Source organism: Nicotiana sylvestris, chromosome 1, assembly GCF_000393655.2.
Source record: "Nicotiana sylvestris chromosome 1, ASM39365v2, whole genome shotgun sequence".
NCBI classification, from domain to species: Eukaryota; Viridiplantae; Streptophyta; class Magnoliopsida; order Solanales; family Solanaceae; genus Nicotiana; species Nicotiana sylvestris.
In genome coordinates, this window is record NC_091057.1 from 93,106,255 (window position 1) to 93,178,343 (window position 72,089).

Consider the following 72,089-nt stretch of genomic DNA (forward strand, 5'->3'; position numbering starts at 1 on the left):
TTATGAACGACATACGCTCTGACTTATTAATACAATATATGAGGCGAGATTATAGGAAAGTGATGAATCTCATAATGTGTTACATGCAAATCAAAGGAGTTCAAATCCATCTGTGATTTCGATTAATCTATAGGATCATCACTATAGTCATATGAATTTGATTCATCGATTATCGGAGCCTGATCAATGCCAATTGGATATTGATTCGATTGATCAATTTGAATAGGATCTTGATCACCGTTTAAAAGTGGCTCACCCTGGCATAATATTTCCGGTGAAGGCGGCGGCGGAGGAATTTGAATGGTATCTGTTTCAGGGAAACCAAAAATGCCTCCGGGGAATCCGAATAAACCCCCAAATAATTTTCTACTATAATAACTCCCTTCGCCTTTGATTCCGCTAACGAGAGCTACCACAAGAGCAACAACCATAATTAATCTTGCACTCATATTTTCACTGCAAATGTTTTAAAAAGAAAAAAAAATAACGTTAATGGTTTAATAAAGTATGAATTTTAAAAAAAAAATAGTACAGCGAAAAGGGCTAAACAATTCTAAAATTTCAACACGCACGCATATAATATATTCATCTATCAAGTACATCAACCAAAAAAATCGTGATACAATACAAATTAATTCCAGAATATAGAAAAAACAAAGTACTGAAATAATTAATGGAAAGAAATTACATACATATTTAGCAGCTCCGATCAGTGAATCAACCTTGATGTCCATCGGAGGGCTTTATAATTTGTTCTGAAATAAAGAAGGAGAGTCAAAATTTAATAGCATTAACATTTATATTAGCTAAATTAATTAGCATTTAGTGGTTAAATTTATAATGAAAAACTGATGTCAGGCAAGGAAATCCACATTTAGACATGAAACGTAATGCATTTGATCAAATCCGGACCTGCAGGTCGCAACCATAGTTTGCTAAATTTAAAATCTTTTAATATTCAGGATCGTGACACTGACTTCTATATGAGATTTTAGAGTTTTATTTATAATTGTTATAAAACAATAAAAGAAGAAGAAGAGTATTGCAGAGAAAAGTAGGGAGAAGAGAATTTTTATTGATATGGGATGAATTACAATGGAATAGAACCCTCTATTTATAAGGAGAGATTGACTTAGCCACCAAGCAATAAACCCTAAAATCTCTCTAAATATAGATATTCATCTTAAATAGAATTCTATTTATAACACTCCCCCTTGAATGTCTATTCAATAAATAATGTGCCTCGTTAAAACCTTAACTAAATAAAACCCAATGGGAAAAAAAATTCTCGAGAAGAAAAAAGAGGACACATATCTAACAATACGCCTTTTTGGTTGCCTCGTTAGAAACCTTGCAAGGAAAACCCAGTGAGACAAAACTTTGTAAGGAAAAAAGAGTACAACGCGTATTAACTCCCCCTGGCGAGAGCATTAATTCATATCTTTAAGCATTTGCATTCCAATCTTGTGCACCATCTTCAAACGATCTTTGGTAGAGACTTGATAAATAAATTAGCCATATTAACTTGAATGAATATTTTGCACCTTGAAAACATCATTCTTGATAGAGATGTAATGTCTTCATAAACTGTCGTAGAATGACCTTTTCAATATCTCCATAGAGGTATTCTCGCTATCACATTATCATGCTTATAATTATAGTAAAATACATGTGTGCACAAATTACACTTATCATACGGTACTTCGGGACCAAGAATTGTATATGCTTCAAGCGATTTAAATCCTTCAAGCGATTGTCATATAAGTTAAGTCATATACGCCATATAATAGACTTTAGATGCATATCAAGTTTTTATGTCATGCTAGACATATAAGATATCGGAAATTGATTGCACATACCATTGAATTTATACTTTCAAGTATTTGAACTACATGTCCAAAACTACATGTCTTTCATATTAAACCAATTTTATTTGAACCGTGCATCGTTTATTTGGCTAATATTTTTGTATCTGTCTCGACAGCCTTAAGTTCCCCATCTATACTTAGCGCTATGATAGATGTCGTCGACGAATATTTTATATCGGTTCCAATATTTTTTCATAAAGACATAACATAGAGATCTCTTCATTTATATATTCAGGTACCTGAATCTCTCATGAGACTTTATGAAGTGTTATGTCATGTGATCTTCTAGATCACTTGCCTCCTTTATTATGATCATTTTGATCATTTGCTCATCTTCTTTATCAAGAAGTTCTATTTGAAACCAATTTGTCTATACACTTTAAGCGTACCATAGACTTTGTCCTTCTAGGACTTAATATGAGCATTTGCAATGAGAATATAATTACTTTCTTTGGGTCAGCAAATGCGTCTGGCATGCTTTGCAATATTATTGCAGATGAATTATCTATTTATGAACTTCAAGTTCATATTATCTTATTCGAGGATCGAGATGTATAAATAATAATTCATTCCACGTAACTTTTTCTCAGTTGTTTATCTTGTCTCTCCCTCATGTTAGAAAAACTAACTTTTTTCCTCAATTTTGGGAACTCATCTTTATGCGTTATGGTGTTAATCAATATATACAACGCACATCAATAATAACAAGATGAAATTATTTGGTTCCTGACCCCGAACCACTTGTGAGGAGAGAATATAATATATTTTCGTATATAACGTATATCAAACTGATATAGATAACTTCGTTCTCATAAGCAATATTTTAGCTATTAAGTGGAGGCACTCAATAAATCATTTTGCTAACCAACTGTGATGTAACCCATCTTATCAAGATAAACTATCTTGGATAGAAAATTTGGAAATTATGCTCTAAATTAAATTATTGAGCAAATTACCTCGTGTGAGCACGTGATTTTTGCCTTAACGAAAACTACTCCAAAAATAAATCAAAAATAAAATAAATTTCTTTTACTGTGTAATTTTTGAATTTGCGTGGTGTTAAATATTTGTGTTATGTCCGTAAAAGTTTATTTTGTCATAATAAAATGAAAAAATAAAATAAAATACATATTGCATGCATATAGGATTTAATTATGCATTTAAGAGATAATTTAAATAAAATCACAAAAATATGCATTCGTTCTATTTTTTACTGTGTAATTAATGTTTTGACTATGTGTTAAATAGTTGTTATGAAGTAATTAATATCTTGTGTAAGGTTAAAAATTGTTTTGTAATTTTATTAGGATTTTTTTATTAATAATAAAATTAGAAAATAAAATAAAATAGAATGGGAAAATCGGACCTGGATTTAAAATCCAGGCCCAAATCAAATTACACTTCCTCAGCCCAATCCAAACAGCCTGTCCGGTCCAGTCCCAAGCTAAGACCAAACGACGTCGTTTGGTCACCTCTCATCAAGGGCCGTTGGATTAAGTCCATCCAACGGCCAAGATTTCATCACCCTAACCCAAGACCCTTACCCGATCCAATACCCGGTTCAACCCGTCCCCCTAACTTAAACCAAACGACACCGTTTGGTTAAGTGAATAGATCTCAGCCATCCATCCAGCCTAATCCAACGGTCAATATCCACCCACCATTCCCCTATATAAACCCATAATCCTTTACCCGGCCCCCTAACTAAACACCCCCCCTCTCCGCTCCTGTTCATCATCGTTCCAAACAGACCCCTAACCCTAGCCGCCCCTATTCCCCTTCGCCTGAAACCCGGCGGCATCAACGCCGCCGGTCACCACCTTGACACCCCAAAACCCTCTGAACGTCCTCTACACAAATATGACCTTAAATTCCTTCGAATCAGGCCCCAACCCTTCGAATCTTAAATCGAAGGTTGGCCTGAAAACCTGATCTCAACCAATCAGCCCCAAATTAATACCATGGCTTCCCCTAACAACCCTTGTTATGGATCTGAAGTTAGTTTGGCTCGAATCACTTCAGAGCTTCTCGAATCTTCTTTTGAAGATTCGAGCCAAACAAAAATTACCCAGATCTGTTCCAAAGTGACACCAAATAACCCCTAGGCTTCCCTCACCCTTATATCATGTTTGGTTCCTTTCGAATCTAACCAGAAATGATTAGGTCCCAAATCGAACCTTCAGGAAACCTAGAAATACCAAACTTCTGGATTTTTGTCCAAATTGATTAAAGGATTGAGGTTTAATCGACCTTAGTCGAAGTATTTTCAGTGGAAAATACTTCGACTAAGGTCTGTTTGATTTCAAACAAAAAATCCGAAAGCCGAGTTGAGTTCGAGTCTAATTGAAGATTCAGAGGTATTTTCTATTTCTTTGTGTATTCTACGTGTATTGTTGTCTATCTTAATAGCTTGTTAATTTTTCATGATTTTATTTGATTAATTCTGTCATCTTTGTCTCATGCCCGTATATATGGTCAAATATGAAATTAATTCTGTTGGTTGTGAATATTTATAATGTAAGAAATCAACTCGATTAAGTTCGTCGATTAGTTATATTATGAATTCTCATTCATAATAATACTAATTGAAACAATCTGTTTTCTGTTATTAGGTACTGTTTGTTGACAGATATTGTAGATAATCATTTTTAACTAATACTCGTCAGTTAAATCATCCTGGTTTATATGAATCTGTCATAATGAGTGTTGTATATATGATATTGTTTGAACATTAAAGTTTCAGGGCATTGTCAGGATTGACAATGATCCTGTGTGTGTTGGATTTTGGTTCAATGTTAAATCCAGTCTGAATTGTTATGATAATTTCAGTAATATGTTGTTATGATGTTAGTTCTGAATTCAGTGTAATATTGCTGTAATGTCCAATTTGAATTCAAGTTTACAAAAGTTGGTCAAATACAATTGTGTTAGGAGGTTAATAGGATTGGTTATAGCTGTAAATCAGAAAGGTAGTTAAGTTTATACAGATTTTAGAATCTGTTTTGCAGTAGGTTCTGATTTTTCAGTAATTACAGTAGGTCAGGGGCATTTCTGGGAATGAAACATGTAAAAACAGGGTGTTAGTGCTAGTGTATTATAATGTAATGTTAATGGCTATATTTAAGTAATAAAGGGGGAACAAGGGATAATGGGGCTGCTGAAAATCATGTTAGGATCACATAAAGTATTAAAAAGTAGTTTTTAATGAAAACTTTTTAATTTTTAAAGGGAAAAAGGGTCCAACCACCATGAAAAAGGTGCAACCAGCCCTGTATAAATACAGGGACTGGACAGACCTTAAGGGAGTCTTGAAGAGACCTTAGAGAAAAAAAAAAGAGAGTTCTAAGAGGGAAAAGAGAGAGTTTTTTTTCAGAGAATAGGGGCAGTTTTCAGAAGAAGAGAGTTTGAGAGATTTTAGGAGAGGAAAAAGAAACAGAAAGGGAACAAAAGGGCAGTCACACACACACACAGATATACAGCAATAGAAACAGAAAAAAAAAAATCAGAAAAATGGGAATTTGAAACTGAAAAGAAATTGAAATTTGAAATATTGTTCTTTTGTTGAATCTGTTCAACCTTACTTGGTTTCACTGATTCAGTTAACATCTGAAGTGTCCAGTTAAAAAATAACTGTACTGTGTATCTGTTTTCTTTGGATCTTATTATTGCTCAAATCTGTGGGAATACTGGTATTTCGCTGTTTTTGTTACTGCTGCAACTGCTGAAACTTACTTCTTCTACCTCCATTTCCAGGTACATATCTTTTTAAATTCTATATTGGAAAGAGATTCAACATGACTCATCAATGAAGCTAGAATTGAAATGCTATTTTCCAATTGTCCAAGTTCATTAGTTTTAATTTCATTTTTTATGTTAGTTAACTAGTAGTGAATTCAATTTGATAGCTATGAGTTAAATTGTCTTATTTTGAAATTCATATAAAGTTTTTTGTAATAATGTTAGCCATTCCGAAATCTCATTGGTATAGATATATGTGAATTGTCAAAACAGGGAGTAAGACATAAAAATGGGCCATTGATTACATCCCATAATACCATTAGCTAAATGTAAAGATTAAGAAGTTACATTAGTAGAATATCTTGTAACAAATATGATTTTGTTTAAGATTGGTATAAGTTATTATATGGTATGATGACAGGTATAATCATATGAGTAAAGTAAGTTGGTATAGCTCATCATGATGTTAAAACGTTATGAATGTTTACGCCAAACAGTTAGGTTGCATGTAAGGTAACTTTGTTGAATTAACTTGTATAATAATTCCCTTTCTATAAATTCGATGCTTATCTATCTTCATAAAACAAAGTGACCAAATAATTAGGCCTATTAGATTAAAAGCGAGTATATGAGAATGAAAAGAGATGTACAAACATAAATTGCCACACTTTACATCAATGATAATTAAAAATAGAATTTGCATTAAGTAAATAATGAAAATTCTCGGAAAATATTTCCTTCCTTTATGAATAATTTATTTTCAGTTTCATATGCAATTTATTCTTTGGCATATATATATATGTCATATTTGTTTTAAAAATAGTATTAATCATATTTTTATTCTGTTCTTTGAATTTGAATAGTTGGAATGAATATAACTTATATTCGGAAATCATAATCGACGAACAATCTTTAATAGATTGCGAATTCTTTTCAAAGAATTTATAGGCCTCTAAATAGGAGTTTCTCATGATTTTCAAATAAAAGAAATACATAATTATAATAAACAATTTGTGGAAAATCCCTAAACCATTACAAATATTTTGCGCAATTAGGGATACGTTCGCGTACCCTGATTATATTTTTTAAAAGTAAAAATTCGGATTATGCGTACGCGCAATTTCGAACGAATATTTAATAAAAGGATTTTTCCAAAGGCGTCAAATCAATTTCATAAAAACCCGAGATGTACGGTTCACTATTCAAGAAAAACAAATATTCTTGATTCGACACAATTTTGAAAAATGATTGCTTAATAAATATATTATCAAAAGTTATTGTGTACACGTACGCGTGACACAAGTCCGCAATTTTTTTTAAAACACGAATATACGTACGCGTAATTCGATTCAAAGAAGGGCCCTCAAACACAGTAAGTATAAGCGGTAGCAAAAATCATGCAACATCAATATATTTAATAAAAATCAAGATAATTAAGCCAATAATAAAAACAGTTAAGCGACCGTGCTAGAACCACGGAATTCGGAAATGCCTAACACCTTCTTCCGGATTAACAGAATTCCTTACTCAGGATTTCTGGTTCGCAGAATAATAAACAGAGTCATATTCTCCTCGATTCAGGGATTGAAATTGGTGACTTGGGACGCCTTAAAATTCCCAGGTGGCGACTCTGAAATAACTAAATAAATCCCGTTTCGACTGTCCTTTAATTGGAGAAAACTCCCCACGCGCCCCGCGGGCGCGGCAAAAAGGAGGTGCGACAGCTCTGGCGACTCTGCTGGGGACTGAAGTCAAACTGTAACCCAGAACCAGTGGTTCAGGGTTTAAAGAATTCGAGCTTAAAATATCTGTGTTAATTGGTTTTATTTACTATGAGATTTTCAACTGTTTATATGCTAATATGCTAAATGTTGCTGTTTACCGCTTTAATATTATTTGAATTGTGAATATATACAACTGCTACGAAACCCCCTTCTTTCTGAGTCTTCTGAATTTATGGTGTACACGTGCGCGTGACCCACCTTTCTGTTAGAGTCGTACCAAATAAGACGGAGTTGGGACAAGTAACTAGGCCGGGCAGACTTTCGTGCTCCCGGTACGTTGCCCCCGCTTTGGCTCAAACTGTCCGTTTGGGTAAGCCAGGTTTAGAACAATCAACCTAAGGTTTTACACTTAGAATAACTCAGCCATGTACCAGATCCCTAGTAGGAACGAATATTTGCATCATATGCATTTGGCCTTGGAGACTCAACACAGGGGTTGGGTCTGTCTAGGACAGGTGAACCCAAAATAAAAAGACCATCATGATGCATCCTACTTGTTACTTGTGCATTCATTTGCCTCGAACATGCTTGTTGACCAGCTTAAATAAAATCATGGTAAGAAGAAAGGAATAAAATGGGTTGTTTTAAAAATTTCGAAAAAAAAATATAGAAAAGGTTTTAAATCTTGAAAAAAGGTATTTAATAAATAATAATAAAAAAAAAAATTTCGAAAATTACTTTTTTAGTATAAATTTTCAAAAAATGAATTTTGACTTTATCAAAATTAAATTTCAGATACAAAATGAGCATCACACAAAGCCCCTCATCCACAAGTACGGAAGAATTTCTATGTCAGCTTCAAATGTGGTGGTATGATTTAGGCGAAGACGGTCAAAAATGGGTCGTCAAGTATTTGGGAAATCTCACGGACATTATGAAAGTTAAACCCCGTGATGATCTGATTGCAGCGTTAGTAACTTTCTGGGATCCTGTTCACAATGTTTTTCGTTTCTCTGACTTCGAGCTTACTCCTACATTAGAGGAGATAGCTGGATATACTGGTTTTGACGGAAGTTTAAGAAATCAAAGCTTGATATTCACAAAGGCTCCTTCAGTACATCGATTCTTCGGTCTTTTGAACATCAGCAGTCAAATCAGGAAAAGCAATGTCATCAATGGATGTTGTTCCTTCAACTTTTTGTATTCAAGGTTCGGAAAGTCAGATGGGTTTGAAATTCATGAAAAAGGCCTTACTAATAAGCAAAACAAAGACACTTGGCAGATTCACCGTCGATTTGCTTTCATGGTGGCTTTTCTAGGAGTCATGGTCTTCCCAAATAAAGAGCGAACAATTGATATTCGCACCGCAAAAGTTGTGCAAATCCTTACCACCAAAGAAAATCACACCCTTGTCCCCATCATTCTATCAGATATTTATCGGGCTCTGACTTTATGTAAATCAGGAGCAACGGTCTTCGAAGGATGCAAAATTTTGTTGCAAATGTGGGTGATGGAGCATCTCCAACAACAGCCCAAGATCATACAATATGGGTCAAAAAATGATAATTGCATCGAGAGCTATGAGGAAAGAACAAAAAATTATCAAGCTCCAGAAGGGATAGAAGCATGGGTATCTCATCTAAAGGCTTTAACGGCAAATCAAATTGAATGGACTCTGGGATGGCTCCCGATGAGGGAAGTAATACATATGTCAACCTCAAATAGTTATCTACTACTATTGGGATTAAGAAGCATTCAGCCGTATGCACCACTAAGAGTCTTAAGGCAACTAGGGAGATATCAAATAGTTCCTGATGATGAAGATTTGAGTATGCAAGTAATCGAATTACACCCAGAAGCCACTATTCCCGAAGCTCTACTTCAGCAGATGTGGAATGGATGTCGATACTTGAAAAGTGATACTCAAGTCCCAGACACTACAAAGGGTGAGATGAATCCTGGATATGCAAGGTGGTTCGAAAAACGGTCTCGCGTGGATGATGTACCAGAACCTGAGCTGAAAAGGCCAACAAAAAGACCCCATGTTCAAAACTTCAATGATAAAATCCAAGAGCGGTTGATCTGGGGAGAAAAAGAAAAAGGGTACAAAGCAACTATCCATGCCCTAAAAGAAAATCTAAGAAGCCTCAGTTTGGAGAAAGATTTGCAAGAACAAGAAGCCGAAGGCGAGAAAAAGAGTCTAGCTTGTGAGAATGAAAATCTTCATGCTCGATTCCAAAAAATGAAAAGAGTTTCTGAAACGCCAAAGAGGAGCTGGAAGGATCAAAAAACCATCGCCAATCTCTTTGAAAGAATGCAAGATTATGATTTCATTCTTGCGGAAAATGAAAGGGCATTGAGCAAAGCAAAAGAAAAGATCCAACAATTAAACGAAGAAGCCAGATCTAACAAGGAACGCCAAGATAGGCAATCCGAAAAAGACAAGGCACAATTCAAGAAGGAAAAAGACTATTGGATGCGATCAGAAGACCAGCTTCGTGCACAACTAGAAGAGGCAAGAAGATGCAACAGAGAACACCAACAAGCAGACCTCGACAGGGAAAGAGCGCAAGCAAGATTAGAGCAGGCCAGACTCCGAGCTTTGTTAGAATCAGCTCTAGATCGTGAGAACCGTGTCAGAGATATAGCCACCACTCGTCAGCAGCAATTGCAAGACCAAGACCAACGTCTCCAAGGTTTCAGGGCACAAATCCACGACCTGGCAGTCTTCACATCTCAAAGTTATGTAAACTGCCAAGGAATGGATTATGAAAGATTTACTGAGCATGCGCCCACTTTTGCTCGTCATCTAGCAATGGAGTTGGAAAGGATGTATCGTACGCTTGGAGGCCATCCGGGTCAAGCACCACATTGAGCAGATAATCCAATATTTGACAACAAAAACGGAAAGTGGGGCATGTTGTGAGATGTTATGAATTGTATCTTTTATTTAAGTGTGTGTGTTTTCAATCCATTTTCTTAAAGTTTTCAAATGTAATTCCATCTTTGTGTAATGAATAAAAATGATTGCCTTTGGTCCGAACTACGCAAGGTCTGATTCATGTAAGAACATGATACGTAGGCAATCTCTCAGATTCGACCACCACGATAAAAGATATATATATAATAATGAATAACAATAAAAATTTCAAGAAGACTGGGACGACACAAGCAGCCGAGCAAATGCATAATAGAAAGGGATTATTTGTCTAGGAGCATTGCATCTCAACGTGTGATTATATATGTGTTAAACTCTCAAAACTAACAAGTTTGTTCATTTTCAGAATTCAAGCAGTTAGTTTCTCTAAAGAGTATACTGGCATATTATCACTATCACACAAGATCAAAAGGACCAATACCCGAAAGTATGTCTATCCCAGATGTTGACACAGGTATGGAGCTAGAGGAGATGGATGTCGGGAAAATGAAAGAAGAGATGTTTAAGCTCAAGCAGCAAATGGCTGAGATGTACCAAGCTTGGTCTACAGGACAGTTACCCCCATCTTACCCAAATAACCCTGCTCCATCAAAGACCCAAACTCAGGATAATATCACCACTGAATTATCCCCAAGTTTTCCCATTTATCAGCACTACCGAGGCACTACCTCTCAGACACCACAGTCTCCACCTCCAAAGCCAGTTCCGTACCTTCCTCCACCTATGACTCCTGTTTTCGTAGCACCTCCCCCTGCTACATTTCACAAATCTCCTAGTGAGCCTACATTCCAGGCCCAGGACAACCAATATTACCCTCCGGAGCCCACCCTCAAAGCCTCCGAAATTCATTCAACCACTCCTCATTTTGATCTCCCAACCGAAATTGACAAGCCAGCCAAAAATGCTGAGCAAGAAGAGATGTTCCGGAAGGTCAAGAGTCTAGAACAATCGTTCAGAGACATGCGAGGATTAGGTGGGCAAGTCAGTGTAGCCTACAAAGATTTATGCTTATTCCCCAATGTACAATTGCCAGTTGGCTTCAAGATGCCCAAATTTGACCTATACAGCGGGCACGGCGACCCAGTAGCCCACTTAAGGGGTTTCTGTAGCAAGATGCGAGGAGCTGGGGGAAAGGATGAATTATTAATGGCATACTTCAGTCAAAGTCTAAGCGGATCAGCTTTGGAGTGGTATACACGCCAGGACCATGGAAGATGGTACACCTGGGATGACCTGGCACAGGCATTCGCATACCATTTCCAATACAATCTGGAAATCATCCCAGATCGGTTATCTTTGACCAAATTTGAGAAGAAACACAATGAGAGTTTCAGAGAGTATGGTTTTCGGTGGAGAGAACAGGCAGCAAGAGTAGATCCTCCTATGAAGGAGAGCGAAATGGTAGACTACTTCCTCCAAGCCTTGGAACCAACTTACTATGCCCACTTGGTTTCAGCGGTTGGAAAATCATTCAACGAAGTAGTGAAGATGGGAGGTATGGTGGAAGACGGCCTCAAGACAAATAAAATCATGAGCTATTCAGCAATTAAGGCAACTACTCAAGCTATTCAAGGCGGGGTAGGAGGAATCGGAAGAAAGAAGAGGGAGGAAGCAGCCGTAGTTGATTCAGGAATTTGGCCGGGACCCAGAGGTTCACCGCTTTACTATAATCAACAACGACCTCGCCCATCAGCTTACCACCATGATTCATCCCAAAACTACTATCACCCTTCAGAGCCTCATTTTTCCGTTAACCATGCTCAAGCATACAATCAGCCGCCTGTTCACACCAATTGGCGTGCTCCTGTCACATCAAATACTTACCCACGAGCCTATCCCGGACCAAGTTTCAGGCCTAGGCCAGCATTCAGGGGAGAAAGGGAACAGAAAAAGAAAACTTACACTCCATTGGGAGAGTCTTACACTAGTCTGTTCCACAGGCTGAGACAGTTAGACATGCTGAGACCAATACAATCCAAATTACCCAATCCTCCACCAAAGAATCTGGATTACACCATTAGCTGTGAATATTGCTCCGGTGCACCAGGCCATGATACGGAGAAATGTTGGCATTTGAAAAATGCAATACAAGAGCTGATTGATACTAATAAAATCGAGGTTCAAACCCCCGAAGCTCCAAATATCAATAGAAATCCAATGCCAGCCCATCAAGAGGCTAATATGATAGAAATCATACAAGCTGATGGGAAGACAAAGAAGCCGTCACAAACTGTCATGATGATCAAGTCTCATGAAACCAAGCCAGATAAGCAGTTAATGGAGGAGAAGCCGGTGTCTAAGCAGAACAAAAATGGTGATGAACCGTCTATGATAGTCGATGAGGGATCATCGAGCAAAGTTGCCGCAAAACAAGAAAGGCCGAAAGTGATAGTACCAGGGGTTGCTAACAAACCCATTGTATTCGTGGAAGGAGCCCGTACAGATCGGGTTATTATTGCACCTGTAATCCAGCTGCCGGTCATCAACAACAAAGCCATCCCATGGAACTATGAACGGATGACCGTAATGTACAAGGGCAAAGAAATCAAGGAAGAAGTGTGTGAGGTGCAAGGCTTGACTCGTTCGGGAAGATGTTTTACTCCCGAAGAGCTGAGAAAAACTAAAAACAATCCAATGCCAACAAAGAGAGCTGTGACGGAAGAAGAGGCGGAGGAGTTTTTAAGAAAAATGAAACTCCATGATTATTCTGTTGTGGATCAATTAAAGAAGACCCCCGCTCAAATTTCATTGTTGTCATTACTGATCCATTCAGAGGAACACCGTCTGGCGTTGATGAAAATCCTGAATGAAGCTCATGTTCCTGAAAAGATCTCTGTAAATCATTTGGGCAAAATAGCCAACAGAATCTTTGAGACAAACAGAATTACATTTGCTGATGATGAATTACCTGTGGAAGGTACCGAGCACAACAGAGCTCTTTACCTCACCGTGAAATGTGAAAACTCCATAGTAACCCGGGTATTGGTTGACAATGGGTCCAGTGCAAACATATGCCCTCTCTCCACTTTAAACAAATTAAAAATTAAAGAGGAGAGGATCCAGAAGAATAGTATCTGCGTACGAGGATTTGACGGTGGAAGCAGAGATTCATTTGGCGACATAGTGTTGGAACTAACTATAGGGCCAGTTGAATTCACAATGGAATTCCAAGTGTTGGACATATCTGTTTCTTACAACTTGTTATTGGGTCGACCATGGATCCATGCTGCTAAAGCAGTCCCGTCAACACTACATCAGGCTGTCAAGTTTGAATGGGATCATCAAGAAGTAGTCGTGTATGGAGAAGAAAGTTTAAATGATCACAGCAGTACCATTGTACCGGTCGAGGGAACAGAAAATGACCAGGGACCATGGATATACCAAGTGACAAACACAGTGTCGATAGAGAAAATTCCAGAAGGGAAATACCTTCCGAATCCAAGGATATCCTCTGCATCAGTCATGATAGCTTATGAAATGTTAAAGAATGTCTTTATACCTGGCAAAGGTCTGGGCTTATCTCTGCAAGGAATTGTACAACTAGTATCTCTCCCCGAGAACTGGGGAACATTCGGTTTAGGGTTCATACCCACCGCCAACGACGTAATAAGGGCCAGGAAGTTGAAACACCAAGCATGGGTTCTTCCAAAACCAGTACCACATCTGTCAAAGTCTTTTGTCAAGACCGGCACTAAAAATCACCCGATAACAACAATTCCTAAATCCCGGGTCAATCCTGAGAAGGAATTAATTGAAAGGTTCGAGAAATTGTTTAGTGATGTGAATATGTTGGAAAGCGGAGAAGGGTGTAGCAACGCAGAAGTTCAATTCGTTGGGCCAGAAACAAAGCTCAATAATTGGAAAGCCACTCCTCTCCCAATTCGAAAGGAGTCTTGGTAGTTTATTTTGATTTTCTTTCAGTTTGTTTGGGTTATTTCAAGGTTGTAATCCCAAAGTTTATTTTACAGTCGGTTTGAAGTGTGCAAAACCTTGTTATCTTTCGTCATCCAATAAAAAGCAGTTTCCTTTTTATTATCATTCCTAATAGCTTTCTTTTCTTTTTTCTTCTTTCTTGTACAGTTCCTTTTACGCTGGCTCTAGTGATATGGCATGCATGAGGAATCCTCAGCCCAGTCTTAAAAATCAATCTGGTTCCGAAATATTAATTCAAGAAATATATTGTGATTATGAATCAGAATATGATGAAGATGAGGTTTTTGAAGAGATTAGTAAAGAGTTAATTCACTTTGAGGAAAAAATCAAACCTAACTTGAGTGATACCGAGGACGTCAATATAGGGGACACGAGTAATGTCCGGGAAACTAAAATAAGTGTCCATCTCGAACCAAAGATCCGAGAAGAGTTAATTAAAGCACTCATAGAATTCAAAGATGTTTTTGCATGGTCGTATGACGACATGCCGGGCTTGAGCACTGATTTAGTGGTCCACAAATTGCCCACCGATCCAACGGTGCCTCCTGTCAAGCAGAGGCTGAGAAAATTCAAGCCTGATATGAGTATGAGAATTAAGGAAGAAATCACCAAACAATTGGAAGCAAAGGTCATTCGAGTCACTCGATATCCTGTTTGGTTGGCTAATGTCGTTCCTGTGCCAAAGAAAGACGGCAAAATTAGAGTATGCGTCGACTATCGCAATCTCAACAAAGCAAGTCCAAAGGATAATTTCCCATTACCCAATATCCATATTTTGATCGACAATTGCGCCAAGCATGATATAGGGTCTTTCGTGGATTGTTATGCCGGGTATCATCAAATTCTAATGGATGAAGAAGATGCAGAAAAGACGGCATTCATCACACCATGGGGAACTTATTGCTATCGGGTAATGCCATTCGGTTTAAAGAACGCCGGGGCAACCTATATGAGAGCAATGACCACAGTGTTTCATGATATGATACACAAGGAAATTGAGGTGTACGTGGATGATGTGATCATAAAATCAAAGCATCAGGCCGACCACGTTGGGGATTTGAGGAAGTTTTTCTTGAGACTTCGCAGATACAACCTCAAGCTTAACCCTGCCAAATGCGCATTTGGAGTTCCATCCGGAAAGTTGCTGGGATTCATAGTCAGTCGACGAGGCATCGAGCTAGATCCGTCAAAGATTAAAGCCATCCAAGAACTGCCACCTCCAAAAAACAAAACCTGAAGTAATGAGTTTGTTGGGGAGGTTAAATTATATCAGCAGGTTTATTGCTCAGCTCACAACAACCTGTGAGCCAATTTTCAAATTGTTAAAAAAGGATGCTGCAGTCAAATGGACCGATGAGTGTCAAGAAGCGTTCGATGAAATAAAAAGGTACTTGTCAAACCCACCCGTGTTGGTCCCGCCAGAGCCAGGAAGACCTTTGATTCTTTACTTAACGGTTTTGGAAAATTCATTTGGTTGTGTATTGGGGCAACATGACCTCACTGGCAGAAAAGAACAAGCCATCTACTACCTTAGCAAGAAGTTCACAGCTTATGAGGTTAAGTATACTCATCTGGAAAAGACATGTTGCGCCCTAACATGGGTAGCTCAAAAATTGAAACACTATTTGTCATCCTATACTACTTACCTCATTTCTCGGTTGGATCCATTGAAATACATTTTTCAAAAGCCTATGCCAACGGGAAGACTTGCAAAGTGGCAGATATTGCTCACAGAATTCGACATCATCTATGTGACTCGAACTGCAATGAAGGCTCAAGCACTGGCCGATCATTTAGCCGAAAACCCGGTCGATGAGGAATATGAGCCGTTGAAGACTTATTTTCCTGATGAAGAAACAATGCATATCGACGAGGTGGAGCAAATTGAAAAGTATGGCTGGAAACTTTTCTTTGATGGAGCCGCTAACATGAAAGGAGTTGGGATAGGAGCTGTAATCATTTCTGAAACAGGGCATCACTATCCTGTTACGGCTCAATTACGATTTTATTGCACCAATAATATGGCTGAATATGAAGCTTGCATTTTGGGGTTAAGGCTAGCTGCAGACATGGGTATCCGAGAAATCTTAGTCATGGGAGATTCGGATCTTTTGGTACATCAAATTCAAGGAGAATGGGAGACCCGAGACTTAAAGCTCATCCCATACCGGCAATGTCTACATGATCTTTGTCAGCGGTTTCAATCAGTGGAATTCCAACATATTCCAAGAATCCATAATGAGGTTGCCGATGCATTAGCTACCCTAGCATCAATGTTGCACCATCCGGACAAAGCTTATGTAGATCCAATACATATTCAAGTCCACGATCAGCACGCTTATTGCAATATGGTTGAAGAAGAATTTGATGGTGAACCATGGTTCCACGACATTAAGGAGTATATCAGAATGGGAATATATCCCGCACAAGCCACAGGAGATCAAAAGAGGACCATTAGGCGATTAGCAAATGGATTCTTCTTGAGCGGAGGAGTTTTGTATAAAAGAACACCAGATCTTGGATTATTAAGATGCATAGATGCCAGACAAGCTACAACTGTCATGTCTGAAGTACATTCAGGAGTTTGCGGACCCCACATGAGTGGATATGTGTTGGCAAAGAAAATCCTCCGAGCTGGTTACTATTGGCTTACCATGGAGCGAGATTGTATCAGTTTTGTACGCAAGTGTCATCAATGCCAAATACACGGAGATTTGATTCATTCTCCACCATCCGAGTTGCACACAATGTCGGCACCATGGCCATTCGTTGCCTGGGGCATGGATGTGATTGGACCAATTGAGCCGGCAGCATCCAATGGGCACAGGTTCATTCTGGTAGCTATTGATTATTTTACCAAATGGGTTGAGGCCAAGACATTCAAATCAGTGACCAAGAAAGCTGTGGTCGATTTTGTCCACTCAAATATCATATGTCGATTCGGAATCCCGAAGGTGATCATCACGGATAACGGTGCTAATCTTAACAGCAACTTAATGAAAGAAGTATGTCAACAGTTTAAGATTACACATCGTAACTCTACCCCATATCGGCCCAAGGCGAATGGAGCAGTAGAAGCAGCCAACAAAAACATAAAGAAGATACTTCGGAAAATGGTAGAAGGTTCAAAACAATGGCATGAAAAATTACCATTTGCATTATTGGGATACCGCACTACTGTTCGCACTTCAGTAGGAGCCACTCCTTATTTGTTGGTATATGGCACCGAAGCAGTAATTCCTGCAGAAATTGAGATTCCTTCCCTTCGGATCATCGCCGAAGCAAAGATTGATGATGATGAATGGGTCAAAACCCGTCTAGAACAGTTAAACTTGATTGATGAAAAACGATTGACCGTAGTATGCCATGGTCAATTATATCAAAGAAGAATAGAAAGAGCATACAACAAAAAGGTACGTCCCCGGAAATTTGAAGTAGGTCAGCATGTGCTGAAACGTATTCTTCCGCATCAGGTCGAGGCAAAGGGAAAATTTGCCCCGAATTGGCAAGGACCATTCATTGTGACCAGAGTATTATCGAATGGTGCACTATGCTTAACAGACATTGAAGGCAAATGCATAGATATGACGATCAATTCTGACGCGGTAAAGAGATATTATGCATAACTTTTTGGGTGTTTGTATTTAGCATTATTTCGAAGATTGGAATGACAAAGGCAATTTATTCTGCTATCCAAACACTATACCATTTGCTTCCCCTTTGAGCCATACTTGTTTCTTTCCTACCCTCTCTTGGAATCAACGAAAATCAAGTAATCTAAAAAAAAAAAATCACTATTATTGGGTGAACTACGTTTGACCTGATTCCTCAAAGAAGGATACGTAGGCGCTTTACGGCTCGGTCATAGGGTGCACAATATACATAAAATGTGCACAAAAAGAAACATCAAGCGACCCCAATCAAGGAACTGGGGCAATAATTGTATTGGGAATAAGAAAAGATTCCAAGAGTTGTAATTTTAAACACATACCAAAATTGTTTAAAGCTTTTCCATTTCTAACCCCATACCAAAAAGACCTTTCGACCAATCTTAGAAAAATGCTAAGTCAAGCAAATGAAGATGGTTCATAACATTCTGGTACAAACAAGAAAAGAAAGTAAAAACGAGAGAGTCTTATAGGTGAAAACCCAAACGGGCACCATAAGGCGACGAAAGTTGAGAGAAAAGTAAAAATGAGAGAGTCTTATTGGTGAAAACCTTTGTAGGCACCATAAGGCGAAAAGGAAGTGAGAAATGAACAAATGAGGAAGGTTTATCGGTGAAAACTCTTTGAGACGTTACAAGCCCAACAGGCCTGTGTAATGAAAAATGAAGTTGGATTATGGAAATTTTGGGGGAAAACGAAAATAAGACAATTGAGAGGAGATTGATTAAAAGACTGGGTTAATTAATCCGAAATGCATACCCTGATCATTGGTGCCAGTAACTCCAATCAGATAAGTTTTCATTCTTGCTCCAACAGTCATCCAAAATTGGATTTTTCCTTTTATTCTATAATTGTCGAAATCAACGTGTTTCGTCACTAATAATCTTACTTTTCTAAAAGCTTTGAAATAAGTTTTATTCCAAACAAATAAGAAGGAATGTCAAGGTATACTACCAAGATTCAAGGTTACATGATGCAAAATACGGCCACAAAAAGTGGAAGATAAAGGATATGGGTGTAAGAAAGGTGAAATCAAAAGTGGATCAGCAAAGTCAGAAGGGACATATGATTACAGTTAAAAGGGTTCGAAGGAAAACATACAGAGGGGAATCCTATAGTCAAGGATCAATGACAAAGACAAAACAGTCTTTTCAACCATTCTAAGGCAATAAAGAGAAACGAAGAGAAACATCACCATCGGCAAGAATACCCCAGTCAACCACCCTGCTTTAAACTAACGAAGTTTTCTTTAATTTAAAACAGGGGCAAATACAATATTTGTGTCAGGAAATACCTGGTAAAGAAATTAAAGAAGTCAGGCGTCCACCTGGAGAATGAGGATAAAGAAATTAAAGAAGTCAGGCGTCCACCTGGAGAATGAGGATGAGAATTAAAGAAGTCAGGCGTCCACCTGGAGAATGAGGATGAGAAAAAGAAGAAGTCAGGCATCCACCTGAAGAATGATGATGAAAATTAAAGAAGTCAGGCGTCCACCTGGAGAATGAGGACAAAGAGAAGAAGAAGTCAGGCGTCCACCTGGAGAATGAGGACAAAGAAAAGAAGAAGTCAGGCGTCCACCTGGAGAATGAGGATGAAGAATTAAAGAAGTCAGGCGTCCACCTGGAGAATGAGGATGAAGAATTAAAGAAGTCAGGCGTCCACCTGGAGAATGAGGATAAAGAAATTAAAGAAGTCAGGCGTCCACCTGGAGAATGAGGATGAAGAATTGAAGAAGTCAGGCGTCCACCTGGAGAATGAGGACAAAGAAAAGAAGAAGTCAGGCGTCCACCTGGAGAATGAGGATGAAGAATTAAAAAAGAAGTCAGGCGTCCACCTGGAGAATGAGGATGAAGAATTAAAGAAGTCAGGCGTCCACCTGGAGAATGAGGATAAAGAAATTGAAGAAATCAGGCGTCCACCTGGAGAATGAGGATGAAGAATTGAAGAAGTCAGGCGTCCACCTGGAGAATGAGGATGAAGAATTGAAGAAGTCAGGCGTCCACCTGGAGAATGAGGATGAAGAAAGAAAAGAAACAGTCAAGGCACCCACCTGAAGAACGAGGGAATTGAAATGTTGAAATCAAAAGCCCGCTCACATGAAAAAGAAGCACACTTAGAATCAATAAAGCAGAGGAGTCCAACAGAATCCCCAGCAAGAAACAACAAGAGTTCCAAAGGGAATACAGAATAAGCCAAATGCCAAAGATTCACCAAGATATCAAGACAACAAGAAACGCAAGGGCATGATCTAGATAAGATTTTTAATTCCTGTACCATAATCTAGTTTAATTTTTGTATTACCTTGGAAGTAAGGTGTAATAAGGAGGTCAGCAAGCAGTAAAAAACGGCACGAAGCAGCAGTAACATCACAGTCCCACGGTAGTCCCAGCTACCCAAAAATTCCCGAACTACACTGACCTGATTCCTTTATAGCCAAGGATATGTAGGAAACCTTTGAAGCAGAGGTTCGGTCAAATCTTTCAAAAATGCTTCCCACGGAGTATTCGAACGGGCAAAAATCGCTCGTATCCGCTCACTTTATCTTTGCACGAAAACTCTTCGAATTTCCGCACAAAGAGGGGCAGCTGTGAGCACGTGATTTTTGCCTTAACGAAAACTACTCCAAAAATAAATCAAAAATAAAATAAATTTCTTTTACTGTGTAATTTTTGAATTTGCGTGGTGTTAAATATTTGTGTTATGTCCGTAAAAGTTTATTTTGTCATAATAAAATGAAAAAATAAAATAAAATACATATTGCATGCATATAGGATTTAATTATGCGTTTAAGAGATAATTTAAATAAAATCACAAAAAATATGCATTCGTTCTATTTTTTACTGTGTAATTAATTTTTTGACTATGTGTTAAATAGTTGTTATGAAGTAATTAATATCTTGTGTAAGGTTAAAAATTGTTTTGTAATTTTATTAGGATTTTTTTATTAATAATAAAATTAGAAAATAAAATAAAATAGAATGGGAAAATCGGACCTGGATTTAAAATCCAGGCCCAAATCAAATTACACTTCCTCAGCCCAATCCAAACAGCCTGTCCGGTCCAGTCCCAAGCTAAGACCAAACGACGTCGTTTGGTCACCTCTCATCAAGGGCCGTTGGATTAAGTCCATCCAACGGCCAAGATTTCATCACCCTAACCCAAGACCCTTACCCGATCCAATACCCGGTTCAACCCGTCCCCCTAACTTAAACCAAACGACACCGTTTGGTTAAGTGAATAGATCTCAGCCATCCATCCAGCCTAATCCAACGGTCAATATCCACCCATCATTCCCCTATATAAACTCATAATCCTTTACCCGGCCCCCTAACTAAACACCCCCCTCTCCGCTCCTGTTCATCATCGTTCCAAACAGACCCCTAACCCTAGCCGCCCCTATTCCCCTTCGCCTGAAACCCGGCGGCATCAACGCCGCCGGTCACCACCTTGACACCCCAGAACCCTCTGAACGTCCTCTACACAAATATGACCTTAAATTCCTTCGAATCAGGCCCCAACCCTTCGAATCTTAAATCGAAGGTTGGCCTGAAAACCTGATCTCAACCAATCAGCCCCAAATTAACACCATGGCTTCCCCTAACAACCCTTGTTATGGATCTGAAGTTAGTTTGGCTCGAATCACTTCAGAGCTTCTCGAATCTTCTTTTGAAGATTCGAGCCAAACAAAAATTACCCAGATCTGTTCCAAAGTGACACCAAATAACCCCTAGGCTTCCCTCACCCTTATATCATGTTTGGTTCCTTTCGAATCTAACCAGAAATGATTAGGTCCCAAATCGAACCTTCAGGAAACCTAGAAATACCAAACTTCTGGATTTTTGTCCAAATTGATTAAAGGATTGAGGTTTAATCGACCTTAGTCGAAGTATTTTCAGTGGAAAATACTTCGACTAAGGTCTGTTTGATTTCAAACAAAAAATCCGAAAGCCGAGTTGAGTTCGAGTCTAATTGAAGATTCAGAGGTATTTTCTATTTCTTTGTGTATTCTACGTGTATTGTTGTCTGTCTTAATAGCTTGTTAATTTTTCATGATTTTATTTGATTAATTCTGTCATCTTTGTCTCATGCCCGTATATATGGTCAAATATGAAATTAATTCTGTTGGTTGTGAATATTTATAATGTAAGCAATCGACTCGATTAAGTTCGTCGATTAGTTATATTATGAATTCTCATTCATAATAATACTAATTGAAACAATCTGTTTTCTGTTATTATGTACTGTTTGTTGACAGATATTGTAGATAATCATTTTTAACTAATACTCGTCAGTTAAATCATCCTGGTTTATATGAATCTGTCATAATGAGTGTTGTATTTATGATATTGTTTGAACATTAAAGTTTCAGGGCATTGTCAGGATTGACAATGATCCTGTGTGTGTTGGATTTTGGTTCAATGTTAAATCCAGTCTGAATTGTTATGATAATTTCAGTAATATGTTGTTATGATGTTAGTTCTGAATTCAGTGTAATATTGCTGTAATGTCCAATTTGAATTCAAGTTTACAAAAGTTGGTCAAATACAATTGTGTTAGGAGGTTAATAGGATTGGTTATAGCTGTAAATCAGAAAGGTAGTTAAGTTTATACAGATTTTAGAATCTGTTTTGCAGTAGGTTCTGATTTTTCAGTAATTACAGTAAGTCAGGGACATTTCTGGGAATGAAACAGTAAAGAACAGGGTGTTAGTGCTAGTGTATTATAATGTAATGTTAATGGCTATATTTAAGTAATAAAGGAGGAACAAGGGATAATGGGGCTGCTGAAAATCATGTTAGGATCACATAAAGTATTAAAAAGTAGTTTTTAATGGAAACTTTTTAATTTTTAAAGGGAAAAAGGGTCCAGCCACCATGAAAAAGGTGCAACCAGCCCTGTATAAATACAGGGGCTGGACAGACCTTAAGGGAGTCTTGAAGAGACCTTAGAGAAAAAAAAAAGAGAGTTCTAAGAGGGAAAAGAGAGAGTTTTTTTTCCAGAGAATAGGGGCAGTTTTCAGAAGAAGAGAGTTTGAGAGATTTTAGGAGAGGAAAAAGAAACAGAAAGGGAACAAAAGGGCAGTCACACACACACACACAGATATACAGCAATAGAAACAGAAAAAAAAATCAGAAAAATGGGAATTTGAAACTGAAAAGAAATTGAAATTTGAAATATTGTTCTTTTGTTGAATCTGTTCAACCTTACTTGGTTTCACTGATTCAGTTAACATCTGAAGTGTCCAGTTAAAAAATAACTGTACTGTGTATCTGTTTTCTTTGGATCTTATTATTGCTCAAATCTGTGGGAATACTGGTATTTCGCTGTTTTTGTTACTGCTGCAACTGCTGAAACTTACTTCTTCTACCTCCATTTCCAGGTACATATCTTTTTAAATTCTATATTGGAAAGAGATTCAACATGACTCATCAATGAAGCTAGAATTGAAATGCTATTTTCCAATTGTCCAAGTTCATTAGTTTTAATTTCATTTTTTATGTTAGTTAACTAGTAGTGAATTCAATTTGATAGCTATGAGTTAAATTGTCTTATTTTGAAATTCATATAAAGTTTTTTGTAATAATGTTAGCCATTCCGAAATCTCATTGGTATAGATATATGTGAATTGTCAAAACAGGGAGTAAGGCATAAAAATGGGCCATTGATTACATCCCATAATACCATTAGCTAAATGTAAAGATTAAGAAGTTACATTAGTAGAATATCTTGTAACAAATATGATTTTGTTTAAGATTGGTATAAGTTATTATATGGTATGATGACAGGTATAATCATATGAGTAAAGTAAGTTGGTATAGCTCATCATGATGTTAAAACGTTATGAATGTTTACGCCAAACAGTTAGGTTGCATGTAAGGTAACTTTGTTGAATTAACTTGTATAATAATTCCCTTTCTATAAATTCGATGCTTATCTATCTTCATAAAACAAAGTGACCAAATAATTAGGCCTATTAGATTAAAAGCGAGTATATGAGAATGAAAAGAGATGTACAAACATAAATTGCCACACTTTACATCAATGATAATTAAAAATAGAATTTGCATTAAGTAAATAATGAAAATTCTCGGAAAATATTTCCTTCCTTTATGAATCATTTATTTTCAGTTTCATATGCAATTTATTCTTTGGCATATATATATATGTCATATTTGTTTAAAAATAGTATTAATCATATTTTTATTCTGTTCTTTGAATTTGAATAGTTGGAATGAATATAACTTATATTCGGAAATCATAATCGACGAACAACCTTTAATAGATTGCGAATTCTTTTCAAAGAATTTATAGGCCTCTAAATAGGAGTTTCTCATGATTTTCACATAAAAGAAATACATAAATATAATAAACAATTTGTGGAAAATCCCTAAACCATTACAAATATTTTGCGCAATCAGGGATACGTTCGCGTACCCTGATTATATTTTTTAAAAGCAAAAATTCGGATTATGCGTACGCGCAATTTCGAACGAATATTTAATAAAAGGATTTTTCCAAAGGCGTCAAATCAATTTCATAAAAACCCGAGATGTACGGTTCACTATTCAAGAAAAACAAATATTCTTGATTCGACACAATTTTGAAAAATGATTGCTTAATAAATATATTATCAAAAGTTATTGTGTACACGTACGCGTGACACAAGTCCGCAATTTATTTTAAAACACGAATATACGTACGCGTAATTCGATTCAAAGAAGGGCCCTCAAACACAGTAAGTATAAGCGGTAGCAAAAATCATGCAACATCAATATATTTAATAAAAATCAAGATAATTAAGCCAATAATAAAAACAGTTAAGCGACCGTGCTAGAACCACGGAATTCGAAAATGCCTAACACCTTCTTCCGGATTAACAGAATTCCTTACTCAGGATTTCTGGTTCGCAGAATAATAAACAGAGTCATATTCTCCTCGATTCAGGGATTGAAATTGGTGACTTGGGACGCCTTAAAATTCCCAGGTGGCGACTCTGAAATAACTAAATAAATCCCGTTTCGACTGTCCTTTAATTGGAGAAAACTCCCCACGCGCCCCGCGGGCGCGGCAAAAAGGAGGTGCGACACCTCGTAAACACCAAGTTGCAGGTTAATAATAATCACACATGTAACCATCTCATAGATGCATCTTATGTGGTATACATGGCAGGTGAATGAGCCCATATTCACATTTGATATTTCCAGCATCCATGAGATTCAATCCCAATTTTAGTTGGTCAATTAATTAACGAGAACAAGCAATATAAGAGAATTCATAAAGAACTTTCTAGTTCTTTAATATTTACCCATGTGAATGCTCTATTACTTTTGCACATCATACTTAAATTGATATGACCAAACCAATTATGCCAACTGAATAAATTATCAATATTGATAAAGTTTAGGTTTACAGCATGACGTGTGCAATTATCGATAAACACCAAGTTTATTATGATATGAGTTTTTATATCAATAAACATCCACTTTAGTGTGGTGTTCTTTTATTTGTGTAGTACAAACTGGAGAATAAAGCGGGTAGCTTTTCACATACATATTATCCCGCTACAAGTTGTAGTAATAAAAGATATTAAATCTTTCCTTTATTTATAGTCTCAATATAATCAACCGCTTTCGCGTGTACTTTGGAAACTGAATAAGTTCTTTGAGATTTACTACAATACAATACCTTATTGGTAATCAATTGTGTTTCTCCAAAATAGTAATAATTGGCTCTTCCAGAGCTCTCAATTAATTTGGTACTACCACATATTCATCAACATCCATATGGTGAATATCTCTTTTAAAGAGAAAGTTATACCATTATGGTTATGGTCAAAATTATATGCAAGATCTGTTTCTTGCATTATCGTTGTCTTTTAATAATTACATTGCCAAAATATTTTGGCGTACAATAAGTACGTGATTAACGACCATTTATGCCATAATAATGATATTATTTTCTTATTCCCTCTCAAATCTCCCTCTAGAGGTGAGTGTGGTATATTCACTACCACTAACACGTTCATATTCTTCCAAGAATGAATATGTATTCATAAATTAGATGTTGTCACATTCACATCATGAATAGACAATAATCATCTATATGTGCTTTATAAAATCTCATGTCAAATCGATGACAAATATTACTTTCACAGAGTGAAGGATTATTTTGAGAATCCTTATTGTTCTCATTACCATAATAATGACAATTATAATTTCGTCTATTGCCACGTCCACATCCATTGACACATTCATAGTAATAATTTTGTCTTCTTTCAGACTTATCACATATTGCTATCACATTCTCTTAAGGGAATGAGAATAAAGCATATTCAATGGGACGGATTTTCAATTCTTTGCCCACAATCATACATGAATTTGATCATGGTAAGACATAGAAATTTACCACTTTGGGTGGTTATAATATCTTTCAAACTCCATTAGAGCTGCAATCAAAATTTATCGTCTTTGCTTGTATTTAAAATCAAATTATAGAATGTCAAGAATTTGAAAGAGAAAAGTAAAATACTTACCTTAAATCCAGAATTTAATCATGAAGGAAGTTCATAGAATAATTGACAATCATTATGCTCAATCCCAAATCTTCTACTCATTGGTTAGAGTCTCGTGCTGATAACGTGTTATAAAACAATAAAAGAAGAAGAAGATTATTGCAGAGAAAAGTAGGGAGAAGATAATTCTTATTGATATGTGATGAATTACAATGGAATAGAACCCTCTATTTATAGAGAGAGATTGGCTTAGCCACCAAGCAATAAACCCTAAAATTTCTCTAAATATAGACATTCACCTTAAATAGAATTCTATTTATAACAATAATGTATTTTTATCATTTTGTTCATGCATTACGCTAGGATTAGTAATGCATGAATTATTTCTATTGGATATTTAATCTAAAATGTTGAAAATTTGTATACAATGTATCCATGTTTTGTCAAAAAGAAATATGTGTGCAAAATGAGAATTTGTTTACAATAATGAGGTTAGTTTTGTCGTAGTATTTTTAATCCACGTATTACTAATACGGGCATTCTTAGTTACTAGTGTTAGAACTTGCACGATGTGCGAATAATTTGACGGAATATTAAACATATAAAATTATGATCTAATAAATCATATTGTTTTAATAATTTGAGTTATTATTTTATTATTTAATATATTGTGCATAAATATAACAAAATCTATACAAAATCAAAGGAAATCAAATAAATTATTTGTTCCTTATTTATTCTTTATTAAATTAGCAAGCACTTAGTACTATATATTTACTAATGTGAGTTTTTATTAACTTGTCAATTGGCTTAATATTTTGATACTACTTCTCTTTTAATATAACATAGATAGATATATATTTTCTTACTCCGGAAATAATTTTTTTCTCTTAAAACTTATATTATACTGTTCAAAATTCTTCAACAATCTAAATTTATCAATAATTTTTTTGAGTGTTATTTATTTATCTATTAGTTTTTAATTATATCATACAATTATCTTTATCCCCCTGTTTTCGTACATTCTTTTCTATTGCAATATTTGATTAATTTTCTCATTTATAGTTTACTAAAAATTTAAATAATATAATTTTTTTACTAATGTTTTTAATAATTATTAATTTTTAAAACTTACCAACATATATATATATATATATATATTAAACTATATAAGTCTATAGAGTTGGCTAAGATCCTCCAGAAGAGGAAGATTAATATAGCGTGTGTTCAGGAGACTAGGTGGGTCAGATCCAGGGCAAATGATGCGGATGGGTATAAGTTGTGGTACTCTGGAGTCCAAAGGGGTAAGAATGGAGTGGGTATCTTGGTAGATAGGCATCTTAGAGAGTCCGTGGAAGAGGTTAGGCGGGTGAATGATAGATTAATGACTATTAAGTTGGTGGTTGGTGAGTGTACTTTAAATGTCGTTAGCGCGTACGCGCCGCAAGCAGGGTTGGATGAGGAGATTAAACGGTATTTTTGGGAAGGGTTGGATGAGATTGTGCATAATATTCCGCCCGCCGAGAGGTTATTCATAGGCGGAGATTTCAATGGTCATATTGGGTCGGCTGCATGTGGATATACTGAGGTACATGGCGGCTTCGGTTTTGGGAAAAGGAACGGAGGGGGCACTTCACTGTTGGAATTCGCCAAGGCATTTGAGCTGGTGATTGCGAACTCAAGTTTTCTGAAGCGGGAGGAGCACTTAGTTACTTTCCAAAGTTTGGCGGCGAAGACCCAGATTGACTATTTCCTCCTTAGGAGAGGGGATAGAAGGTTGTGCGAGAATTGCAAGGTTATCCCAGGTGAGACCCTCGCACAAAACATAGGCTTTTGGTGATGGACGTTGGTATTATAATAAGGAGGAAGAAGAGGTTAGTACGAGGTCGCCCGAGGATCAGGTGGGGCGCCTTGACAAAGTATAAAGCCCAGGAGTTGTAAGGAAGTTATTGGCTATGGGAGCTTGGAGGAGTTATGGGGACACAAAAACTATGTGGTCGACGACGGCGGACTGTATAAGGATGGCGGCGAGAGAGGTGTTAGGGGTATGTTCGGGTTGCTCCGGTGGCCACAAAAGAGACTGGTGGTGGAATGAAGTTGTCTAAGGTAAAGTGGAAGCAAAAAAGGCAGCGTACATGCAGTTAGTAGGGAGCACTAGCAGGGAGGAAAGGAGGATGAATAAAGAGAGGTATAAGGTAGCTAGGAAGGAGGCGAAGCTGGCAATCACGGAGGCAAAGACAATGACTTTTGCTCACATGTATGAGGAACTGGGGGACAAAGGCGGGGAGAAGAAGTTATTCCGACTAGCTAAGGCAAGATAGATGAGGGCTAGGGATCTGGACCAAGTAAGGTGCATCAAAGACGAGGACGACAGAGTTTTGATGGGGGATGACCAAATTAAGAGGAGGTGGCAGACCTACTTTCATAAATTTCTAAATGAAGAAGGGGATCAGGATATTGTGCTAGGTGAATTGGGAAATGCCGACAATTTCCATGACTTTAGTTATAGGCACATTGAGGTCAAGGAAGTAATGGAGGCAATGCGTAAGATGAGTAGGGGCAGAGCAACCGGACCAGACGAAATTCCGGTTGAACTTTGGATGTGTGTGGGTAGAGCAGGCTTGGAATGATTAACTGGGTTATTTAATATTATATTCAAGACAAATAGGATGCCATATGAGTGGAGGTGGAGTACAATGGTCCCGTTGTACTAGAACAAAGGTGATATCCAGAGTTGTAATAATTATAGGGGTATCAAATTACTGAGTCATACCATGAAAGTTTGGGAAAAAGTGATAGAAATGAGGGTGCGAAGGACGATGTCTATTCCAGACAACCAGTTCGGGTTCATGCCGAGGCGTTCTAGCACAGAAGCTATCCACCTTATTAGGAGGATGGTGGAACAGGACATGGATAGGAAGAAAGATCTCCACAAGATATTTATTGATCTGGAGAAAGCATACAGCAAGGTTCCTAGGGAGGTTCTATGGAGCTGCTTGGAGGCGAAATGGGTGCCGATTCCCTACATTAAGGTGATCAAAGACATGTATGATGGAGCTAAGACTAGGATTAGGATAGTAGGAGGCAATTTCGAGAATTTTCCGGTTGTTATGGGGTTGCACCAAGGGTCTGCGCTCAGCCCGTTCCTATTTGCCCTGTGATGGATGCACTGACTTATCATATTCAAGGGGAGGTGCCATGGTGTATGCTATTTGCTGATGACATAGTTCTGATTTATGATATGCGAGGCAGCGTCAACGAGAGGCTAGAGGTTTGGAGATATGCCCTTGAGTCTAAGAGTTTCAAGTTGAGTAGGACTAAGACTGAATACCTAGAGTGCAAGTTCAGCGTCGAGCATACGGAAGCGGGGGTGGACGTGAGGCTCGACTCCCAAGTCATTCCCAAGAGGAGTAGTTTCAAGTAACTTGGGTCGGTTATTCAGGGGATTGGGGAGATCGAGGATGTCATACACCATATAGGGGTGGGGTGAATGAAGTGGAGGTTAGCGTCGGGAGTCCTGTGTGACAAAAAAATACCACCAATACTAAAAGGTAAGTTTTATAAAGCAGTGGTTAGGCCTGCCATGTTGTACGGGATCGAGTGTTGGCCGGTTAAGAACTCACATATCCAATAGATGAAAGTAATAGAGATGAGGATGTTTAGGTGGATGTGCGGGCATACTAAGATGGATAAGATTAGGAATGAAGCTATTCGGGAGAAGGTGGGCGTAGCCCCCGTGGAGGACAAGATGAGGGAAGCAAGACTCAGATGGTTCGGGCACATTCAAAGGAGGAGCACTGATGCTCCGGTAAGGAGATGTGAGCGACTAGCTATGGTGGGCACGAGGAGAGGTATAGGACGGCCCAAAAAGTATTGGGGAGAGGTGATCAGGTAGGACATGACACAACTTAGGATTGCTGAGGACATGACCCTTGACAGGGAATTATGGAGGTCGAGTATTAAAGTTGTAGGTTAGGAGGTAGTTGTGAATATTTCTTCGAAGCATCAGAGTTAGACTTGCTAGTTAGGTTTTAGTTTTAGAATGTTAGTGGTTTCTACTGATGCCGGTCTTTACCTACTGGTTATTGTGTACTTTCCATCTATTTCGTTTTTTTATATTGCTGTTATTCTATTATGATTCTATTGATAATACTAATGTATCGTCTCTTGTCGTCTTCTTGAGCTGAGGGTCTCCTGAAAACAACCTCTCTACCCCTCAGCGTAGAGGTAAGGTCTGCGTACATACTACCCTCCCCAGACCCCACTAGTGGGATTACACTGAGCCGTTGTTGTTGTTATTGTTGTATGCTTATCTTATGTATAACATCCTAATAGTATCTTTATATTTTTGTATTTTTTATTATGAAATTATGAATTCTATTTATTAATTAAAATTTCCTACATGAGAAACTTAATTAGTATATACATTTTTACGCTATCGCTTACTTTTTTTATTTATTATAGTATTCTTCCTTTATAACTATTTGTTTATTATGATTTTAGTTATGTGTATATATGTACGACTTTTATCATCGTAATTCTAAGTATAAATCTTATATTTTAATAAGTTTCCACAAATTTATATTTTATTTATTTTTGTCTTAATATTATTAAATTATCATATAAATTTTTAATAAATTATCAGTAATAAATACAATGAATATAATTTTGTATTACTCTTGAATTTTAACCTGACTTTATTCTGTATGACTTTCTCATAATTATTTCAATATTTAAATGTATCAATAATATTTTTCAAGTATTATTTATTTACTTAATTTTATCAATTAAATTTAAAGTATGGATGAAATCACACTATATCTATTTTCCTCTTTATACATTAGTTTTTGTTCTACAATATTTTAATTTTTTCAAGTTAGTGTTTATCTAGAATACGAATATTATTGTATTATTTTTCTAAATGGATGGTATTGAATTAATTCAAAGGTTAAACATCGAAGTTCTTTTAATATATGTCATAAATCTACTAATAACTATAATAATTATTATTTAATATTATTTTCAATAAGAAATTAAATTGAATTATTCTTCCCGTTTGTACTTAATATGATTTTTTTTTATTAAGAATACTACATAAGAAGTTAAATTATATCTTTTTATAATTTATTTATTTCTTAAAATTATTGTTTATATTTTTATCTTTAGTTATATCTTATCCATATAGCATATAACATGACCATATGAATTATTATACAAAAACTTTCTCATCTCAGAAAACAAATTAGTCTTATTATTTTATATATCTCTACATTGAAGTTATATAGTTATATAGTTTTTCCTTTTTTATAATAGTTTCCTTAAAATATATAGATGTTTAATTATTTTAAATTCAAATTCAAAAAGAGTAACTAATTATTAACTAACTTAACTAATCTGTCCTAAAATTTGACACTTGTTGAATTGTTGTTGTGACACTTGGCATCATCATATTGATTTGTTTCTCCTATTCTACGTAGATAGATTCTACATTTGATTCCCGTATAACTTAAACATATACCATTATTTATGAAAGAAATAATATTTTTCAACCAAATACTGCACGAAATAATGTTAAAATTTTTATGCGGAGTTTATCTCCTCCTTAGATGAAACGAAACGACCCCTTAGCAGATCGTTTGGCAGGTGTGGAAGAGAGCTAGTATCATAAATTTTTAATATATTAAGTCCTGAGAACTATTTTTTCCTTTTTTCTTTCATAAATAATATTTATTTAGTCTGTGGGAAAGTTCATAAATGTAGAGTAAAAAGAGAGAAAACAATTAAATATTAAAAAAGTATTAAAAAAGAAAAATAAAGGTTAATAATTTGAAGGGTAAAATAAGTATTTAGCCACTGAAGTGACCCATTTTTTTTAGTAGCGGGGTTTTGCATCGACCCCTACCGTGTTAATTAATACCCAAAAGACGAAAATATAAAGGAGGGGGACATTAGACCTATGGGGTACTATATGACCTTTGTATTATAAAGAAAAAAAATATAATTTTACTAGATAATTTCAAATAGTTGAGTGATTATTTAAATAATTGATTCATTCATTATTATAAGGACAAGATTATCAAATTTAATAAATTTATTCACAGATTTATGCAATTTGCTATTTGGTGCCGTTCCAATATGAACTAATCCATACAATAATGAAATCCAGAAGAGTCAACGTAAAATTCAAACTTATTAGTGTTTTTTCTCTTAACCACGAAGGAAAACTTTATTAATCTTGCACTCAAATCACAAGCATTGTATCTACATTTTTCTTCATATTTATAAATTGAACCTGCTAAATTTGTTAAATTTCTGAAACTCCATTATTAAAAAAATCATGAAACTCCATTATTTCATCTTAGCCTTTCTTGTAGCATCAATATCAATTGTCTCTCATTTCGCACAATCTGAAAAATGGTGATTATTCACCAAATTCACCATTCTATAGCCCTGCCTTAAATCAAAGACAACTAATGACTAGCGCTTTACAACGTTCCATCAATCGGGCAAAAAATTTCATGTCAAATACTCAATGTCACACCCCTTTTTACCCCTCCAAGAGATAAGTGTAAAATATTATGGATTGTGGGTTAAAGAGCTTTTTCAATTAAAGTGACAAATTTGAAATAAGGATTATTTTATTTATAGAGTCGCCACTTGGAATTGATTTCTACTGGTGTTCCAAGTCACCTTTTATTTGAATCCCTATTCAAAGGAATGTTTGACTCTATTATTATTGGTCTGCGAAAACAAAGTCCGAGTAAGGAATTCTGTTGACCGGGGAGAAGGTGTAAGGCATTCCCTGAGTCCCGTGGTTCTAGCACAGTCGCTTTATTGACTACATTTGGCTTGAATTAAACTTGGATAAACTGTGATTTATGTGATTATTATGCTTTTCTTATGTCCGCTTTTACTTATTTGATAAAATAATAATAATAATAAAATATCATAATCACACTACGCTAACGAATGTGTAATCTAGACAAAATTTATTGGCTTAGTCATAACAGCACTACGCAAGCGAATCCACAGTCATGACAAAGAATTATTAGCACGTTATTACTTTCAGAAAAATTATTATATTTGTGTATTGAAAAAATTATTTATTAAGAGTTACTATTGCGCTACGCAAGCAAATCCGCGAGTTTAGCAAAGAGTTTATTAAATTAGAAAATAATTAAAGCTAGTAGAAATAGTATGAGATTACTGAATTAGAATATTAAGAGTTAATATCACGCTACGCAAGCGAGTCCTTGAAATAATAATAATAAAAAGTTAAAACGGACCTACTGGTTGCCTAACGTTTAAATTAATTAAAGGTACTTAAGTTATTGGATTATTATTACACATCATGAAAATTAACTAATTCTTAATAAGTCTATTCAACTAATCTAGTAAGTATTATTTTGAAGATAGATCATATTATTTATTGAGAAAGTGGGCGAATTTGCTTACTTAGTTATGGCATTGGGCCAACATCTATGAAATAAATGGACAAAATATTTATAGACTTCTTAAAAGCATTGGGCCTATTGGACAAAATCTGCCTTGGCCAATAATTGGGCTCCGAAATGGGCACAAGCTGAAAACCCAATAGATTTCAAATGCTGGTTTACTACGACAGCCCACCTGGGCTAAATTGCGAGTCTGGCCTCTTTTGCTCTAAGCCATTAACCCTTATTTTTAACTAGCAATTTCAAAACCTATTTAGGATCTAGCCACTTTCTACCAAAAAAAAATAATCTAAAATCCTTGCAGAGATGGTCACATATAAAATCTGTAAAAATAAATAAAGGTTTCAAGCATGTCTCTTTTGTTATTTTTCATAAACTGGCCAGAACTGCAAAGGTGCAAAAGGAGTCTTTAAGCACATTGCAACCTACTTGGAACATCTCAATTTTGTATGCATCAATACTATAATAGATAGTAAAGACAAATAACACATGAATAAAAAAATGTTTGATCAACCAAAGATTTATTTTACATATGAACTACAACAAGATATATTTAAACAATGAAGAAATTTAGCTAAGCACTCATTTATTTAAATGGACATGCTCCCAACAATCAAAATGAGTTCAAATCTTCTTGTTAATGTGAAAACATCTGCAACATAAGATTAAAGAGTTACCTGAGTCGCAGAATAATAAATACAGCAACAAAGAATGGAAGCTCAACAACTAAAGCAACATAAAAATAGCAGCACAACAACAGCAAAACCAACAGCAAATCCGTGTTAAAACAACTCGAAAACTCAGAGAAGAAACCCAGAAGCAAACTCTAAAGAGGACTTATACTTTTCTAAAAAGAGTTTTGCACTTTAAGATTCACTCTTAAGACTTACAATTTCAGCTTACTAAAAGATGCTTCAGCTGCTAATTTTTTGTTGTTGTTGTTGTTGTTGTATGTTCAAAAGCAGAAAATGATCCCCTCCAAAATGTGATGGAGTCCCCTCTATATATCAAAACAACCAGCTATTTCAAAAAATTAAAAATCAATCTTTTTGACAGATTTTTCTACAAAATCTGCTCTTAAATTCAAAAAGCAAGACTTTCTAGTTCAAATCTTGTCAAGTATTTCAAACAAAATCTGCTCTCCACTATTCAAAGATAGACTTTATTCAAATAATGTCCAAAGGTCTACATTTTCTTACCAAACAATTTGACTTTTGAGTGTTGTACTCAAAGAGTCTTGAAGCAGTAAACAAACAACCAAACAAGTACCATATACTCTTAAGTATTTTTCATTACCTCACTTTTATCAATACAAAACTATTTTACTACTTCAACAAGTGCAAAAACAGAAAAATTAATATTTCAAACTTCAAAAACTAATGCTAAAATAATTAATAATAGACAAAAATAAAATCTGAAAAAAAAAAATCAGCCATGAAAAAGAATAGTATTTTACCATTTTACACATCAAATGGCCGAAAAATGGTGGTATGCCAAAGAGGGTGTTCCGGGAGGTCGCCGGAATTATGCCGGATTTTGGTCGCTGGATTTTTGTGGTAGAATTGACATCAATAGCTAGGTCTTGAGGAGCTCTATCCATTGATGTAGGTATTTTGGGGTGGTAGTGGTTGGAACTTCAAGAATTTGGGCAAAAAAAGTGACGGAAAAGTTTCCTAGATCTAAGATTCAAGGAGTTTGAGGGATTTTTTTAGGATTTGGTTTGGAGATATGGAAAGAGGAAGTTGTGGAGATTACGTGGCATGAATTTGGAGGTGTTTGGAGGTGGTCCGCCGGCAGCGGCGATTTCCGGCAGGCGGCGGTGGGCGGAGCTGGGGCAGCATGAGAGAGTGAAGAGAGAGAGAAGAGAGAAGAAGGAGAGAGAAAGAAGAGAGAGGAAATAAAGGGGAAATGAGGAAATTTTTTGGGGATTTTAGGCTTTAAATAACTATGATGAAGATCAACTAGGACCGTTGGATTAAATCAAAATGGGTGGATGAGATTGAATCTTGTCACTTAACCAAAACGACGTAGTTTCAAGACAAAATTACGTCGTTTTAAGCTCTTCTTGGCAGCCCCCTTTTGGACCGGATTTGGGCTCTTTGGGCTCAAATTTTGGGCCAATTTTGACACAATTTTAATTAAATTATACTAGCCCAATCCGTACCCCATTTTCAAACCATTACTCAATTCTTAAAACCTATACATACACAAATAAGAACAAACACATACACACACATACATACATATATATATACAAGGCAAAAATTAGGCATTTACACTCAACTCTCAACTTCAATAATTCCTGATATAAAAGGATTATATCTCATAAAAATTTCAATCGGCACGAAACCAAGTATCAAATGTCAAGCCTTTCCTCTCAAATTGGACAAATGGCATCTCACCTAAAGAACTCAAACCATGAAAGATCTTAAGAAGATATTGTTCAATATAATACGCCACTCCACACAAACAACATGCAAATTAAACTACCAATCATTAGCCCAGCTCCCAACACTCCTTCTGCCAAACCAAAGTCACGCCCAAAAAAGACTCTATAAAAAATCACAATCCATCTCTGCAAAATGCCAAGAATCCCGTCTACCTTGAGAAGAAGACACAGGCTAATTCAAATCCTGAGACACCATAGAGCCCAAATTATGGAGAACCAACTCCCTGTCCCCCCACAGTTGGAAAATTCACAAATAATCCTAGTTCAACCTCCTCAAAACCAGGATTACCAACCACTTTCATGGATGAAAGTGGGTCTGCTGGGCCAGGCAGTGTCATTCAATGTCCAAATAAATGGACAGGAAGCTATTGTCATTCTCCACAGCACACAACATCTTGCTCAAATGATATCCGAGGGAATGAGACTCGCTATGAACAACTACTTGAATCAGGTATGGTTAAACAACATACTACCCCCGTTGGCACCATCAATGAATCCTCACCTGATGCATGCAATGATGCATCAGTGGAATATGCCACCCCATTTCAACCCCATGCAACCACAAAATCCACACCTAGATACGCTATTCTTCCCCCCCATAAACCCTCTCTCACCTGAACCCTATCTTTATGCCTTGGGAGAACCCTCCCCAGCCCCAAGCTCAACAAGAACCACCACTGGAACAACACCCTCCAGTGTTCCAACCCCAGATGATGCAGGAGGAAGAAGAAGAAGATTCTCCAGGGGAGGAAATAGGAGACCCACTAATTCCAAGAGTGGAGCAAATCTTGGAGTTCTCAAGCATAAACGAGGTAAAGGTTTTTCTCTTCATGGAGATGCAAGATAAGAGGCATGTACTTAGATGTCCACTAGTATTCTACAAGTGCTCAATGAACATTAGGCCTCCCCAAGACCCAACAGTGGGAAATCGAGCCATGTTTCTTGTACCCTCGCTCAGGAGGAACCTGTATTCTTAGAGGGAGGGAGGGAGAATGGGGAACCAACAAACCTACAACTGAACCTAGCCATGAATCGTCCAACTAATTTCATAATATGGAACACTAGGGAGGGAACAACGATGAGTTTAGAAGAAATTTCAGAGAAATGGTAGACACACATAGGCCATGCATGGTCACTCTATTGGAAACTAGGATGGCTAACCATGCACAAATGCTAGGAGATTTTGGCTTCTCAGAAATGATAGATATGCATGCTGAAGGTCAAGCAAGAGGGATGGTAGTAATGTGGAATCACAATATCGTCACAGTCCAGAATTTTGTGCGCAGAAACCAGAAAATTCATGCTACTATTGAGGTACTACCAATACGTAAATCCTGACTTTTTTCTTCAATATATGCCAGCACTGATAGGAATGATAGAAATAATATGTGGAAAAACTTAGAAAATATCCATAATACCTATAAAAGGATTTGGATGGTAGGTGGTGACTTAAATGATATAATGGGTGCAAATGAAAAACTTGGAGGTAGATCGGTAAATAATAATAGAAGTAATTTCCTTTGGTCAAAAATCAATAACTGTAATCTTATTGACATTGGTTATAAAGGTTGTAAATTTACCTGGTCTAACTATAGAAAGCTAAATAGAGGACTAATAATAGGGAGCCTAGATAAAATATTAGAAAATGGACAGTGGCTAGATTTATTTCCTAATTGCTTAGTTATTCACCTCCCTAAAACGTATTCTGACCGTAACCCCTTATTGGTTGAATTAATCCCGAGCAGTAGATTTGACTATAAACAACCTTTTAGATTTGGGACATTTTGGTGTAGACACCCGGATCTCCAAAATATTGTAAAAAAGTATTGGGAAGGTATGGATTACTATAAAGCTAGTGAGAGCTTTGTGGCAAACATTAGAACTTGGAAGAAAAATATATTTGGAGACCTTACTGCCAAGAAAAAGAAAATCCTAGCTAGGCTCCAAGGAATCCAAAATTCTATAAATTACATCAAATAGTTTGTTTTTACAACAATTAGAAATTAGCCTGAAAAAGGACTACAATGATATCCTTAGGATGGAGAAAGTTTACTGAAAATTGAGGGCTAGAGTAATGTGGTTAAATGAAGGGGACACAAATACAAAGTTTTTTCACATAACTGCCTCCAATAGAAAAAGGACCAATAAAATTACCTTCTTTAAGGACGAGGCTGGAAACTGGCTTAACGACCATAGCCTGATCACATCCATGTTAGCAACTACTTTAAGGATGCTTTCACTACATCACACACAAGCACCAATTGGGATGACATTAAAACTAGCCCCTCTAGTCATTATAACTACGATATGGGTGCTCTTGATAATCCATTCATGGACATTGAAATAACTAGAGCCATCTTCTCCTTTAAACCTTTTAATGCCCTGGTCCTTGTCACACCTCCTTTTTACCACTCTTACAAGGGATGTAAGGGAGTTTTTCCAATTTAAGTGACAATCGAAACAGAATTATTATTTAAGATCAGAGTCGCCACTTGGGATAGTTTGTGGTGTCCAAAGTCACAGGTTTAGAATCCCGAATCAAGGAGATTTGACTCTGTTTATGTCTGCGAAACACAGAAATCCGGGTAAGGTATTCTGTTAACCCGGAAGAAGGTGTTAGGCACTCCCGAGTTCCGTGGTTTTAGTACGGTCGCTTTGATCATACTTGGCTTAAATAAATTATTTGATTACTAATTTTAGAACCTATGTGCATTTGCTCTTTTTTAATTAAGAAATTATCTTGAAACGGGTCGCACGTACGTGTACCCGTTTGTTTGGTGCGTCAAAATCATGTCACGCGAACGTGTCCGCAATTAATAACGCTTTATTATTATTAAGAATATTTTATCGAAGTTGCGTGAACGCATACTCCGATTTTATTTTTAAGATCATAATCATGTCACGCGAACGTATACACAACCACAATAGTATTTTAAACGCGCCTAAAGGCTTTGATACAAATACTCATTTAAAAAAAATTCTAGTTATGATATTTGTGAGGGCAATAGGTGATTTAATTCGAATGGCACACCTCACTCCGTTCTAAAGAACTATACTTAATTAGGCCTAAGGGTGTTTTATTCACAAATAACTCGGATTTAAAGCTTTTGAACATGGGCAAGGAAATATAGAACATGCCTATAATAATGTGGGCAAAGTGCTGGGCTAATAGCTGGCCTAACATATTATTAAACGGGCATACAAAGAGGGGGGAAACGTCATGACTGCATGGGCTTCTGAAATCGAACCCAACAGACATGGACCTTGAAACACTTGCCAGGCTTCATGTGTCAAGATCACTTCATTTGGGGCTGACGCCCAAACCCAAACACCCCAGAAATACACATTTGAACTTAATTAAAAGTGAAATAACCAACTGTTAATACATGTTTTCATGCAGATATGCATTAAGCAACAAAACTGGACCTTATTTCGAACACATGAAAGGTCACTAGGCCCCAACTGAGGCCCATGACGTTTGATCCAGTTCCTATTGGGGTGGGCCTTTCTTGTTTCAAACCCCAACATGGAGTACCATAGAGGAACATATTACTGCGTATTCAATCACTACCAACAACAGTCAAGCCAAAATCAATTAACAACAAATCCACCATGGTTGTTACGATAATAATCATATGAAAACTTATGAGTGCGATTGACTGTGCAGTACTATATAAGTCCCATTGCTCTTTTCACCTTGGTTTAGCTTTGTATCAAATCGCAAGTCTAACTACCATTAGCCACCCAATAAGAATAGGCTTCAAGCCAAACTAAAGAGAAACAGATCATGTAGGAGACAATAGCTAATAAGTAGAGGAGTAACCTTGAAATCCAAAATAAACTCAAATCCAAACTTCAAAGAGACGAAACTAACTACTTCTATTGCAATTTTTCATGAAACTGATATACTAATGAATACTTGCCAAAGTGAATATGGTCTATCCATCCAAGCTTTAATCCACAACAATAGAGTTATCAATCTCTAACACAACATCAACAACAAACCTATTTTTGGGCTTAATACTTGCTGATTTGGCCAACCAGTGGCCAAATCCACAAACTGCAGCCAATACTCAACAACAACAACCTTCAATAATCCTCAAATAGGCATCACTTTGAGCAGGATCACCGATTCCACAGAAACATACATCATACACAGCACAACAAAGCTAGTTGTGAAACACATTTCAGCATATGAGGCTGGTGAATCAAACAATGATAAATCTAGGACATTAGATCTCTAATAATGAACAAGAAAACATTCAAATACATGTGAAACCACTGAGCTAAACTGAATGTCAAAAGTCATGAATATTACCACAACATCACATCCACTAACGGCTATAACATGTTTAACTAGGGCTGGAAATAAAACTATATGATAAATACTAAATCATGACATAAAAACTACTTGAACTAGAATCAGACTTATAAGAAAACTAGAGCTTAAACATTGGAGCATCAACTTTCATTCAGCATTTATACACTCCCATTCCAAAGATTCGAAAATGTACCTGAATATCGAAACAAAGCAAAAGGAAGGAGGAGTTCAACAAGCAAGAAATGTGAACATATCAATAGCTCAAAATAGCAATAAGCAGCTTCTTAGGCTAATCTTGAACCCAGAAAACTAGAAATCTTTTGAACACTTTGAGGCTCTTACTAGAAGAGGGAAACCAAGACACAATTCCAACCCATTTCAACCAAAGTAATGCAGAGACTTTTAGTATTTTTAAAGGTCTAATCTCTGATGTTTTTTTTCTAGAATTTTGGTGCAGAGAATAGTGCTGAAAGTCTGGTTTAGAGTGAAGGAAATGACACTATTTTATAGGCCTCTAAGGCCATGTGCTTAAAAACAGTCTTGGGAATTATTCCTAGCCTGCAAAAGGCATCTTTTTAACCACTTGGATAGTTGGTTGTCCCTCATTGGCCTATGCATTTTGTGCAAATCAAATGAGGACAGCTGCCTCAGGTTCTAGAAACTTCCTATACCAAGCCTTATCTTAAAATCCTATTCCTGTTTCCCAAATTAACCCCTAAGTTCGTAGTTGTTCAATTAACCACCCTGAAAGTTCTAAATATTTACAAACTAAAGCAAACAACACAAAAATCTGGATTAAAAATAGGGGAAATCAAACAACACAAAATTCTAATCCAATTGAGCTTTTATCTGAACCTATATTTTTTTATCAATGAACTTGAGACCAAAACGACACCAAAACAGAATCATTTAAACCTACAGAATCTAGAATTTCTAATTGTTGATCCATTTTCTGAGTATTAAACTTATTGAACATACCAAAATACCAGACCAAGGAATCATATCAACACAAAGGAAAGCTAAACATACTGATTTCAATATTAAACTAATTAGACCCGAGTTAAACCAAATTACTAGACCCTAAACAAACATGATGATTCTGATGCAACACAAATAGATTAGTGAACCCTAAACTACTGATTAAGCACGAGAAATCAAGAAAGAAGAAAAACGAAAACCTAACAGCCCAAAATTATGACTAACTAAACCTTTCCATTTTTCGGTCAAAAGAAAACAGAAAAAGTAGAAGAAATCAGAGATGTAAAAGAGAAGAAGCTAAAGAAGGAAAGGAGGATGAGGAAATAGAAAGAAGAAAGAAGAACAGGTACCTACTGCATGAACGAACAGTGTTTGATGAAGTTTTGCCGGTCTTTTGATTGTGCATGAATTCATGAGTATTGAAACGAGCCGAAATTGATGCTAATCGATTGTTCTTAATAACAACAATCGATTGGCATAAATTCCGACTCAAAATCAACCTTAAATCCGTTTGAAACTCAGAAAGGGGAACTAATTAGGGTTTTCAATTTCTTCTTGGAATCAGATTTGAAATTAGGACAAATGGGTGAGGATTTTGGGGGAACTCATGATGGATTATGAAAGATGAGTGGGTGGTGATTGTATGGTGTAAATCTGGGGTCGATTGGAGTCACGCCGCCGGCCGGTGAGGTGAGAGGATTCTGGGGCGGCTCAGATTAGGGTTTCTTTGGTGAGATGGAAAGGGGGAAATAGGGAGGGTTCTATGGGTATGGGGGGGGGGTGTTTAGGACAGTTATATAGTTGGTGGTTGATGAGTTGCTGTCCGTTAGATCATCAGGGATGAACAACTGAGATTGAATGCCCCAAAACGGCATCGTTTTGGCTAATTGGGGTGCTGGACCGGGTAGCCCGATTTGGGCTTGGGTCGGAATGGGTAAAAGGGGTTTGGGCTTCAGAAATTTTGCCCAATTAAACAATCTTTTTTTTTTCAAATTCTATTTTTCCTCTTTTTCAATTGTTTTTCTTTTTCTTTTCTTTAATTAATAAAATTCTAAACTAAATTCTAAATTAATCTAAGTAACAAAATTAAACTAATTACCTAATTACAAAATTATAAAAATCACTTAATCCTAAATCAAAAGAGAAAAACTACTATTCTAAAATTTAAATCTAAAAAAATGCAACAATGGACCATTTTTGTGATTTTTGTTTTTAATAAAATAAATAATCAACTAATTAACCTTACAAATGTAAAAATAACCCTGAATGCAATGCATGATATTTTTGGTATTTTCATGATTTTAATGGGAATTAAACGTGCACAAAAAATGCAAATAATTAGCAAAATTCTACAAAAATCCTATAAAACGGCAAATAACTGGAAAAAATTGTTTTCTTATATCTTATGGGAGTAATTCCTATAGTGCAAAGATTACGTGCTCACAACTGCCCCTCTTTGCTCGGAAACACTAAGAGTTTTCATGCAAAGATAAAGTGAGTGGATACGAGCGATTTTTGCCCATTTGAATACTCCGTGGGAAGCATTTTTGAAAAATTTGACCGCACCTTACTTCCGAGGTTGCCTACATATTCTTGGCTATAAAAGAATCAGGGTAGTGTAGTTCGGGAAGTTTCGGTAGATGGGACTACCAGGAAGCTGTGATTTCACTGTTGTTGCTGCTGCTATTGCTTGCTAAACTCCTTATTAAACCAAGACAAAATAAAAGAAGCTAGACTAAACTATGATCTATGAATTACAAGAATCCTATGTACATATCTTCAAACTTGACTTGCAGTTTCTGCTGCTCTGTTGACTTGTACTCTCCCGATGAGCTTCTTTTGTTGCTGACTTGAATTGCATTCTGAAGTGAATTCCCTTATTCTCCAGGTGGGCGCCTGATTGCCAACACTTGAACTGTATTCCCTTGTTCTCCAGGTGGGCGCCTGATTACCAAAACTTGAACCATCTTCCTTTCCTCTAAAACTTGAATTGTTTTCCCTTGTTCTCCAGGTGAGCACCTGATTACTGAACTTGAACTGCTTTTCCCTGAAACTTGAACTGTTTTCCCTTGTTCTACATGCGGGTGCCTGATTGCCAACTTGAACCGTCTTCCCTCGAAACTTGAACTATTTTCCCTTATTCTCCAAGTTGGCGCTTGATTGCTGAACTTGGACCACTTTCCCTTAAAACTTGAGCTGTTTTCCCTTGTTCTCCAAGTGGGCGCCTGATTACCAAAACTTGAATTGTCTTCCTTTCCTTTGAAACTTGAACTGTTTTCCCTTGTTCTCCAGGCGGACGCCTGATTGCTGATCTTTGAATTGTTTCCCTTGAAACTGGAGTTGCTTTCCCTTGTTATCCAGGTGGACGCCTGATTGCTGAACTTTAGATTGTCTTCCTTTCTCCTGGAACTTGAATTGCTTTCCTTTGAAACTTGAACTTCTTTCCCTTGTTCTCCAGGTGGGCGCCTGATTTCTGAACTTGAACCATCTTCCCTTGAAACTTGAACTATTTTTCCTTGTTCTCCAGGTGGGCGCCTAATTGCTGAACTTGAACCGCTTTCCTTTAAAACTTGAGCTGTTTTCCTTGTTCTCCTGGTGGGCGCCTGATTATGACAAAACAAACAAAACAAAAGAAATTTTTCTGCCCCAGTTTGATATTGGGAACATTTGTGAGTGTTAACCGATTCTTGTTATCAAAATAAGTTCTAAGCTAAATTCCCTTATCCTGAGAATTTCAAACCAAGTCTTATCCCAAAAGTGAAAACTTAACTGCTAAATTATACTTCCCAAAAGTAGGACTCTTATCAGACCTTGTCATTTGCGAGGGTCTCAAAACTTACTAAAGCCCGTTATATAAAAAGGTACTAGAAACTTACTGCCGAGTCTGTCTGGCATCTGCTTTGCTTACGGAGGGTTTCTCCGGAACAGACAAAATTTCCTGCCCCTATTTCAATCAAAGAAAATATCGTCAGTTTGGAAATGTGGTGGTTAGTTTGCGGCATTCTTGCTGAGGGTGGCCTTTCCACTGCCATGCTTTGTTCTACTCGGCTGCATCCGACTGTCAAAGAAGTGTTTCACCGTTTGATTGAACCTTAACCACGAAACCCTGAATGCCTCAAGTGCTCTATAGTCAACCTGCTGTTTTAACATATCTGTCTTTCCCATCTGAACCTCTGTATTTCTCCCCATACTCCACGAAACCACTTGATCACTTGAACCTTGGCTGACACCTTATTTTCCATTTTGCATCATGCTATTTCTGGAATGCTGTGGCCGTACTTTGCTTTTACGCATTTGAAAGTTGGTAATAAGCTTTGCAATCCTTTCTTTTTGCTTAGCAAGGCAAATATTGAAAATGACTTAGAGGAGTAGACCCAAAAGAAAATGAAATGCAACGACTTTGAGAGTTATGAATAGAGAAGAAAAATCAAAACAGAAGGACTGTTTGAGGAAGTAAAGGAAAATGGACTTATCTGAGTGAGGCTGCTGGCATTAATGATCATGACATGCACTTCGGATTAATCAGCCTAGTCCATTCATCAATCCTCTTTCAGTCTTTAAACTTTATGCCTGGGGTTCCCATAATCTGATTCCTTTGCAAAATCAACAACCTTATTCGGCTTGCGCTGCCCTGAAGGGTTTTCACCAACAAACCTCTCTCATTTATTCATATCTCAACTCACCGTCGCCTTATGGTGTCCGTGAGGGTTTTCACCAATAAGACTCTCTCATTTTAATTTCTCTCTACTCTCCATCACCTTATAGTGCCCGTGAGGGTTTTCACCAATAAGACTCTCTCATTTTTCATTTTTCCTGCTTAGAACAGAGTGTTGCCCTTGATATGAATCACAACTCTACTTGATTGACTTGACATCCCTCGAAGATTGATCAGAAGGTCTTTTTGACCGTAATGTGTGCTTTTGGATAGGTTTTAGAAAGAAAGGATATCATAAAGGCTCAAACCAGTTTGAATACGTTCAAAATTACAGCTTTTGGAATCAGATCTTTTACAAAACCGCAACTTCTGCCCCAGTTTCTTTGCCTAGGGGCTTTTGAATTTTTATATGATGGGACTGAACCATGAGGCTGCCTACGTATCCTTAAAAGGAATTAGGTCGAACGTAGTTCATGTCATAGGACTTGCTTTGTTGTTGTTTCTTTTCTCTTTTCTTTTCTTTCTCTTTTTTTTTTGCTTTTCTATTCTCTTTTTTTTTAACTTTTCCTTTCTTTTTTTTCTTCACTCTTTTCCATTCTTTTCTTTCTCTTTTTCTCTTCTCTTTTCCTCTTTTCTTCTTTATTTACCTTTTGTGTCCGTTTTTCTGAACTTTGCTACTGATTCCAAAAGAGGGATATAAAAGAAAATAAATAAGGCTCAAAAAGGGGTAACAAATGGTGAAGTGTTTAGATAGCAGAATAAAATGCCTTCGTCATTCCAATCTTCAAAACATGCCAAGTACAAACAACACAATTTAAACCAAAGAAATCATACATAATATCTTTTGACTGCATCAAAATTGATAGCTATATCTACACACTTTCCTTTTATATCTTTTAAGTACAAAGCACCACTGGACAACACTCTCGTTACGATGAACGACCCCTGCCAATTTGGGGCGAACTTGCCTTTTGCTTCAGCCTGATGTGGAAGGATGCATTTCAATACTTGCTGACCCACTTCAAATTTTCGGGGACACACCTTCTTGTTGTATGCTCTTGCCATTCTCTTTTGATACAACTGTATATGACACACTGCTGCCAATCTTTTCTCATCAATCATACTCAATTGCTCCAGATGGGTTTTGACCCACTCATCATCTTCAATTTCGGCTTCAACAACAATTCGAAGGGATGTAATTTCAACTTCCGGGGGTATCACTGCTTCAGTGCCATATACCAGAAAATAAGGAGTTGCACCTACTGAAGTGCGAACAGTAGTGCAATAACCCAACAACGCAAAGGGCAACTTCTCATGCCATTGCTTGGAACCTTGCACCATTTTTCGAAGTATCTTCTTTATGTTCTTGTTGGTTGCCTCAACTGCTCCATTCGCCATGGGGCGGTATGGGGTGGAATTTCGATGCGTAATCTTAAACTGTTGACACACTTCTTTCATCAGATGACTGTTAAGATTAGCACCATTATCTGTGATGATCACCTTTGGGATTCCGACACCGCAAATGATATTTGAATGAAAAAAATCGACCACTGCCTTCTTGATCACATATTTGAAAGTTTTAGATTCAACCCACTTAGTGAAATAGTCAATGGCCACCAGAATGAACCTGTGCCCATTTGATGCCACGAACTCAATTGGTCCAATGACATCCATATCCCAAGCAATAAAAGGCCATGGTGCGGAGATTGTGTGCAACTTAGATGGTAGAGAATGAATCAAGTCTCCGTGTACCTGTCATTGATGACACTTGTGCACAAAACTGATACAATCTTGCTCCATGGTGAGCCAATAATAACTTGCTTGAAGAATTTTCTTTGCCAGAACATACCCACTCATATACAGCCCGCAGACTCTGGAATGCACTTTGGTCTTGATAATCGTGGCTTGTCTGGCATCTATGCATCTCAACAATCCAAGATCTGGAGTTCTTTTGTACAAAACTCCTCCACTAAAAAAATCCACTTGACAAATGTTGAATTGTTCTCTTTTGATCCCTGTGGCTTGTACCAGATATACCCCCGACTTGATGTACTCCCTGATATCGTGGAATCGAGGTTCACCGTCAAATTCTTCTTCCACTATATTATAGTAAGCATGCTGATCGCAGACCTGAATATGCAAAGGGTCAATATAAGCTTTATCTGGATGATGCAACATCGACGCCAGAGTAGCCAAGGCGTCAGCAACCTCATTGTGGATCCTAGGGATATGCCTGAACTCCACTGATCTGAACCATTGACAGAGATCCTGCCGACATTGTCGATACAATATAAGTTTCAAATCTCGAGTCTCCCATTCTCCCTGAATCTGGTGCACTAATAGATCTAAATCTCCCAAAACCAGCACTTCCTGGACCCCCATGTCCACAACTAACCTTAAACCAAAAATGCATACTTCGTACTCAGTCATGTTGTTAGTACAATAGAAACGAAGCTGAGCTATGACATGGTAGTGTTGCCCTATTTCAGAAATGAGTACAGCTCCTATTCCAACACCTTTCATGTTAGCAGCCCCATCAATGAAAAGTTTCCAACCGGGCTTTTCGTCATTCTCGACCTCATCAATATGCATTACCTCTTTATCAGGAAATTAAGTCTTCAAAGGTTCATATTCTTCATCCACCGGGTTCTCGGCCAAGTGATCGACTAAAGCTTGGGTTTTCATCGCCGTCCGAGTCACATATACGATGTCAAACTCTGTGAGCAAAATCTGCCACTTTGCGAGCCTTCCTGTGGGCATGGGCTTCTGAAAGATATACTTTAAAGGATCCAGTTGAGAAATGAGGTGAGTAGTGTAGGATGAAAAATAATGCTTCAAGTTCTGTGCTACCCAAGTCAGGGCGCAATATGTCCTTTCAAGGGGAGTATACTTAACCTCATAAGATGTGAACTTCTTACCGAGATAATAGATGGCTTGATCTTTCCTGCCAGTGATGTCATGCTGACCCAACACACAACCAAATGAATTATCCAGGATTGTCAAGTAAAGAATCAAAGGTCTCCCGGGTTTCGACAGGACCAACATAGGTGGGTTCGACAAATACTCTTTGATCTTATCGAATGCTTCCTGGCACTCATCGGTCCATTTGACCTCATCATCCTTCTTTAGAAACTTAAAGATGGGCTCACAAGTTGTCGTGATTTGAGCAATAAACCTACTGATGTAGTTCAGCCTCCCTAGCAGACTCATCACCTCGGTCTTGTTCTTTGCGGTGGTAACTCCTGGATAGCTTTGATCTTTGATGGATCCAACTCAATGCCCCACCGACTGACTATGAACCCCAACAGTTTCCCAGATGGAACACCAAATGCACACTTTGTAGGATTGAGCTTAAGATTGTGCCTGTGGAGGTTCTGTAAAAACTTTCTCAAATATCTGACGTGGTCAGACTACTTCCTGGACTTTATGATCACATCATCCACGTAAACTTCAATCTCCTTGTGTATCATGTCATGGAATATGGTAGTCATTGCCCTCATGTAAGTTGCCCCAGCATTTTTCGAACCAAATGGCATGACCCAGTAGCAATATGTTCCCCACGACATGATGAATGCCGTCTTTTACGCATCCTCTTCATCCATTAAGATCTGATGATACCCCGCATAGCAATCCACAAAAGACCCAATCTCATGCTTGGCACAATTATCAATCAAAATGTGGATATTTGGCAGTGGGAAGTTGTCCTTTGGACTCGCTTTGTTGAGGTCATGGTAATCTACACACACTCTGATCTTACCATCTTTCTTTTGCACGAGCACAATATTGGCTAACCACGTGGGATACCGCGTGACTTGAATGACTTTTGCATCAAGTTGCTTTGTGACTTCTTCTTTAATCTTCACACTTATGTCGGTCTTAAACTTCCTTAATTTCTGCTTGATGGAAGGGAATGCTGGATCAATTGGCAATTTGTGGACCAACAAAAATCGGTACTTAAGCCTGGCATGTCATCATACGGCCATGCAAAAATATCCTTATATTTGAACAATGCTTTAATTATCTCTTCCCTGATTTGTGGTTCGAGATGGGTATTTATCTTGGTTTCTCTGACATTATCTGGGTCTCCTAAATTGATTGCTTCCATTTCATTCAGATTAGGCTTGGGTTTTTCTTCAAAATAATTTAGTTCCTTGCTAATTTCCTCAAATGTCTCGTCCTCATCATATTCTGTTTCATCATCACACTCTATTTCTTGGATTATTATTTCAGAATTAGATTGACTCTTAAGACTTGGCCGGAGATTCCTTATGCATGTCATGTCATTGAAACCAGCATAAAAAGAACTGTACAAAGAAGAAAAGAAAACAAAAATAAGAACTATCAGGAATGATGGAAAATAGAAATTGCATTTCATTGAAAATAAAGGATAACAGGGTTTGTACATCAAACAAGCGAAAAATAAAAATTTGGGTCACAACCCTGGAATAACCCAGATAGAAAGGAAAACAAAATAAACTACCAAAACTCCTTCCGAGTAGGGAGAGGAGTAGCCTTCCAATTGTTAAGCTTTATATTCGGCCCGACGAACTGCACGTCTGCTTTGCTAGAACCTTATCCATCTTCTACCATGTTCACATCATCAAACAACCTTTGGAACCTTTCAATTAACTCTTCATCAATGTCCACCATAGGACTTGGCACTGTTGACACTGGGCATTTCTTGGCACCGAGCTTGACAAAGGACCTGGAGAGACGCGGGATAGGCTTCGGAAGTGCCCACGTCTTTTGTTTCAACCTCTTAGCCCTTTTTCACATTTTCCACTGTGGGTTTGAATGCAAGACTGAGCGTACCCAAATTTTTAGAGAGGGACACTGGCTGTACGATACCCTATAAAGACGCACCTAGACCTTTACCTTACACAAAGCTATTTTTCAGCATTTCAGATGCCACCATGACAGATGCATAGGTTATCTTTGGAGTTGGAATACATTTCCCTTCTAGAACCTTCTAGACTGGCACTGTTTCAAAAATTTGATAGACACAAGGCCCTTTGTCATCCTCGGCCTCAATAAACGGGACAGATGCATCATTGTGAGTACACAAATTCTCCTCACCATGCACGACGATCTCCTGCCTGTCCCACTCGAACTTGACCATCTGGTGCAAAGATGATAGGACTGCTTTGGTGGCATGTATCCAAGACCGATCCAACAACACATTATAAGAGACAACCACGTCCAGTACCTGGAACTCCATAGTGAATTCAACCGGTCCTATTGTCAATTCAAGCACTATATTACCAGCCGAATCTTTTCCTCCACCGTCAAAACCTAGGACGCATATGTTGTTCTTGTAATCCTCTTATCGTTAACTTTTAACTTGTTCAGAGTAGAGAGAGGGCATATGTTTGCATTGGAACCATTGTCAACTAACACTATGGTGACCACAGAATCTTCACATTTTATCGTAAGATATAGAGCTCTGTTGTGTTCAGTACCTTCCACGGGCAACTCGTCATCAGAGAAGGTGTTCCTGTTCACCTCAAATATTTTGTTGGCGATCTTCTCCAGATGGTTTAGTTAGATTTTGTCAGGTACATAAGCTTCGTTCAGAATTTTCATCAGGGCCCGACAATGCTCATTTGAATGGATCAACAATGATAATAAGGAAATCTGAGGGGGTGTCTTTCTCAACTGCTCCACGATGGAGTAATCTTGTACCCTCATTTTTTCTCAAAAACTCTTCCGCCTCTTCTTCAGCGACTACTTTCTTTACTAGAACTGGATTATCTCTGGATGTTTTAGCTTTCCTTAACTCTTCCGGGGCAAAGCATCTCCTCGAATGAGTTAATCCTTGGGCCTCATTGACTTCTTCTTTCACTTCCTTTCCCTTATAGGTCACTATCACCCGTTCATAGCTCCATAGGATAGCCTTGGTGTTGACTACCGGCAACTGGGTTACAGGCTTGATGATGACAGGGTCCATACGGGCACCCTCTACAATTATGATAGGCTTACTCGCCAACCCTAGCACGACCACCTTTGACTTTTCTTGCTTTGCTACAGCATCACTTGGGGATCTTTTCTCAACTACCACAGACGACTCACCATTTGTCATACTCAACTTGTTCACTGATCCTTCAACCGTTAGTTTTTTGATTGGCTTGACCTCACTAGACCGAGTCATCATGACGGACCGTGAAGGTTTCTTAGGTTCCCCCTCCTTATGTACTATCTCGATCATGTTTGTTTCATCATGGGTTGACAATGGGTTCTATCTCGGGACTTTGGACTATAATCTGGTTTGTGTCGATGAGCTCCTGGATGTCATTTTTCAAGTGCCAGCATTTTTCCGTATCATGCCCCGAAGTACCAGAACAATATGCACAACTCAAGGAGTAATCAAGATTCTTTTTAGGAGGGTTTGACAATTTCGACTCAATTGGCCTCATCACATCCAACTGCCTCAATCTCTGGAATAAACTTGTATAAGACTCCCCCAACGGGGTGAAAATTTTCTTCCGCTGCAACCTCTCATTTCTGAATACTGGTTTGGGCCGGAAACCTGGACCGATAGGGTTTCGGTAGGCTCGTGGGGGTGGGTAAGCATTTTCTGGAGCTGGGTTGGTGTTCTGTGGGGCTGGGGCACGCCATTGTGATTATAAAGGAGGTTGATTATATGACTGGGCGTGGTGGACAAAATTCGAGGGTCTAGTGATGGGAAGTAATATTGGGGTGGATTATATGGGGTTTGGGTGTAGGTCTGGTGATGGGGTCAAGGTTGGGTATAATGGTGTGACAAGACCCTCGGTCCAAACCACGATCCTGAATCAACTGTTGCCACATCTTCTTTCTTCTTCTTTCCGATCACTCCCCCGATACCATTTTGAATTGCTTGGGTAGTTGATTTGATGGCTGAGTAGCTCATGATTTTTCTTGATTTAAGCCCTTCTACCACCATGCCACCAATATTCACTACCTCGTTGAAAGACTTGCCTATGGCCGATATCAGATGGCCAAAGTAAGTAGGCTCCAGAGCCTGCAGAAAGTACTCCACCATTTCGTTTTCCTCCATCGGAGGGTTGACTCTTGTTGCTTGTTCTCTCCAACGAAAACTGCATTCCCTAAAATTTTCACTAGGCTTCTTCTCAATCTTAGCTAAAGACAAATGATCTAAAACAATCTCGATGTTGTAGTGGAAATGACGTGCGAATGCTTGGGCCAAGTCATCCCAAGTATACCATCTGTTGTGATCCTGACGAGTGTACCACTCCAATGCTGTGCCATTCAGACTCTGGCTAAAATATGCCATCAATAGCTCATCTTTCCCACTGGCTCCTCTCATTTTACTACAGAATCCTCTCAAGTGGGCCACCGAGTCTCCGTGCCCGTCATATAGATCAAATTTAGGCATCTTGAATCCCACATGCAATTGAATATCGGGAAATAGACACAAATCTTTGTAGGCTACGCTCACCTGGCCTCCCAATCCCTGCATGTTTCTGAACGATTGTTCTAAACTTCTTACCTTCCTGAACATCTCCTCTTGCTCTGGGTTTTATGTGGTTTCTCAGTCTCAACAGGGAGGTCGAAACGAGGAGTGTATGAGTAATGATGTGGGGCCTTGAAAGTAGGCTTTGGGGGATAATATTGATTAGCTTGGGTCTGGAATAATGGCTCACTGGAAGATCGATGGAGTGTAGCTGGCGGGGGTGCTACGAAAATAGGGGTGGCTGGTGGAGGAGGGTATGGGATTGGTTTAGCTGGTGGTGCTTGTATGGTTTGGGAAGTGGTGCCCTGATAGTGGTGGTAATGAGGGAAGCCTGGTGCATGTTGCGGAGATAAATCAAGAGTGGGAGGTTCTTGGGATTGAGCTAGTGGTGGGATGGAAGCAAGATTGGAGGGGTATGATGGTGGTGGATGTCCTTTCATCCATGCTTGGTACATCTCTGCCATTTGGTATTTCAACTTATGTAACTCCTCTTTCAGATTAACATCCGACTCTTCTCCCTCCCTCGACGGATCAATAACACTTGCATCCAGCTCTTGGCCAGCCATGATCAACTTGTCTTTAGACTTGGTGTTGTACGGGTGGGTTGCCAGAATGCTGAACAAACTAACCACCTGCCTGGACTTGATGACAACAAGCAAATTTGTTAGCTATTAAGAGCTTAACAGATAGGCAACCACACATTGGGGATGCAATGCACCTAAGCAGTTAACCATTTCTATTATGCATTTGAATGGCTGCTTGCGTCATTCCGCCTTTCACTAATTTTCATTTTGCAATATCTTTCTCTCTTTCCTTTTCATTTCTACTTTTCTTTGCTTGATTCTTGTCTTTATTCTTTTATTCTCTCATTTTTCCTCTCTTGTTTTGCCATTATTTCTTCCCCGTAATTTTCTTGTTTTCTCTTCTCTTTTTTCTTTTTATTTCATGGTTATGATCGAACCCTATGGGGATTGCCTACGTATCATGACACCGCATGAATCAGACTAAGCGTAGTTCTGGGAACATATGCGAAATAAAATAAAAAAACATTTTTTGGGGTTTTCAAATTTTCATAAAATAAAAACATCTTGATTACGACGACTTCCCCTACAGATTTAAACATAAAACTGACAGACTCGATGAGTGGACCAACGAACTTCAAAAGAAAACTGAAAATACAGACTCGAAAATAAACTAACAAACTTTAGAAGAAACTAACAATACAGACTCGAAAATGAACTAACAAAATACAGACTCGAACAAACAAAGTCAAGAATACATAAGTGCCTCAACTACTGCTCCAGTTGGCCTTGATGCAGGCCTTTGTGCCATATCTTCTTGGAGACGAAACGGGTCATCCATGATCTGTCAGACAAAAATTATCACTGAAGAGAAGAACATGGACTGGGTCATGTCTTCGCACTCTTGCACTTCATCACAATGTAGTCCACAATCCTCTTAACCCTCTCCCTAATAATACCCTTCTCTTGTAGCAACCGTATGATTTGCTGAGATCTGGCCCCTAAAACTTGTTCGGTTGTCTGATTTTGCTCTTGAAGCTGCTGCAGGTCTTTTTCTAGCTGCGACATCAGGGCATAGCAGTGCTCCCTTTTTGCTTTGAAGTCTCTCGCTTGCTTGGCCATTTCGTTCTCAAGGACATTGACCTTTTTCTTTAGACCCACCATTCCTTTGTCGTACTTCTCCTTCAGTTGCCGAATGAAACTGGCCCGTCCCTCTGCATTCTTAACTAACTTGGCTCGGCATTGGCTAGTTCAGCTTCAGACTTTTGCAAATCATCCTCATAGTCACACACTTTTTGAGTAAGGCTCTAGATGAGCCTTTCATCTTTTCTGCTTCTGCCCGGGTTCTCATCTGCTATTCTCATTTTTCGAATATGGGCTCGGAGAGCTTCATTTTCTTGGGCCAACCTTCTTCTTTCACCTTCAGCTTCTTGTGCCTGGAGATCATTATTGAATTCCATGTTTCTCAGCTTCTCTTCCAAGGTGTGAATCGCGACTTGATATTTTTTCTCCTTTTCTCCCCAGGCCAACCTTTCTTGGATTTTATCATCAAAAGCTTGAACATGAGGTCTCTTGGCAGGCCTCTCGGGCTCGGGCTCGGGCTCGTTGTTGACACAAGACCTTTTCTCAAACCATGCAGCATAATCTGGATCCACTTCCCCCTTTGTAACATCTGGTACCTGGGTGCCATTTTTCAGATAACGACAATCATTCCAATCTTGCTGAACTAAGGTTTCGGGAGATGCAGCTTCTCGATGTAGCACAATGACCTAGGAGGTTAGATCTTCATCTTGGGCCACCACCTGATATCTTCCTAACTACCTTAAGACCCTCTGCGGTACATATGGCTGGACACTCCTCAAACCCATAAACATTAGGTAACCCTTGGTAGCCATTATGTATATGGCTTCTATCATCGGGAGCCATCCTATAGTCTACTCGACCTGACTTGCTTTGAGAGCTTTCAAGTGGGAGACCCAGGCTTCAAATCCTTCTAGAGCAGTGTAGTCTTTCACCCTTTCCTCATAGCTCTTGATGAAGTTATCCGTGCTCGAACCATAACTCATGAATTTGGGTTGATGGCAGAGATGCTTGATCGACCATATTTGTAGAAGAATATTGCAACCTTCAAAGAATTGAGCCCCATCCTTGCACAATATCAATGCTCGATAAATGTCTGCCAGCACTAACAGAGCAAGTGTATGATCTTTCTTTGTAGTGAGGATTTGTGCAATTCTGGCCATACGGATATCCACTGTCCCTTCCGCATTCAAGCCCTTTTCATGTGTTTCGAACCTAGCTGAGTGCCTGAACCTGAAGTACAAGAAGTAGAAAGAACAACGCCCTTTGCTTACATGGGCCTTCTTCATCTGTTTACTGATATTCAGGAGGTCAAAGAATTTGTGCACTGAAGGAGCCCTCAGAAATATAAGTTGTTGTTTCCTCAAGTCCCGGCCAAACTCAATATACCCGGCCATCTCCTCCAGAGTAGGGGTGATCTCAAAGTATGAAAAGCGAAAAACATTGTGGACAGGGTCCGAACAAGTTACCAAAGCCTTGATTAGATCTTCCCATGGTTTGATTTCTAGAATGTTTATAAGGGCACCCAATTGTTCTTTCATCCAATCCCGACCATCTTCATCTAAATCATTCTACCACATACGCAGCTGAGCCTGTTCTATGACCAACTCTGACGGATTCTGGACAGAGTTCATTTTTACCTACGGAAGGTTAAGGTTAGGTTTGACTATGGTGGAACTTTTTTGCAAAATAGGTTTTTCAATTTCTAAAAGAAAAATCAACGGACCATGACTCCCTCCCTTCTATGCTATTTTTAGCAAAAGTGGTCGTTTTTGCAAACGTGGCCCCTTCACAATTCCAAATAAATTTTGAGGCCGGGGATAAGTACTTTATAAAAAAAAATGACACTTTACTGACCGACTTATCCATTATTTACGAAAATAGTCCTTCGACAACTGAAGATACTCTAAGGCTATCCTGGCAAGAACGACTTAATACATTAGTGAAGCTGGATCGGCTTATTTTTTGCCAAAACCCTAAACTACATTTAGTCGACCATTTACTCTTTTCTCCCTTTATTTTCAAAAATAAGGCCGAACCTTATATAGGTTACCTATGTATCCCACATCCGGTAAGAATTCGACTTGCGTAGTTCGGTCAGTTTTGACACATTTGAAAAGGACACAATATTGACTTATTTTAAAATGACTCTTTTTCCTTTCCTCTTTTTTCGAAAATTCTCGGCAGAGTCTCAGAACACTTCCAAATACCGGGGATTTTTTGGAATCGGGCTTTATCACTCTTGGTTTTTCTCTCGATTTATTTTTCCTAGCCGGTCAGCATGCAGGCCGAAACAAATGAATGTTTACATAGCACATAGGATGCATCAGGATGGTCTGTCATTTTGGGTACACCTGTCCTAGATGGACCCAACCCATATGTTGAGTCCCCTAAGTCAAATGCACATGATTCAAACAAACGTTCCTACTAGGGATCCGACATGAGGTTGTGTTTTTTTAGGTTTAAAACCTAGGGGTGTGTTCTAGACCTGGCTTACCCGAGCGGACAACTCAAGCCGAAGAGAGGGCAACATACCGGGAGCACTGAAGTCTACCCGGCTTTGTTGTTGGCCCACCCTTGTTCTATTTGGTATAATTTCTACAGAAAAAATAGGCCACACAAATGTGTGCACCATTTTTAGAAGACTGAGAGGGGTGGCGTAAGAAGACAGTTATATATAATTCAAATAATATTAAAGCGATAAACAGACAACAATTAGCACAAAAGGTTCACAAAATATAGTAATATTAACAATAAATGAAGCCAAGTAAAATCATATTAACAAACTCAAATTCTTTAACCCTGAACTAGAGGTTATGAGTTTTTATCCCCAACAGAATCGCCATAGCTATCACACCTCCTTTTTACCACCCCCGCAAGGGATGTAAGAGAGTTTTTCCAATTTAACTGACAATCGAAACGGGATTATTATTTAAGATCTGAGTCGCCACTTGGGATATTTTGTGGTGTCCCAAGTCACCGGTTTAGAATCTCGATTCGAGGAGATTTGACTCTGTTTATGTCTGCAAAACACAGAAATCTGGGTAAGGAATTCCGTTAACCCGGGAGAAGGTGTTAGGCACTTTTGAGTTCCGTGGTTCTAGCACGGTCGCTTTGATCATACTTGGCTTAAACAAATTGTTTGATTACTGATTTTAGAACCTATGTGCATTTGCTCTTTTTTAATTAAGAAATTATCTTGAAACGGGTCATGCGTACGTGTACCCGTTTGTTTGGTTCAACAAAATCATGTCATGCGAACATGTCCACAATTAATAATGCTTTATTATTATTAAGAATATTTGGTCGAAGTTGCGAACGCATACCCCGATTTTGATTTTAAGATCATAATCATGTCACGCGAACGTGTACACAACCACGATAGTATTTTAAACGCGCCTAAAGGCTTTGCTACGAATACTCATTTTAAAAAAAATCTAGTTATGATATTTGTGAGGGCCATAGGCGATTTAATTAGAATGACACACCTCACTCCGTTCTAAAGAACTACACTTAATTAGGCCTAAGGGCGTTTTTATTCACAAATAACTCGGATTTAAAGCTTTTGATGATGGGCAAGGAAATATAGAGCAGGACTATAATAATGTGGACAAAGTGCTGGGCCAAAAGCTGGCCCAGTATATTATTAAACGGGCATACAAAGAGGGGGGAAACGTCGGGACTATATGGGCTTCTGAAATCGAACCCAACAGACATGGACCTTGAAACACTTGCCAGGTTTCATTTGTCAAGGTCACTTCATTTGGGGCTGACGCCCAAACCCAAACACCCCAAAAATACACATTTGAACTTAATTAAAAGTGAAATAACCAACTGTTAATACATGTTTTCATGCAGATATGCATTAAGCAACAAAACTGGACCTTATTTCGAACACATGAAAGGTCACTAGGCCCCAATTAAGGCCCACGACATTTGATCCAGTTCCTTTTGGGGTGGGCCTTTCTTGTTTCAAACCCCAACATGGAGTACCGTAGAGGAACATATTACGGCGCATTCAATCACTACCAACAACAGTTAAACCAAAATCAATTAACAACAAATCCACTATGGTTGTTATGATGATAATCATATGAAAACTTATGAGTGCAATTGACTGTGTAGTAATATATAAGTCCCATTGCTCTTTTCACCTTGGTTTAGCTTTGTATCAAATCACAAATCTAACTACCATTAGCCACCCAATAAGAATAGGATTCGAGCCAAACTAAAGATAAATAGATCATGTAGAAGACAATAGCTAATCAGTAGAGGAGTAACCTTGAAATCCAAAATAAACTCAAATCCAAACTTCAAAGAGACGACACTAACTACTTCTATTACAATTTTTCATGAAACTGATATACTAATGAATACTTGCCAAAGTGAATATGGTCTATCCACCCAAGCTTTAATCCACAATAATAGAGTTATCAATCTCTAACACAACATCAACAACAGACCTATTTTTGGGCTTAGTACTTGTTGATTTGGCCAACCAGTGGTCAAATCCACAAACTTCAGCCAATACTCAACAACAACAACCTTCAATAATCCTCAAATAGGCATCACTTTGAGCAGGATCACCAATTCCACAGAAACAAACATCATACACGGCACAACAAAGCTAGTTATGAAACAAATTTCAGCATATGAGGCTGGTGAATCAAACAATAATAAATCTAGGACATTAGATCTCTAATAATGAACAAGAAATCATTCAAATACATGTGAAACCACTGAGCTAAACTGAATGTTCAAAGTCATGAATACTACCACCACAACACATCCACTAACAGCTATAACATGCTTAATTAGGGCTGGAAATAAAACTATATGATAAACACTAAATCATGACATAAAAAATACTTGAACTAGAATCAGCTTAGAAGCAAACTGGAGCTTAAACATTGGAGCATCAACTTTCATTCAACATTTATACACTCCCATTCCAAAGATTCGAAAACGTACCTGAATATCGAAACAAAGCAGAAAAAAGGAGGAGTTCAGCAAGCAAGAAATGTGAACATATCAACAGCTCAAAACAACAATAAGCAGCTTCTTACGCTAATCCTTAACCTAGAAAACCAGAAACATTTCAACCAATGTAATGCAAAAACATTCAGTATTTTTAAAGGTCTAATCTCTTATGTGTTTTTTTCCAGAATTTTGGTGCAGAGAATAGTGCTGAAAGTCTGGTATAGATTGAAGGAAATGGCACTATTTTATAGGCCTCTAAAGCCATGTGCTCAAAAACATCCTTGGGAATTATTCCCAGCCTGCAAAAGACATCTTTTTAACCACCTGGACAGCTGGCTGTCCCTCATTAGCCTATGCATTGGGCAAACCAAATGGAGGACAGCTGCCCCAGGTTCTAGAAACTTCCTATACCAAGCCTTATCTGAAAATCCTATTTCTGTTTCCCAAATTAACCCCTAAGTTTTTAGTTGTTCAATTAACCACCCTGAAAGTTCTAAATATTTACAAACTAAATCAAACAACACAAAAATCTGGATTAAAAACAGGGGAAATCAAACAACACAACATTCTAATCCAATTGAGCTTTTATCTGAGCCTATATTCTTTTATCAATGAACTTGAGACCAAAATGACACCAAAATAGAATCATTTAAACCTACAGAATCCAGAATTTCTAATTGATGATCCATTTTCTGAGAATTAAACTTATTGAACATACCAAAATACCAGACCAAGGAATCATGACAACACAAAGGAAAGCTAAACATACTAATTTCAATATTGAACTAATTAGACCGGGGCTAAACCAAATTACTAGACCCTAAGCAAACATGAGGATTCTGATGCAACACAAATAGATTAGTGAACCCTAAACTACTGATTAATCATGCGAAATCAAGAAAGAAGAAAAACAAAAACCTAACAGCCCAAAATTATGACTAACTAAACCTTTCCATTTTTCGGTCAAAAGAAAATAGAAAAAGTAGAAGAAATCAGAGATGTAAAAGAGAAGAAGCTAAAGAAGGAAAGGAGGATGAGAAAATAGCAAGAAGAAAGAAGAAAAAAGAAAGAAGAAAGAATAACAAGTACCTACTGCATGAACGAATATTGTTTGATAAAGTTTCACCGGTCTTTTGATTGTGCATGAAATCCGTGAGCCTTGAAACGAGCTGAAATTAATGCTAATCGATTGTTCTTAATAAGAAAAATCGATTGGCATAAATTCCGACTTAAAATAAACGTTAAATCCGTTTGAAACTCAAAAAGAGGAAAGGATTAGAGTTTTCAATTTCTTCTTGGAATCAGATTTGAAATTGGGACAAATGGCTGAGGATTTTGGGGAACTCATGATGGATTATGAAATATGGGTGGGTGATGATTATATGGTGTGAACCTGGGGTCGATTGGGGTCACGCCGCCGGCCGGTGAGGTGAGAGGATTCTGGGGCGGCTCAGATTAGGGTTTCTTTGGTGAGAGATGGAAAGGGGGAAATGGGGAGGGTTTTATGGGTATGGGGGGTGTTTAGGACAGTTATATAGTTGGGAGTTAATGAGTTCTGGTCCGTTAGATCATCAGGGATAACGACTGAGATTGAATGCCCCTAAATGGTGCCGTTTTGGCTAATTGGTGTTCTGGACCAGGTAGCCCGATTTAGGCTTGGGTCGGAATAGGTAAAAGGGATTTGGGCTTCAGCAATTTTGCCCAATTAAACAACCTCTTTTTTTCAAATTCTCTTTTTCCTCTTTTTCAATGGTTTTTCTTTTCCTTTTCTTTAATTAATAAAATTCTAAACTAAATCCTAAATTAATCTAAGTTGCAAAATTAAACTAATTACCTAATTACAAAATTATAAAAATCCCTTAATCCTAAATCAAAAGAGAAAAAACTCCTATTCTAAGGGTGGCAAAATGGTTCAAAGAAAACAGTTAACCACCCATATTATCCACTAAAAAATGGGTTGAATAATGAACTTTTTAAAAACGGGTCAAATATGGATAAGAACCATATTATCCATTTAGAAAATGGATAACCAATGAGCAACCAATGGATAACCAATGGGTCTAACTTTTACATTTGTAAAGCCTTAAATTGAGGGTTCCTCAAGTTAGAGAGACTAAGAATTCTCCCAAAAGTGATTATATACAAGAAGTCATGGATAATATGGGTAACCCATATTATCCGCCGGTTAACCAATTTTTTATCTGTATTAAATATGGGTCGGGTCGGATAACTGATCCGTTTTTTCATTACCCGTTTTCAACCCGAACCATATCCGGCCCGACCCGCCCGTTTGCCACTCCTATACTATTCTAAAATTTAAAGCTACAAAAATGCAACAATGGACCATTTTTGTGATTGTTATTTTTAATAAAATAAATAATTAACTAATTAACCTTACAAATGTAAAAATGAACTTGAATGCAATGCATGATATTTTTGGCATTTTTCATGATTTTTAATGGGAATTAAACATGCATAAAAATGCAAATAATTAGATAATTCTACAAAATCCTATAAAACGACAAATAACTGGAAAAAATTATTTTCTTATATTTATGGGAGTAATTCCTATAGGGAAAAAATCACGTGCTCACAATCCTGGCGGTTTACATCTATTTATTTTCCAAAAATACTGGCATACCATTGGTCAATCAGTGAAAAAATTTTGCCATGAAGTTTTCAACACTCAATGTATCCCTAGTGTCATCAATAAAATTTATCTCTGCCTAATACCAAAATTTCAAAATGCTAACAATGTTAAAAGTTTTAGGCCAATTAGCCTATGCAATACAATCTACAAACTATTACAAAAATTCTTGCAAACCGCTTCAAGCCTTTCCTAGAACACATTATTAGTCCTTTTCAAACTAGCTAAGAGCGTCTGACAATGCGATTATTATTCAAGAATTAATCTCTAATTTTACAAAAACTAAAAGAAAAACAGGGCCAAATGATTTTAAAAATCGATCTTGAAAAGACTTTCGATCGTCTAGAATGGTCCTTTATATATCGAACCCTTAAGCATTTCAAATTCTCCCCAAAATTCACTAATCTATTAATGAGTTGTGTTACAACTGGCTCAATAGGGGTTCTAGTGAATGGATCGATCAAAAATATTTTTGAACCAAGTAGGGGCATTAGACAAGGTGACCCCATATCTCCGTACATTTTTATTCTTTGCATGGAAATGTTCTCAAGATATATTAACTATAAAGTAGATATCCAAAACTGGAATCCAATACAAATAGGTAGGAAGAGTCCTCTTTTCTCTCACCTTTTTTTTTTGCGGATGATCTAACACTGATGGCTAAAGCTAATAATTCATCTTGCCAAGCCATAAAAATAGGCCTTAAATTATTCTGCAATCTTTTTGGGCAAAATGTAAACACCACTAAATCCAAAATTATCTTCTCGAATAATTGTCACCCTAACATTACTAAGGACATCGCTGCTATCCTAGGTCTTAAAAAGAATAACAGCTTTTGAGCCTACCTAAGTTTTCCAATCCTAACCAAAAATCCAAAACCTAGGGACTACCTCTTTATTCTAGATAACATGAGAGCCAGATTGGCAAACTGGAAGACCAGATTTGTAAACATAGCTGGAAGAACGACCCTCGCTCATGCTTGTATTAATTAAATCCCAAAGTATTACATGCAATACACCCTCCTCCCCACTAAAATCCTAAATAATATTGACAAACTTCAAAGGGACTTCATATGGGGCACTACGACTGAAAAGAAAAAACTCCACCTAATAAAGTGGTCTACAATTTGCCAACTAAAATCCAATGGAGGGCTAGGCATTAAAGATGCAAAAACCAAAAATCTTAGTTTGTTAGCCAGTTTAGCATGGAAACACCACAACTCCATGGGTAAACCTTATTACCTCCACCTATAGAGGTGGTAAAGCTATTAAAAATCACTCTTTTATGTGGCAAAGAATTCTAAAAGGATGGGATATATGCAACAAAGTTATTATCCGGTCTCTATATATATGCTCCAATATGGATATTTGGTACACAAACTGGATCCCAGATACAACTTACTTACGTAGCCTAATTGAGGGTCCATTTTTAGTTAAGGATCAGAACCTAAAAATTAGGGATATCCATAATGGCAAAAATTGGATTTTCTCAAAATTTTCTATAACCTTCCCGGATAATGTCAAACAACATATTTTAAAGGTTAGGATTCGCAACAGTGGCCCAAAATGCGTCATCCCTATCTGGTCAAAAACAAACAAAGGCATCTTTACCACCAAATATTGCTACGACTTAATCGAACCTTGCAAAACTAATAACATTGACTTTGATTGGATATGGGAGCAGAAATGCCCAAAAAAAATTAATTTTTTTATGTGGCAATGCCTTATCTAGACCACATCTCCATAAACATTGACCCTATGTGCCCTATATGCATAACGGAAGAAGAATCCTTATTTTATATTTTTTTCAACTACAAGGCTTCCAATTTTTTTTTGGGATAGTGTGGGATGACAACTAAAATATAAAGCAAATGACAAACATTGGCTCCTTCAAGTAAGAGACTTAAACCAAAATCTTTGTAATAAACTATTAGACTGGAACACCCTCTTTCCATTCATTCTATGGAACACTTGGATTAAGAGAAACAACAATGATCAAAATAACACCTCCAACAAAATTAATATAAATTTGCAAAGATCAATAGAATACAAACTCCTAGCGGAAAATACTAACAACCCTATAAAGAAAAGATTTATAAATGTGAGATGGCATAATCCTTCAAACGGATGGTACAAACTTAACATCGATGCAAGCTATAACAAAAATCAAACAAGTGGTCTGGGAAGCGTCTTCAGAAGCACAAATGGGAGGCGGGTTGTCGGCTTCACAAAATCCACTTATTCAAATGGAGCACTGAAATCAGAACTCCTAGCACTCCTTGAAGGACTCCAAACTGCACAAGAATAGAATTTGTTCCATCTCGAGATAGAAACTGACTGCACAGAGGGAATCCAATGCATTAATGAAGGTAATTACATGTTTAATGATATCATAATTATATGCAGATCATTAATACACTAGCAGAAGGACGTGATCCTCAGGCACACCTTAAGGCAAGGGAATGAAGTGGCACACCAGCTAACATGGAATTGTGAGGCTCAATCAACTAAGAAAAAGCATTACATTCAACCGCCTATTTTTGTGGAATCAAGTTTAAGGAGGGATCAAATGGAACAAGTAATTTTTGTGAAACACTTAAATACTGATGCTTGTAATAGTCTAGTAAGGTTTGGTAACAAATGTGTCCTATGTAACACAAATTATGGTTGTAATATTTTGAACCCCATCTAGCTATAATATAAGTATCTTTCCTTTGCTAAAAAAAAACCCTGCCTACCCGACTACTAATATTATACAAAAATCAAGAATTAAATCCTGTGACAGAACCCACACTATTAGCAATTATCATAGACCTTAATAGCAGGCTTTAAGTTTATCATCGTTCCTTACAGCTAGTTAGTTGTATATGCCTCAGACCATAACAAACGAACTAGAAACAAAATGGTAACTAATTATAACAACAAAAGAAACACAAAAAGAGACTGATAAAAATAGAATATTTTGGTGCTACAACTAATTTTTTGACTCCAGTCTCCGGTAACAGAAGTTTGGGAAAAAAGCTTCGCGCTAGAATTTTAAAATTCACTTGCCAAGATTTTCTCGATTGCTAGAATTTTGAAGCACACAACAGTTATGACGATTGTAAGGATTTTGCTGCAAATCTTGACGGATAACCATAAATTTTGATGCTTCAAAATTCTGACGATCGTTAGAATTTCTGGTGCTTCAAAATTCTGCCGAGTGCTTCGAGACCGTACCTTAATTAATTTATAATGCGAGATTATTTTCCTAAACCTTTTCTTAATGGGGTCAAAATATAATCAAAGGATAAGAAAGGGTCCACCATGGTAATTTTTAATCTTAGTCAAATTCATGTTTTGAAAGCTTTAATCCACTTACAATCATGACAAAAAAGGTCCCCCCCTCTTCTCATTCGTCTTTCATCTTTTGCTATTCAATTTTTACTTCTGCTATTTTTGGGATGAGATGGTATTTTTGTCCTATTAATATTCATTAAACCTATCCGAGGATATTTTTAAGATTGTTTTTACTTGGGTCAAAAAACAAATAGTGACATGAAAGTATCCTATTCCTGTTATTCACCCTCTGCGACATACTCTCTGCACGATTGCGGTTTGCACCAGAATAATTAAGGCACCGTTTCTCTTTTAAGTCCAAAACTAATTCAAACATTATCCAAACCCTTTGGGACTCAACCCAAACCATTATTCCAACCTTATAAATAGTGATGTCAACTTATGAGCATGCTTAAAATATAAATAGGAATGAAAATACACAAAATGAAAGATATCGAACCCTTTTGGTTAAATCAATTAAAGAAGATAAAAAGGGTAAACCTCAGTCAAGTATAATAAACTCCAAAATGAGAGACATGAGGGATGAACAAGGTAAATAATATTTATTGATCTCGTGGAACGGAAGGAGTAGGCCTGTAAAAATGAACACCAAGAATGTATAGTGAATATTACAATGAAAGTTCTTAGTCGAAACAAAAAAGGTCTCTTTTACAAGGTTGTCCCTTATATATATATATATATATATATATATATATATATATATATATATATATATATATATATAAGGGAACAACCCCCTTCTGAACCCTAAAATACATATTGTAGGGAATATTCGAACGTATATTCCTAATGCTCCCTGTTAGGCCTACACTACTACAAAAGTCATACGTCCTTTGTCCGCTGTCGATGTCGTCGTCCCCCACTAGACGTGGTACTGTGAAGATCTCATATTTTGTCATATTTGTCAGTAGCCGTGGTTGTCCAAATTTGGACCCATACAGTTAGTCCCTCTCCTTGTCGAGGTTGCGACTCAGTGCATCCTTGATAAGCGGACACCGCCCACCTCTGTGGAGAAATTTGGTTTCACGAAGCATCATGGCTTGGCCAACAATGGAAGGTTAGCGTGCTCAACAAGACCCTGGGTGGTGTATCTTATCGGGAAATGACGTCATTTCCATGTGCGTCATCATTATGCATGTTTTCAAGACAGGGGCTGAGGGCTTGTCGCTTCGATTTCGGTGCCATTCTACAGCCTTCCGCTTCGATTTTGGCGCCACCCAGTCCTATAAATAGATGGAGGGTTTGTATTTTCAAAAACTCTTGGCCATTTCTTCTTTGGTTATTCCTTACCTTCTCTCCTACTTTTACTCTAACAATTCTCTTTGCTTTCTCTCCGTTTGCAGTTCTCGGCTTTTTCTGTTATGTCAACACGTTCATCGCCATAGATATACCTAGATCACATTGATATCGTGAGGGGGTTTCTGACACTACCCCGTTGTTTGTGGTGCCCCCTACCGGCGGTTAAGACATGACAGTGGAGGAAGGGGACAACTTTCCTACTGTGGAGGAGTTGCTGCCAAGACACCCCACGTCTCGAAGCGATTTCCTTAAGGACCCTCCTCCTACTTCTGCCCCCGTAGTCTCCGAAACTGAGCAAGTCCATATCATTGCTCTCCGTACAAAATATAACATTCCCGCTCGTATTGAGATGGTTCTAGCGTGGGGGGGGGAGTTCGTGGAAGTCCATAGGCCTGGGTACTGTGCTTTTATGAGTACCCCTTTGTGATTAGTCATTCCTTCCCCCTTCTCCCATTACTGGAAGAATTCTGTCAAGTTTTCCCGGCTCAACTTTCCCCGTACATGCTCAAAATACTCCTATTGTTGACAAAATATGCGGAGTTGGCGGGGTGCGAGGTTACCGTTCACTACCTTCCACACTTGTTTTCACCCAACTTTAATAGGGGTACTATGTTACATTTGAGGCACCGTGGGACAAAAGGGATGGTGGTCAGAACAGATGACCAAGTGAGTCACAAATTTTGGCATAAGTACTTCTTCGTCAAAACCGAACACGTCGTGTCTGACCCTGCCAGGTTCTCAGAGCGATGAAAAGAAAACCGTAAGTGTCACCACTTGTTTTACTCTTTCTTTTTTTCTTCATTCACCTTAGTGTTTATTTGCTTCTCATTTGTAGCTGTGGGGCGTCCACCCTACCCTATTACAGGTATAAGGGATTGGGTAGTCCATTTGCTACCCCATGCAGTAGAGACTCGAGACTAGACCGCTTTCGTGAAATGATTTGGGCCAAAAGTTTCATCTGGTAAGTGTCTTCCTCTGTATCACTCTTCGACTATACACCGTTGTCTATTTATGCGACTCTTTATGATGACAGGTCATGGAGCTTCTAGGCAGAGGGCCCTAGTCCCTGCATTTCGACAGGCCGTTGCTGCTGTAAGAATGTAATTTACTCTGAGTGAGTCCATCCGAGAGGGTCGTGCTCAACCGATACAGATGGGATATCCTTCTAATGATATGGTCGTGAGGGAAGAGACCTCTTCCATATGGATCCATCACCTTGTGGAGGAGTCCTCTAATGGGGACGAATCGTTATTGATGAAAAGAAAGAGGGTGGAGATTGGGAAGGGCGTAGCCGTTGATACCGGTAAGAGTAGGATGGATGCATTGCAGACGACACATGTGCCCACATTTATGGTCGAGGCCATCTTGGCGGGGAGGTCTCCCCAAATAGAAGGGGTTTACCAAGGAAGTGGTCCCGTGTGCTCTGCTGAGGGTGGCATATCGTCTAATGTCGGAGGGGGCCTACGCGTTGAGGGAAAAGGCTCGGGCTCGGATGTTGACTCGGGGGATGTTCGTGAATTTTTGGAGCGTCACACTCATGTAGAGGTCAGAGCGGAGGGTTCTGATCGACACATAGTTGTCCCTGAGGACTACAACTTATTATCAGACTATGATCAGGTGGTGTCTGCTTTAGCTCCTTTATGTGCTGCCCCTAAGAACAAGGCACCTAGAGCGATGAGCGATATGGAGTTGTCTCGGAGCGTCTCTTGCATGGCCTTGCGGGTAAATATTTTTCTTTTCGTTTCATCGTTGAGTTTGTGTTATTATTTTTGGCCTGCCTTTTTGTTTTAACTTTACTTTTTGTGCCAGACCTTTAATATAGAGGTCGAGCGCGAGCGTCTAGAAAGGAAAAGGATGACTATTTATGGAAAGATGTCTTCTAAATATCAAGTATATCGCACCAAGAATCGTGCGATGGCCGACATCTATAATCAGGATCCTAACTTCTAGCTGTTCCGCGAAGGGCCCAAGTAGAGGGAGGATCAATTGGCGCGTAAGGTCGAAGACTTGAGGGAATGAGATGAGGACCTTATGAAGGCCATCGCTCGTAATAGTGAGCTCGAGGCATCCCTTAAAGTGAAGGACGATGAGATTGAGCTAAGTAGGCGGGTAATGGTCGAGAATGCCGATCTCCAAGCAAAGGTGGCCATTTAAATGCCGAACTGGATACGAAGATAGCAGAGATTGATGAGCTTAAAGGTGAGCTGGGCGTGAGTGCCGAAAAATTGGCGACTGTTGTCTCTGAGGCAGCAGTTTTGGAAGATGTCCTCTGTGTTTGTAGTTCGGAGTGGACTAAGGAGAAGGAGGCGTCTGCACTTAAGATAGCAGGGCTTGAGGGGCGTGTTCAAGGGTTGGAGGCAGAACTGTCCGCATTGAACAAGCAGATGGATTCTTTGAAAGTGGAGGACGTTCGACGACAGTTGCAGCCTTCTACATCTCATGCTCCAGCTGATCTCGTCGTACCTCGACGTTTATATGAGTTGTGGGTTCACACCGAGGCTCAGCTCGATGTGTACAAGGATCTTCATATTGATGGGAGGGTGTCTGAAGTGGAACTTCGGGATGTACATGCCAAGGCTCATGCAGCTTGCGAGGCATGCAGGTACGATCCTCTTACGCTTGACAGATATGATATAAATTCTGATGATGCGAACAGACTCGCCTCCTACTCTTGGTATGAAGACGTGTATGCCATCGGGAATGATTTGTAGTATTTGTTTTGTACTTACTTTTGCTTTGCGTTTTTTGTAAGGGTATCTTTGGGCCCTTTGTAAAGACAAATATTTGTAACATATTTGTTGTGGATGGAGGTCGTTTTGGTCGTACATCTCTGGGTCGTTTTCTTTCTTTGATTGATTTTTTTGACGACTTCTGCTGTAGTTACGCCGCTTCGACGCTTTGTTGAAATGCTAAACTTATTGTATTGAGTTTAGTTGAACTCTTTTCGTTGGCAACGACCTTAGCCATAGGGACATTGCTTTCGAGTTGGCGCCGAAGTAGTATCCCGTTGTAGTTCGAGTGATCTCAAACTTGTTTTTATCAATGGCCTTAGCCATTGGGATGTTACTTTTGAGCTGGCATCGAAGTAAGATCTCTTCGCAGTTCAAATGATGTCAAACTTGTTTTGAGTCAATGGCCTTAGCCATTGAGACGTTACATTCGAGATGGCGCCAAAGTAAGATCTCGTCGCAGTTCAAACGGTGTCGAACTTGTTTTAAGTCGATGGCCTTAGCCATTGGGATGTTACTTTCGAGCTGGAGCCGAAGTAAGATCCTGTCGCAGTTCGAACGATGTCGAACTCCTTTTAAGTTGATGGCCTTAGCCATTGGGATGTTACTTTTGAGCTGGCACTGAAGTAAGATCCCATCGTAGTTCGAATGATGTCGAACTCGCTTTTCGTCGATGGCCTTATCCATTGGGAGGATAGTTTTGAGCTGGCACCGAAGTAAGATCCCGTCACAGTTCGAACGATGTCAAACTTGTTTTAAGTCGATAGCCTTAGCCATTGTGATGTTAGTTTTAAGCTGGCGTTAAAGTAAGATCCCGTCGTAGTTAGAATGATGTCGAACTTGTTTTAAGTCGATGGCCTTAGCCATTGGGATGTTACTTTTGAGCTGGCGCCGAAGTAAGATCCTATCGTGAGGGTGGCGTTTTATTTTATTTGTTGGAGTCGTGGATGCCAGTTTCATTAATACATTGGAGATGCGTATTGCTTTCGTATATATAATGGAGTGATTTTATTCATATATTGGATATACATGTCGAACTCGTACATATGATGAAGATTATACCTAGTACCTTTATTGCTTTGCCTGGAGATGTAATCGGTAGGTGGGGCAATGAACAATACTTCGAACCTCGAGACGTCCCCCTCGTCGCCTCAATAAAAACCTCCCCGAGAAAACCAGATTGGGACAAAACCTAGGCGAGGGAAAAAGAGTACGACTCGGGCAACGTCTTTTTTCAGAAGTGGAAGTGTTTAAGGTGGGCGACATTCCAGTTATTTTGCAATAGCTTTCCTTCCATTGTTTCTAGCTGGAATGCTCCTTTACTTGCTGCTTCTGTGATTTTGTACGGGCCATCCCAATTTGTTCCCAGTTTCCCTTCATTGGGTCCTTTGCTGCTTGCGTTTTGGCCTTTAGTACGTAGTCCCCAACTCTGAGTGGTCATACTTTGGTGTATGCGGCGAAATCAGAGGGCCTAATTTCTTGCTATCAAGTCACTTTGGAAGAATATCTCGAGACCCTGAGGATGTGGAGTTGCGACCGAGTCCCCTCCCTTGGGGCTTGTCGAGGTCCGACTCAAAGAAGAGAAAGATCGAGGCTAGAGCAAAAAAGGGAATTCCCAAGATACGCGGCCAAGTCTTACAAAGCCGGCCTACCCAGAGCCTTTGTCAAGGCATCATGTCTAGCTGTCCCATCTCTATGATTTTATAATTAATGTATATTGTACTATAATCGGACCCCCCTTCTATACAAAGGGAATCCGCACCCCCTTGAAAGGGGATGTCGTTGCTCCAACTATTCTACACAAGATCAATAATCTCTCTCTCTCTCTCTCTCTCTTCTCCCTAACTCATTTGCTCGAGGCTACCCTTTGCATTTATTACTTTTATACTTGTTCTTCATTTATTGCTCGGTATTGGCCATAGAGAGCCTTCTTTAATTATATCTTAACTGTTATCCCCTTCCGGTTATCACTGATACCTTGAGATCGAGGTGGATATCGACACCGAGGCCATTCATCGACCATTCAGAAGCCCGGGTAGCAAGCCCTTCGGTTTGATTACTGCCCTGTTTTAACTCGTATTTCATCATTAAACTTCATACACCTAGCATCAACTGCTCTAACAACTAGCATAAAAATAGATCACGTATTTTTAGAGTCCCATTTACAAATTTAATTATTGTTACCATTTTCACGGTAAACATTTGGCCTTCTTGTTATAGTACCTTTCTACTTGCTGTTTTTGGGCCACCATTCTTATGTGTGCCATATCACTTCGCTCTTCGACCTCATCCAGGTTTTGTAACCTGCTTTCGTCGTTGCTTGATCCACTCTCATTGGAGTACCTCAGGCTAGGTTCCCCGACCTCAACGCGTATGACTGCATCGGTGCCGTAGGCCAGTGAATACTGAATCTCACCTGTATTGGTCTTCGGCGTTGTGTGGTAGGCCCATAGCACCTCCGGTAGTAGTTCTGGCCATAGCCCTTTCGCGTCTTCAAACTTTTTCTTTAATATGTTTAATATTGTTTTATTGGAGGATTCCGCTTGACCATTTCCGGCAGGATGATATGGCATGGAGAGTATCCGCTTGATGTGCCATTTTTCGAAAAACTTAGTCGTCTTTTTTCTGACAAACTAGGGTCCGTTGTCGCAACTGATTTCTTTGGGGATGCCGAAATGTCATATGATGTTTTTCCAGATGAACGTGATGACTTCTTGTTCACGTATTTGAGCAAACACACCTGCTTCCACCCATTTGGAAAAATAGACAGTTAAAACCAAAAGGAAGCGTACCTTACCTCGCCT

General features: G+C 38.1%; 2 protein-coding genes and 1 long non-coding RNA gene across 3 annotated transcripts; 1 reads left to right on the forward strand and 2 right to left on the reverse strand.

Annotated features, from left to right (window-relative positions):
- The first annotated feature begins 27,765 nt into the window (after window positions 1–27,765).
- LOC104233658 (uncharacterized) lies at window positions 27,766–28,702 on the forward strand. The gene is made up of 2 exons (XM_070150396.1): window positions 27,766–28,186; window positions 28,512–28,702. The coding sequence occupies exons 1-2, from the start codon at window positions 27,766–27,768 to the stop codon at window positions 28,700–28,702; spliced, it is 612 nt and encodes a 203-aa protein (XP_070006497.1).
- A 5,469-nt stretch (window positions 28,703–34,171) lies between these two features.
- Window positions 34,172–35,725, reverse strand: LOC138880037 (uncharacterized). Its single transcript, XR_011402731.1, has 2 exons — window positions 35,292–35,725; window positions 34,172–34,487 (listed from the first exon to the last, which is right to left on the reverse strand). It is a non-coding gene; the product is annotated as an uncharacterized lncRNA (long non-coding RNA).
- An 11,268-nt stretch (window positions 35,726–46,993) lies between these two features.
- On the reverse strand, window positions 46,994–47,830 carry LOC104233659 (uncharacterized). The gene has a single exon (XM_009787086.2). It carries the CDS (start codon window positions 47,828–47,830, stop codon window positions 46,994–46,996), a length of 837 nt encoding a protein of 278 aa, XP_009785388.2.
- Between the last annotated feature and the right edge of the window lie 24,259 nt (window positions 47,831–72,089).

Bases quoted from the DNA above. Each gene is read 5' to 3' on its own strand.
- LOC104233659 (XM_009787086.2), bottom strand. From the start codon at position 47,830: ATGCATATTGATGAGGTCGAGAATGACGAAAAGCCCGGTTGGAAACTT.
- LOC104233658 (XM_070150396.1), top strand. From the start codon at position 27,766: ATGACTATTAAGTTGGTGGTTGGTGAGTGTACTTTAAATGTCGTTAGC. The intron at 28,187-28,511 runs GTGAGACCCTCG...CAAAAAAGGCAG, and splicing joins GAATTGCAAGGTTATCCCAG to CGTACATGCAGTTAGTAGGG.